Source organism: Furipterus horrens, unplaced genomic scaffold (assembly GCF_987537825.1).
Source record: "Furipterus horrens unplaced genomic scaffold, mFurHor1.1.pri manual_scaffold_6, whole genome shotgun sequence".
NCBI classification, from domain to species: domain Eukaryota; kingdom Metazoa; phylum Chordata; class Mammalia; order Chiroptera; family Furipteridae; genus Furipterus; species Furipterus horrens.
The window spans coordinates 86,385,250-86,455,133 of record NW_028327176.1 but is presented as its reverse complement, the minus strand read 5'-3'; the positions used below and the strand labels follow the sequence as shown (position 1 = coordinate 86,455,133).

General features: G+C 42.8%; 4 protein-coding genes across 6 annotated transcripts; 3 read left to right on the top strand and 1 right to left on the bottom strand.

Moving 5' to 3' along the window:
* Window positions 1-24,749: 24,749 nt before the first annotated feature.
* Window positions 24,750-29,290, bottom strand: PSMB9 (proteasome 20S subunit beta 9). Of its 3 annotated transcripts, none has more exons than XM_090282179.1 (7): window positions 29,043-29,290; window positions 27,368-27,513; window positions 27,173-27,240; window positions 26,405-26,536; window positions 25,653-25,782; window positions 25,286-25,427; window positions 24,750-24,928 (listed from the first exon to the last, which is right to left on the bottom strand). In XM_090282179.1, the coding sequence occupies exons 2-7, from the start codon at window positions 27,395-27,397 to the stop codon at window positions 24,801-24,803; spliced, it is 630 nt and encodes a 209-aa protein (XP_090138305.1). In that variant the 5' UTR covers window positions 27,398-27,513; window positions 29,043-29,290; the 3' UTR covers window positions 24,750-24,800. The 3 variants fall into 3 exon arrangements, with proteins under 3 accessions (XP_090138305.1, XP_090138306.1, XP_090138303.1); XM_090282180.1 differs by having other exon boundaries at window positions 27,377-27,513; window positions 29,043-29,289; XM_090282177.1 differs by lacking the exon at window positions 27,368-27,513 and having other exon boundaries at window positions 29,043-29,288.
* A 274-nt stretch (window positions 29,291-29,564) lies between these two features.
* On the top strand, window positions 29,565-37,203 carry TAP1 (transporter 1, ATP binding cassette subfamily B member). The gene is made up of 11 exons (XM_090282176.1): window positions 29,565-30,310; window positions 30,784-30,898; window positions 31,024-31,154; window positions 32,100-32,305; window positions 32,736-32,933; window positions 33,780-33,908; window positions 34,073-34,261; window positions 34,805-34,978; window positions 35,217-35,379; window positions 35,723-35,859; window positions 36,605-37,203. The coding sequence occupies exons 1-11, from the start codon at window positions 29,713-29,715 to the stop codon at window positions 36,815-36,817; spliced, it is 2,253 nt and encodes a 750-aa protein (XP_090138302.1). The 5' UTR covers window positions 29,565-29,712; the 3' UTR covers window positions 36,818-37,203.
* Window positions 37,204-38,354: 1,151 nt separating this feature from the next.
* Window positions 38,355-41,428, top strand: PSMB8 (proteasome 20S subunit beta 8). Its single transcript, XM_090282175.1, has 6 exons — window positions 38,355-38,541; window positions 39,288-39,435; window positions 39,598-39,709; window positions 40,116-40,245; window positions 40,637-40,841; window positions 41,077-41,428. Exons 1-6 carry the CDS (start codon window positions 38,395-38,397, stop codon window positions 41,163-41,165), a joined length of 831 nt encoding a protein of 276 aa, XP_090138301.1. The 5' UTR covers window positions 38,355-38,394; the 3' UTR covers window positions 41,166-41,428.
* A 1,458-nt stretch (window positions 41,429-42,886) lies between these two features.
* TAP2 (transporter 2, ATP binding cassette subfamily B member) lies at window positions 42,887-54,739 on the top strand. The gene is made up of 12 exons (XM_090282174.1): window positions 42,887-43,050; window positions 43,408-43,913; window positions 43,994-44,108; window positions 48,111-48,241; window positions 48,430-48,635; window positions 50,790-50,987; window positions 51,173-51,301; window positions 52,653-52,841; window positions 53,023-53,196; window positions 53,370-53,529; window positions 53,816-53,952; window positions 54,321-54,739. Exons 2-12 carry the CDS (start codon window positions 43,415-43,417, stop codon window positions 54,498-54,500), a joined length of 2,118 nt encoding a protein of 705 aa, XP_090138300.1. The 5' UTR covers window positions 42,887-43,050; window positions 43,408-43,414; the 3' UTR covers window positions 54,501-54,739.
* The last annotated feature ends 15,145 nt before the right edge of the window (window positions 54,740-69,884 follow it).

The window sequence follows — 69,884 nt, the reverse complement described above, 5'->3', positions numbered from 1 at the left end:
ATAGGCCATGCTACCAAGACAGGGAGTCATAGTGGCTCTACCTAGTACATAGAAACAAACACAGGGAGGCTGCCAAAATGAGGACATAAAGAAACATGACCCAAATGAAGGAAAAGATCAAAACTCCAGAAAAAGAACTAACCAAAATGGAGATGAACATTCTATCAGATGCAGAATTCAAAACACTGGTTATATGGATGCTCAAGGAACTCAGTGAGTACTTCAAAAGCATAAAAAAGAACCAATCAGAAATGAAGGATTCACAAACTGAAATATAGAACAGTTTACAGGGAAACAACAGTAGAGTGGATGAAGCTGAGAATCAAATCAATGTTTTGGAATGTAAGGAAGGAAAAAACAACCAAGCAGAAACAAGGAGAAAAAGGAATCCAAAAAATCAAGGATAGTGCAAGCAGCCTGTGGGACAACTTCCAGTGTTCCAATATTCACATCATAGGGGTGACAGAAGGAGAAGAGAAAGAGCAAGAAATTGGAAATCTATCTGAAAAATAATAAAAGAAAACTTCCCTAATTTGTTGAAAGAAATAGACATGCAAGTCCAGGAAGCACAGAGAGTCCCAAATAAGATGGATGCAAAGAAGCTCACTCCAAGACATATCACAATTAAAATGCCAAAGTTTAAAGATAAAGAGAGAATCTTAGAAGCATCAAGAGAAAAGCAGTTAGTTATCTACACGGGAGTTCCCATAAGGCTGTCAGCGGATTTCTCAAAAGAACCTTTGCAGACTAGGAGGGATTGGTAAGAAATATTCAAAATCATGAAAAGTGGGGACCTACAGCCAAGATTGCTCTACCCAGCAGAGATATGATTTAGAATTGAAGGTCCTATAAAGACTTCCCAGACAAGAAAAAACTAAAGGAGTTCATCATCACCAAACCATTATTATATAAAACATTTAAGGAACTTATTTAAGAAAAAGAAGATCAAAACTATGAACAATAAAATGGCAAATACATATCTATTAACAATTGAATCTAAAGAACAAACTAAGCAAACAGGAGGAACAGAGAATCATGGGTACAGAGAGGGTTTTGATAGTTGCCAGGTGGGAGGGGATTGTGGGGGAAAGGGTGGAGAGGTGAGGGGATTAAGAAGTACAAATAGATAGTTACAGAATGGCCATGGGGATGTAGGTACAGTATAGGAAATGGAGTAGCTAAAGAACTTATAGCATGACCTGTGGACATGAACAATGGTGTTAGGATTGCCTGAGGGAGTGGGTGGTGCTGGGTGGATGGAGGGAAAGGGGAAAATTGGGACAATTGTAATCGCATAATCTATAAAATATAATTAAAAATAATTAAAAAGTAAAATTACTAGCCAAACAAAAATCAAAATGTCTAACATTCTCTAGTTTACATGGCAAGGGGGTCAGTGTGTTGAAGTGGGAGAAAGAGCACAGGAACAAGCGAGTTGTCAAATTTGAAAATAAATGGCAAATGAGTGAAATGCCATGGGGATTGAAATGCCGTGGGGACCAAACTATTAAAAGTAAGTACAGAGAGAGAGAGAGAGAGAGTTTTGAACTTAAAATAGGCCTGGCCCTAGCCACATAGCTCAGTTGGTTTAGATCATGTCCCCATATGCCAAGGTTGGGGGTTTGATTCCTGGTCAGGACACATATAAGAATCAACTATTGAATGCATAAATAAGTGGAACAACAAATCTCTCTCTCTCTCTCTAAAAAAAAGAAAAGAAAGAAAAAAAGAAATAAGCCTGGTTGCCCATTAGTCACAGGGGAGCACTGTTTCCGTTGTTAAAATGCTAAAGTTTTCCCGCCCAATTTTGTTGGGAACACTGACCAGTGATGCTGAAGCCTGACTTGTGCCTATTCTGGAATTGGCACTAGTTAGAATTAAGGAAAATTAACTAAGTTCCAGTTTGGGGTGAGGCAGGGTGAGCAGCAAAGGTCATGAACCAGGTCTGACAGAACACACTGAGGGATTAAACTGCTGTCCAGTTCTGGCAGATTTCAGATCCCAAGGGAAATAGATCTGAGGGGTCATGGGAGACCCAGGCATAGGGAAGTGAATCTGGCGCCCACTTCAAAGGGTCCCTGCAAGATGATATAGGTGGTTATTAGAAACCAGATCTGGCCTTTAGAGAAAAGAAATAGCATGCCACAGGTGAGAATACCCAGATCTTATACCTACTGACCAGATCAGAGCTGAGGCCCAGCTAGGGATGGAGTAGAGTAAAAGGAATGGGCAAAGCCATTGGGCAAAGACGTAATGGTCATTTAGTAGCCTGGTTAAACACTGGGGAAGTTAGGTGTGGGTGATGCAGCCCCCTCCTCCTTGCTCCTCCTTTCATTCCTGGGAGACTTAGGGAGAGGAATGTGTGCTGGTCCAGTGTGTATAACTGCATTTTTATGTCACTTGAGGAAAAAGAGTACATATATTTTTATCAGTGTCTGTATCTGTTCTCAAGTTCCTAGCCTTCTGACGGTAGTGGGCACTGGCTGTTCAGTTTCGGCAGTGGTGTGCATCTCACGCCAGCTCACAGAAAAACAAGTTATGGGAGGACATAACCAGAAACGCATTGCTCAAAAGAGCATACTACATATCACCTGGTATTTAGGAAAAGATAACCAGAGACTGAACTAGTTAATACATTCTTGTAACTGCCAATGGGCTGTAATTTGATCCTCAGCTTAATGACTATTTCCTTCTGCCCTTCAGTTTCAGACTTATATGGTTCTTTACTGCCACCTAGTGGAAAAAAATTCCACATATACACCTAAATTCATTCTTGTTATAAAAGGTTCAAACAGTGTAGGGTGAAAGGTCTCCCTTTGTCATCCCTCCCCCACCCCCACTCCCCCATCTCACTCTGCTCACCAGAGACAACTCTGTCATGTCCTGCTGGAACATTGCCTGTGCATTTACATATTCACGTATATGGCACCAAAAGTCCTGAGATATCCACAGAGGATTGTTTTGTCTTTCTACTACAGAAGCAGGTACAGCATTTTCCCTCCATGCCTTTGGTGAATGCAGCAAAACAATGGTGATCAGAAGATTAAGCTCTTGAATTTAAAATTTACTTTTGAAAACCATGGTAGAGACAAGGTGAAAGAAAGGCCTAGATTAGTAAATATCTGAAGTCAATGCTTATGCCATGAGTAACAGATTTGGGAAAGACTTTTGATGAAGTTAGAGCCAATTTTCTTGCCTGGGAGCTGACACAGAGTCCCTGGGCTGAGGAGAGGGAGTGGGGGTGTGGCTGGGGGCCCCCACACTCTGTACTTCCTTTCCACTCTCACAGGTGATCAGCGCTTCCCCAACTCAGATACTTGGCATAAGGGGCCGGACCATAGGAGGGAGGTGTATCGTCTTTGTCTTATTACAAATTTGAACAAAATAAAATATTTCTGACAGTATTTAAACTGTCTTTGCCTAATATTTAGTGGAATGGGCTGTCATCCACGCTGAAGAAGAAAGATCTTGGCAAGGAGAGAAAGAAATATGGAGTTCTTGAGAGACTGGGTGCTGGACACCCCGGCACCCTGTTAGAGAGTGATGGTAATGACTCTTCGGTAACGGATAGGGAGGAGGTGACTTGTATTGCTGTGAAGCAAATAAAATACCAGCTCAGTGCCTTAGTTTGGTTTCTTCCAGAAGCAGTTCCTGAGACAGGAACAAGGGAAAGTAGTTAATTTTAGAAGTGCAGAAATATTCAGCAGCGATGGGGGAAAAGTTAGGGAAATGACTGGAGCTTAACTCATGGAGAAACCCTGGGAAATGATGTGGGACCCGTGCCTCAGAGTTATCGCAGCTGAGGAGTGAGGGAGCTGCTTCCTGGCATGTGAATTCCCTGTACTGTCCAGGCTGCTGCGAGCGAGGCAGAACGGCCTCCATGGCTTCTGAGAAAGCCTTCAGGAAAGAGATGCAATTGCTGGTGTAAGAGGTCCAGCCCGTGTGCACTGCAGTGGTAAGGCCCAGGGACATGGGCAGCCTCGGGGGGCATCAGCCTCCTCTGGTCTGTTTCCAGTTGGGAAACCCTGGGTGGGCTTTGGCCTGTGGTCTCTAAGATCCATTATATTCGCCATCAAAACTAAAGCTTTTCTAGTGTCACTTTCTTCAATTGTGTCCAAACATTCAGTAAAGTCTTATTAAATGTTACAGTCTTATGTAGCTGTTCCTTAACTAATAAGTACTGGGTCTTGGTGCAAATATAGGGAGCAGTATTGGCTTTCTTAGGGCTGCCGTTACACAGCACCACACACTGGGAGGCTTACGCAACACAAATTGATTTTCTCACAGTTCTGGAGGCTAGAAGTTTGAGATCAAAGTGTCAGCAGGGTTGGGGTCTCCAGAGGCCTCTTTTCTTGGCTCGGAGATGGTCATCTCCTACCTGTGTCTTACAGTGGTCCGCCCCCTGCGTGTGACTGTGTCCTAATCTCTTCTTATAATGACACCAGCCATACTGCATTAGGTCCCAGCCTCATTCTAACTTATTTACCTGTTAAAGACATTATCTCCAAATGAAGTCACACTCTGAGGTATCAGGGGTTAGGACTTCGAGAATACATGAGTTTTAGAGGGGTGGGGGAATGCAATTCAGCTCATAAGTGAGGATGGTAGGGCAAAGGGAAAATCCTCCTCCTGCATCTCCTTTTCTTTTGCCTCCCAAAGGCCATGGTGAATGAGAGCAAATTGCAAAATGATGTTTGGGTGCTTCTGCAACTCAGGAGATATCTGGCTTCAACGTGAACAGCAAGCAAACTGAGAACTAGTCTAGGACTGGGTTGCACAAGAGTTGAGCTAAATTTTCCCAGGTTTATTTGCAACCAGAATTCCAAAATATAATTTTGGTTCACTTTCTACTCAGGCATTGCCTAAAATTATTTTGAAAAACTATAAACATCTTTATATACATTTTTAAAATTAACTTTATTTTGAGATAGTTGTAAATTCACATGCAGTTGTAAGAAATAATACAGAACACTACCCTTTGCTTAGTTTCTCCCATGGTAACATCTTGCAAAACTGTAGTACAATGTCACAGCCAGGATGTTGACATTGATACAGTCCAGTCACAGAACATTTTCTTCATATCAAGTAGCTTTCATCTTGCCTTCTTGTGGTTTCCCCACCTTCCTCCCACTCCCACCACCTCCTTAACTCCAGACAACCACTGATTATTTCTCTATTTCTATATCTTTATAATTTCATGTATGTTATATGAATGGAATCATACAGTATGTATGACTTCTCCAGGCAGCACTCCAATAGGGGTAGGCAGGTGTGCTTCATTGCTTCCAGAACTCCAGGTTCCCTGTTCAGCCTCCACTGACACCCCAGAGGGGTCCTTATTACTGGAGTGGGAATTCTGATTCTCTACTAGGCCTTTGCTGGAACCTCCCTGCTGGTTGGGGTAGGAGTACCTCTTACTACTCCCCACATGAGAGCAGAACTGACTCCAAGATGGGGATGTGGGTCTCTGGTCTTGAGGTTTCCTGATTAGCTCTGGGGGGTGATAAAAATCCTGACTGTGTTCTAGGTGTTGTGTGACACCAGCCCACAGGGTGCTGCAGTGCTGGGGCGATGTCTACATCTCCAGTGACACTGATAATTGGGGGAGGGGCCCATTTTCACTGGGAAGAGATGAACATTCTGGCTTCCTACTCACTTTCTCTGACAGCATCCTGGTTGTGTGTGTGTGTGTGTGTGTGTGTGTGTGTGTGGTCTTCACTGCCTTGTGAGGGTGGAAGTCTATGTTTCTCAATGGTCCTTTGCCGGTGGGGGTGGAGTCAAGTTTTCGTGGGGTTTGGCTGAAGTGAAACAGTTATCTAAAAGTTTTCTGTGTCTTGCTAGGTGGCTTGCCTACTGGCCCCTTTATTCCCTGTGGCTGTTGGTGTTTCTGGGTTGCTGGCTTTTTGAGCTCCAAGTTTGAGATACATGAGGCAAAGAGAAAACGTGGTTCCTTGGGTCCTGAAGTCCCTAGCCGATCTGTCTTCTTCTCACCACTTTTATGAGTTTTCCTATTTGTTTTGCATTAATGTTCAGGATCTTTAGTTGTATTTAGCAAGAGGAAAAGGAAAAAATACATCTACTCTATTTATTATAAGCAGCCAGGATATTGGAAGCAGAAGTCTTTCCCCCATAGATTCTTATTGTAAGTTTCTGGTCAATGTTGGCATTTAAAAAATAAAATTGCTACATCATTTAAAAAATGTGTCCAAGATTTTATACATGCCATCTTCTGTTTCATAAATATAAACATGTAGACATTTTGCATCATTTCTCTTTTTTCCAATTTCATTCTCAACTTATCTACTAGAATTTTATCCTAAATTTAAACTCCCAATTAGTTTTTGGTTGATCACCATATCATACCTCTCTGTGCAACAACAGAGTCAAACAATATAAAGTTTCTATGGCTATAAAGTTCTAAGAATTAATTTATTTTGTTTGACTTATTGCAATTAGGTACAGTACACAACAGTTCAAAAAAGTATAAATTTATTACACATTTTTATAAGTAATTGTCAACCATAAAAGTATGGCAGTGAATCTCTTAATTGAACAGACAGGGCTTTTCCAATTAGTTTAATATATCTCTGGATAAATAATACAGTAGTCCCTCTCTATATCATGGTTCACTTATTGCAGCTTCACTGTATCGTGGGATTTTAAAAAATATTATATTTAATTATTTATCGCGGATTTTTCGCTATATTGCAGGATTTTTTGGTACTGTACAGTAAATACTAAAATAAATGCAAGGTTCCTACTTCGTGGATTATCACCTATCGTGGGGGCGGGGGGTGTCTAGAACATAATACCCATGATAAGTGAGGGATCGCTGTACTTATTTCTAGATTAAGACAAAATTTAGTATCAGTTTTATTTTGAATTCTTCTTTTATATACATATACTTGGAAACAGTGCACATAAGTAAGTAGATGGTAACAGATGGAGTTTTAAGCATTTTTACTTAGCTGTTTGAAATACTGTGGAATTATATTTCCTAAATCATCAAAAATTACTCTAAGTGGTGTAATAGCTGACAGCTTGGTTAAGTCCTCTTTCTATTCTTTTGAGGGCAAAGAATTGGAAATTACCCAACTTACAAAAAGGATTTGAGTGGGTGAGAGAATTAAGTAAACTGTATTTTTGTTTGATTGTTTAAGTAAATTGAATTAAAAAAAGGACTGATCTACTGAATTAGGGGACAAAAAGGAAAAAGGTGTTTGCACTATCTTTGACATAATGACCTATTTGGTTCTCTGTTGCTAAAGTCCACAAGCTCTACAAGTGAAACTTTTGGTCTCATTATATGGTTTTAAATAAACTTTACAACAAATGAAAACATTTAAAGTTTTTGGTTTGATGAGTTTTGATAAATGTATATAGCTATACAGCCACCCCAATCAACACACAGAACATTGTTGTTGCCCCAGTAGTTCTCTCGAGCCCCCTTTAAAAAATATTTTATCTATTTATTTATTTTGAGAGAGAGGAAGGGAGAAAGAGAGGGAAACATCAATGTGTGGTTGCCTCTCATGTGCCCCCAACTGGGGACCTGGCCTGCAACCCACGCATGTGCCCTGACCGGGAATTGAACTGCCAACCTTTTGCTTCTCAGGCTGGCACTCAATCTGCTGAGCCACACCAGCCAGGGTGGTCTTTTGAGCCCTTTTGCAGCCAGTCTTCCTACTTCTTAGCCCTCTCCACACTCTAGGGAGCTACTTATTTGCTTTCTACCAATGTAAACAGTTAAAAAAAAAAAAAAAGAAAAAAGAAAAGTTCTTTGTCCTTAGACTAATTTGCTGTCTCAATTCCTGGGAAGCAAACCTAAATGTAAATGTAAGCATTTAATTGAATTAAGTTATCATAACAGATGCTTTTATCTATTTCAGCTATTGGCTCTTGTGAACTTGAAGCTGGTGAGAGCAGATCTCTATGGCTGATCTTAGCCAAAAGGCTGAGAAAAGTGATGCTCTTGTGAACTTTAGATAGTGTTGCAAATCATTTGACTTAGTTACTCCACTTACTCTCTTTGTAGAATTTAAGTTTCACCTCTTTAAAAAAGCTTCTAAGGTTGATAGTTATTATGTTGCTCTGTAGTGTCAATCTAAATGATTTTTATGATTTTGGACTAATTTAAATTGAGTTAATAAGTGACTTTTTATTACCTGCAAAATTCTTAAAAATATAATAATTCATAGAGACAAAGAAAAATTACTGGGTCATGAAGCTTCTACATATACAGTCTTGTCTATTTACTTTTTGAAAAACTCAAATTGAGGTGGTAAATTCAATGTGGCATAACCATTATTGTATTGTATTAATAAAGTTAGTTACATTTTAAAACTGAAGTTGAAACCTTTAAATGTTGTCTTCTACTATATGCACATTTCTGTAAGTTTAAAACACACACATAATGATGAGTTATAATTAATAAGCAAAAAAAGAGAGAGGACTTGTAGTTCACGATTGGTCTTGGAATAGTCATTGGACTCTTAAAAAGAAGTAGGAAAAGTCCCCCCCCCCCCACACTTTGGTATAATCAGCCTAGCTAGCAGATTTTTATTCTCATCAGAATAACTTCACTTAATATTCTGGTAAGTTTGAGTACTTTGTATTGATGTTGTCATGTTCTTAAACCAGTCTGAAAACAGATAACAAATGCCCTTTGCTTCTGAGAGACCTAAAACTTATTTTTATTTTATTTTTTTATTTAATCTTTATTGTATTTTTTTCATTATCATTTAGTGCTGTCCATGTTCATGAGTCCTTTTTCTTTTTTGCTCAGTCCCTCCACCCCTTCACCTCCCTCCCTCCACTAGCTGTCATCTGCTTTCCACCTATGAGTCTGTCTATTTTCCTTGTTCAGTTTGTTCATTAGATTCCATATATGAGTGAAATCATTTGGCATTTGTCTTTCTCTGACTGGCTTATTTCACTTAGCAACATAATGTTCTCCAGGTCCATCCATACTGTCGCAAAGGGTAAAATTTTCTTTTTTATGGCCAAGTAGTATCCATTGTGTAAATGTCCCACGGTTGTTTTATCCACTCATCTATTGATGGGCACTTGGGCTCTAAAACTTCTTATAATTATTATAGAGTATTCTTTATATTTATTTTATTTTTAAAAAATATTTTATTTATTTAATTTTAGAGAGGGAAAGGAAGAGAGAGAGAGAGAAACATCAGTGTGTGGTTGCCTCTTGCACGCCCCCAACCAGGGACCTGGCCTGCAACCCAGGCATGTGCCCAGCCCAGAAGTCAAACCAACAACCTTCCAATTTTCTGCCCTGACTAGGAATCAAACTGGCAACGCTTTAGTTTGCAGGGCAGCACTCAATTCATTGAGCCACACCAGCCTGGGCTTATTTTATTTTTAAAGAAATCAGTTGGTTTTTAATTTTTTTAATCCTTACCCAAGGACATTTTTTTTTTCATTGCATTTAGAGAGGAAGGGAGAAATAGCAATGTGGGAGGGAAGCACCTATTGGTTGCCTCCCTTATGCTCCCAGACCAGGGGGGTGAACTCGCAACCCAGGTATGTGCCCTGACTGGGAATTAAACCCTCAGCCCAGCAACCACTGAGCCACACTGGCTAGGGCCTTTATATTTATTTTAAAATGTTTTGTCACTGGTCATTGGGATAGAAAAAGCTTAAAAATTGTTCATTCTCAGGTACCTGTGCACTTATGTTAATTAAGTGATCAGTGTCCATGAAAATTCTTTTTTATTATTGCCTTCCTGAAACCCAGACCCTGAATTCAACGTGTTAAGCTGTCATACTATCTTTTAGTCACTACCCACTTGACCACTAGATAGCACCAAAGGCTTAATATTTTACCTTGTGGAAAATATATGTGAATGGAGTTGTAGCTGCCAGGCCAGAGGAGCTTCATTGCACGTCTTATGCCTCAAACCTTTGGACTGCACCTAAAGTAACATTGTGTTCCAAAGAACTGTTTGCAAAGATAACAAGAAAGCAGATATTGTGACCAGACTAAGGACTATGGGGCTGCAACTTTAAAACATTTTTTAGAATTAATGTCTATGTTGTTTTCTACACCTTATAGAAATGCCTTCCTTCTCTTGGTGGAATTGTTCCCCTTCCCCTTTTCTTAAATACCATTGCCTTTGTCTGTTTACCTGAGCGCTATTTGGGCTTCTGCCTGAATCACTGCATCCTGACTAGCTATTCTTATTAATCTCAACTAAATACTTGCTGCCTCTCACTTTGAAAGGCTTTTATTTTTAGGTTAACAACCTTATAAAATGAAGGAGGTTAGAACTAACAAGGTACAGTTGGCATGATTTATATATTTTAAATTAATTCTATACTATCAAAGAGCTACCCTGTGTAGCAAACCTACAATGTGGAAAAAGCTGACAAATTAAAACAAAACAAAACTTTTCTTGATTGATTTTGTTCAGGTAAAAATAGTAATATGTTTTAATTACTGTATCTTTCAGGATAGGTAAAAGCATACTCTTTTCATATTCCAGGTTGGGCATTAATACTCTCATTTTTAAGAAGATTTTGTTTCCGGTTTTAAGATACCCAGAATTGGCAGGAATTTGTAGGAATCCTAATGCAGTACAAACTTAATGAGATGGTTAGCTTACTGTGGAGAGCTATCAGTGCCCTCACTGCCTAGAACATGTGCTTATATTCTGAGTAATGACTAATAAGTCTGTGAAACTTTTGTGGATAGAAGACTCTCCTCTTTTGTTCTGATATTGTTGGTTACTGTGGTTGATTGAACAGTGCTATCCAGTCTTGTCCCAAGCAGACATTTTTCAGGGCACATACCTAGGTTTCAGCTTTGATCCCCAGCTGGGTATGCATGGGAGGCCACCAACTGATGTTTCTCTCCTCCACCCCAAATCAATAAATACATCTTCAGGTGAGGATTAAAAAAAAAGAAGAAGAAGAAGATCTTCTGAGAGAAACAACAGAAAGGACAATCTCAGAAGCTCAGTATAAATGACTCTGCCAGGTTTTTGCAGAGAGTAGAATCATGAGAACAAAATTCCCGGTTTAAGCATTGGAATTTACAGGATTTTTAAGACAGAAGCAGATGAATTTATTGATGTCTGTTAGACCAAGATCAGTAGAACAAGAAAGAAGACTGTATAAAATTGTTATCCAATGTTTAATCATGATAATTATTTTAGAATATTGTTTAAATGTTTCACATTCTGATGAGCTTATGAAAAAACTATTTAATTTTCTTCTGGATTTGTCTATAACCTTCAATTTTAGTCTATGTTTGTGGAAACTGAAACCAAATGTTCTTTGAATGGCGTCTTTTTCCCAGTGGAACCTCAGAATTTAGGAAAAAATATCCTATAGCAAATCTTAATAGAGATTACGAAGTATAAATATCAGGAAAAATTACAGATAATGATGACCCTATTAATTAAAATTCTGAGAAATGCTTCTACACCTTTTTACGCTAAAAAGAAAAATCAGTTATTTTTTGTTAAAGGACATTAAGTGAAATTTTGCTTTTTATAACTACCACACATCTACGAATAATCAAACATTTTTGTAGACAGTGTCACTGGTAGAATGTATGGTGATTCTATAGCAAATGTGATATATAGTTCTTTTCTTCAGATACTATGCAAAATACTTTTATGGGTTGCTTTGTATTTTATGGCAATGTACTGACGTGTAGTGGTTCAATAGTCTTATCTCCAAACTGGGACCATGATAATGCCAGAAATGTCACATTTAAAGGAAAATTCATTCAATTGGGTATGACAAATCATGTATGGAAACAAAGCCTACACAATTCCCTAGCACTCATGGTTTAAGTCCCCAACTGACAGGTGGGCGAGGATGATGCTCTGAGAAGCCAGGATCACTGGTGAACTTTGGGCATCTCAGAGAAAATGGGATTTCATCCACAGGTACAGGCATTGCAAGCAAAATTGTAGAGGTGAGTTGAGGAAGGGTTCTCTGAATCAATGAGCTGACAAGTGGCAATATAAATATTTCTGGTTATAATAGAAGTGATTAAAATTATGACTTTATGGGCTGAATCCTTCCAGATAGATGTGAACCCTCTAGTCTTAATATCCTTTTGTAAAGTATATTTTATTGATTATATTGTTACAATAGTTCCAATTTTTTCCCCTTTGCTCCCCTCTGCCCAGTACCCCCACCCCCCAGCAATCCCACCCCCCTTAGTTCATGTTCATGGGTCGTGAATGTAAGTTCTTTGGCCATACCCTTTTCTATATTTTTCTTCTTCTTTTTTTTTTGTTGACTACACAACAAAGAGGTCTTTACATCTTAATCCTAAAACAGGCCAAATAAAAGAGATTACCCAATTAATGATACTGAATTAGGACATTTCTGGAAAAGTCTTATTTGGTAAATTCTGTACCTTAGGGTAGTTGCTTATTTAATACCACACTTGAACATTTTCTCATAATCCTGCCTGATCAAAATCTGAGTGTTTTAGGAACTGTAAAATTGACTAAAAAGAACCCGGCTGGCCCTGTACCAGTAGAGAGCTGATAAGGTATGATGGCTTTGCTTTTTCTCTGGTAAAGAAGATAACACCAAGGTTATGATTTTATTGCCTTGTAGTATAGTAAACATCTTGAATCTCTAAGGTAGCAATATTTCCTGACTACATACATACTTTGTTCTACAAGTACTCTTTGAATCAAGTGTTTTGTATTCTTCCTGGTTAATTGGTTTGACAAAACTTTGAAGAGTCTATCAAATTTTTTCCAGAATTGGAACAACAGATGGGTGGATCATTATAAACAGATAAAGGCGCCCTCTAATCCTCCCACCCCTGACACAGGTCTGATAAACCATATCACTGCTGCTGTGTTTGCTCCCTTGTCAGGAAGGGGACTTTACTGCAACTAGTACTGAACACACCTCCTAAGCCACTGCTGTTCCAGGAACTTCCCCTTTTTGACCACCGCTTCCCCCAAAGCCAGTTGTGCCTTTAGTCATTTTTGTCAGTGAGATGAATGCAGGACGAATTCCCACTTCCTCCTGTTGCTCAGTTTTGAACTGGAGTTTCCTGTGGATGAATTTGATGGTGGGACTTAGGTCCATGTAAAGGCCCCAGCTTCCAAGAGGACTAGAGGAAGTGAATGTTCTGAACTCTGCTATGGGGAGACAAGCTTCATAATGTAGGGGACATTTTTACAGCATTCTAAAGATGTTCAAATCTGCTGGTCAGCCAGATAGCATAGCCAGTGTCCATAACAGAATGTAAGGTGCTGTATGTATGGCTGCCATGGAGACGTGCTTTGGTTCACGGGATACATCAATGTTCTTAAAGCCCAGTTAACCTGCAGACTCACCAAAAATAATAAAGTGATTGTTTTTGTTTTAAGCCACAAAGTTAGGGGTGGTTTTCTACACAGCAGTAGACAACTGAAACATATTGTATATTTTTGTGTGCATCTGGCATTTTTGCTCAATATTATTTCTATAAGATTTATCCATGTTGCTGCATTGTCAGAAGTTGGTTAAAATGCATGGCTTACATAGTATTCCATCATATGAATATACTACATTTTATTTATCCATTTACTGTTGAGGGATTATTTTGTTAAACATTTGACAGTAATCTGTGGACACAATGACATTACACCCTGAAATAGTTTGTCATAGTTTAAGAACAAGGACATTTCTCCTACATAACCACAATACCATCATCACCCCAAGACACTTAAAGTTGATTCAATATGATCAAATACTCACATCTATAGTCATAATTTCGATTATCTCAATAATGCCCATTGTAGAGCACGGGGTCTGCTTCTTCCACAAAGATGTCCAGGGAACTTGGTGCTTCATAGTCCTCAGACATCCCTGTATCTGTTCATATGCCTCCATTTCATATCTCAGGGTCCAAATCCATCCCAATTGGTAGCCTTACCTTAGCATAAGAGACCCTGTGGGGTTATGTGATTAATATTTCTACAACTTTACAACCTTTATCATCAGACCCTATTTTCAATGCTTCTGAATAAGCCCAATGGAGTTGAAACATTTTTATTCTTATAATGCATGCACATAAAGAGCAAGGTTAAGAATTTGGTAAGGTGGATTGAGCATCGGCCTGTGAGCCAAGTGCCGCTGGTTCGATTCCCAGTCAGGGCACATGACTAGGTTGCACGTCAGGTCCCCAGTTGGGGGTGCGAGTGAGAAGCAACCACACAGTGATGTTTCTCTCCCTCTCTTTCTCCTTTCCCCTCTCTCTAAAAATAAACAAAGAAACAAACAAATAAATAAAATTTTTAAAAAAGAAAAGAATTTGATAAGGACCAAAGTTAGTCCATATAAGCCGGTCAGAGAAGACAGATACCATATGATCTCACTCATATGTGGAATCTAATGAACAAAATGAACTAACAAACAAAATAAAACCATAGACATGGGTACATGGAACAGACTGACAGATCTCAGAGGGGAGCGGTGGGGGGGACTTGAAGAGATTATCCAAAGAACATATATGCATATATGCATAGCCCATGAGCATGGACAACATATCTGGTGATGGCAGGGGACAGAGGACTGGGTGGGGGTGTGTGTGGGGGTGAGGACTGGGTGGGCGTGGCAAAGGGAAGAGAACGGAGGACATTTGTAATAGTGTCGAGAATTTAAATAAATAAATAAATTCATACATACATAAATAAAAGTAGAACATGTTAACTAGATACTGAAAGATTTAGAATAAAATTATGCATGCATATGCATTGGAGAGAGGTGCTGCAAATGTAGGGAAAATCTAAGTATTTTTTATTCCTATCCTCTCTAAATCCTGATCTTCAATGGAACATTTATGTTTCCTGTTTATTTATTGGATGGGAAAAATATGAAATTATCTATTATTTGTCGTGAAAATATAGAAGAAATTGCTCTCAGAGCTTTGATTTTCTTTGAGTCATTGACTTTTTAAAATTTTTAGACAATAAGGTAGAATTAATTATATTCTTCAGTTCATGGTACATGCTTATCATTGGTCCATACAAAATATCCTATGTTTTTTACTACTTATTCATTTTTATCCCCATTTTCCACTTCCAATTTCCTTTCCTTCACTAAATGCAAGCATTCTAATGTTTTATATGTATCTTTTTCTTATTTGTATTATTACAAATGTGTGGTTTTGTGTATATTTATTTTTTATTTAACATGAGTAATTTTGTGCTAAATAAGCTCATTCTGTTACTTGTATGTACCCTCTACCCTCTGTTTTAAATATCCACCCATGTTATTGTTTGTGCATTTAATGTACTTCTTTTTAACCTTTTCATAATACTCCAGGGTGTGCATTCACAACACTTTTCCTACCGTCTCTCTGGTAGACACGAAGTTGGCCTCTATTTCTCTGCCACCACAATAACTTACAGATGACATCCTTGTACAAGTCTTCTCATGGGCCTGCAGGAGGTGTGGGGGGGTGTGTGTATTCCCAAGAGTAGAATTATTGGATCATAGTATGTTTTGCACTGAATTTTATTATCACAGAATTCTCTCCAGAAGGGCTGTCCCCATTTGTTTTCACTAGCAGAGCAAGAGGCTCCCTTATCCCTGTTTTCTCACCAGTACTTGGTATTATTTAACCCTAATGTTTCCAGTCTAATAGCTCTAAAGTTATGTATAAATTTGTTTTCCCTGTGATTACTGTTGAGTTTAATTATCTCTTCAAATGCTTGCTATTTTTTTTGTTTCCTCTTCTGTAAAGTCCCTGTCTGTCCCTTGTGCATTTTTCTCTAGGGGTTGCTGCTTTTTTGTTACTGACTTGCAGTTCATTGCATGCAATTCTGGATAGTATCCCTGGTTGGTGTGAGACAATGCAACTATCCTCTCACATTCTGTTATTTGTCTGTAAGAGTTGTCCATGGCCTTTGTTTAAAAAAAGTCTTTAATTTTGATGCAATGAAACATTTCCTATTATCATCTCAGGGAATTTATAGAAAGAAGTCCTTCCTTGTCTCTGGTGACAAACGTAATTTTTGTATTTTATCCTATTACATTTAAAGTTTCCCATTTCTCTTTTGGGGCTTCAACTCACCTTCTATTGTATGTAACATTAGGTTAGGATCCAGCTTTGTGTTTCCTTATATGTGAGCCATTTTTTTATAATAACACCTATTAAACAATCCATTATTTCCTCATTAATTTATGGTGCTAATTTTATTGTATATTAGGTTCCCATGTATACATTTATGGGCTTGTCTGTCAGTCCTCTACTTCCAGACCTCATTTTGGATTTCCATTCCTTTATCAATTTATCTTTAAAAAAAAATAATTACTGGATTTATAGTATGCTTTTTCTTCTCTTTTAAAAATTTTAACCTTTATTGTATTTTTTTCCATTACCATTTAGTCCCCTCATATCCCTTTCCACCCAGCAATCACCACTCTGTGATGTCCATGGGTTCTTTATCTTTTTTGCTTAATCCCTCTACCCCCTAAACACCACCCCCCACACCAGCTGTCATTTGCTCTCCATCCATGAGTCTGTCTCTGTTTTGCTTGTTCAGTTTGTTCATTAGATTCCTCATATGAGTGAGATCGTATGGTAATTGTGTTTCTCTGACTGGCTTATTTCACTTAGCATGATGTTCTCCAGGTCCATCTGTACTGTCACAAAGCGTAAATTTTTTTTTATGACTGAGTAGTATTCCATTGTGTAAATGTCCTATAGTTGCTTTACCCACTCATCTATTGATAGACACTTGCACTGCTTCCATATATTAGAGATTGTAAATAATGCTGCAATGAACACAGGGATGCTTAGGTTCTTTCAAATTAGTGTTTTGGTTTCCTTTGGCTATATTCCCAGAAGTGGGATTGCTGGGTCAAAAGGCAGATCCATTTTTAATTTTTTTGAGGTATTTTCATACTGCTTTCTGCAGGGCTGCATCAGTCTGCATTCCCACCAACAGTGCAAAAGGGTTCCCCTTTCTCCACATCCTCACCTGGACTTGTTGTCTGTTGAGTTATTGATGATAGCTACCCTGACAGGTGTGAGATGGTATGTCATTGTTGTTTTAGTTTGAATTTCTCTGATGGTTACTGACATTGAACATCCTTTCATGTTTATTGGCCATAACAACCATAGTTCCATAGAATGTCTTAATGTTTCTTAAGATGTCTCCCTTTATATTGCTTTTACTTAAGGGTTTGCTTAGATATTTGAAGACCTTTATCCTATTATATATTCTTCAGGGTAAATTTATAAATTTCCTCATAAAGGTCAAATGGGCCCTGGCTGGTGTGGCTCAGAGGATTGAGTGCAGTCTGCAAACCCAAAGGCCACCGGTTCAATTCCCAGTGAGGGCACATGCCTGGGTTTCGAGCCAGGTCTCTGGTTGGGAGCATGGGAGAGGCAACTGATCAATGTATCCCTTTCACTCAATGTTTCTCTCTCTCTCTTTCTCCCTTCCTTCCCTTCTCTCTAAAAATAAGTTTAAAAAACCTTTTTTTAAAAAAAGGTTAAGTGAGGTTTCAATTGGGATTACATTCAATTTAAAGATTAATTGGGGGGGCAATTGCTATCTTCATAAGATCATGATCCCATCCAAGAATGCAAAATTATTTTCTATTATTTCAAATTATATTCAATAACTAAGAGTTTTAAATTCTTCTATGAATTCTTAATTGAGTTAGTAAATACTTTAATAGTTTTTCAGCTATTTTAACTTATTTCTAATTTTTATTGTATTTCTTATTGGTTATTCTGGTGTAGAGAAATGCTATTAATTTTTGTAAGTTGTTCTTATGGCTAAAAATCTTGGTTTGTTTTTTTTGTTATTTTGATAGTTTGCTGCTTTTGTTGTTTTTTATTTTTAAGTAGATGATTATATAATCTTCGAGTAACAATAGTTTTTTTCAGTCCTCTTATTTCTCTTTCTTTCTTTATGCATTAGCCTGAGCTCCACTGCTGTTTGACTAGTAATTATAGTGAGTGTTCTTATCTTGTGCACCTAAGATTTTTTTCCATTAGGTATGCTGCTTGTCATAGATCTTTTGGAATATAACCTTTACCACGATAAGAAAGTTTTACTTGATTCCTGGTTCCTTAACTGTTTTTCACAAATCATAAACTGATATTTAACTTTATAAAATGCCTTTATTTTTAAAAATAGTTTTATTTATTTATTTTCAGAGAGAGGGGAAGGAAGGGAAAGAGGGAAACATCAATGTGTGGTTGTCTCTCGCACACCCCCAACTGGGGACCTGGCCTGAAACCCAGGCATGTGCCCTGACTGGGAATCAAACTGGTGACCCTTTGGTTCACAGGCCGGTGTTCAATCCACTGAGCCACACCAGCCTGGGCTAAAATGCCTTTATTAATTGACTGAGAAAAGCAGATGATTTTTCCTCTTTAGTCTATGAATATGGTGAATTATAGTAATATATTTTATTATATTGAAGTATCCTTGCATTCTAAGGATTTTCTATTTGATCTTGATATAGCATTATTATTTTTAATACTGTTGAATTCAGTTTATAAGTAAGTATTTATTCTTCCAAACAATGTTCAAGGTGAAATGTGCCTATTTTCTTTTCTTGACTTCGCCAAACCTAAACTTGGAATCAAGATTATGCTAGCCTGATAACATTAGCTGAGTATCTTTTAATTTTTTTCTATTTTCTGGAAAAAATATATAAAGTAAGAGTTGCATATTACTTGAATGTTTGAGGTTTCTCGTTTGTGAAACCATCTGGACAGGTTTATTTTTAAATTACTTTTATCAGAGTCCTTTGGCAACTTTTTTTATTTCTTCAATGCTTTTTGGCATAGTCAAATTTTGTATTCTTATAATTTTGGTAGCTTAAATTTTTCTAGGAACTTTCTATCTCACAGAAGTTTTCATATTTATTAGCATATACTTATTCATAAAACCATTTATGTTTCATATCTTTATTACATCTGATACCTATTCCCTCCTTTTCATTCTGTATTTTGTTCGTTCATTCCTTTCTCCCCTTTATTCATGGTCAGTCTGGTTCTAAGTCTGAATATCCCACAAATAAATTTTAAGAAGCAGCTCTGAGTTGTGAATCTTTACTACATAGTTTTGTTTTCTATTAAATTACTTTCCATTCTTTATACTTTCCCTCTTATTTCTTTAGGTTTGTTCAATTGCCCTTATTCCAGACTTTTTAGGAGAATTTTTAGGTTACTTATTTTTAAGTTTTCTTGTTCTAATAACTGTATATTCAAAGCTATAAAATTCTAAGTACTATTTTAACTGTGTTTGATTCATATCAAAATTTGATATATAACATTTTTACTACCTTGTTCTAAATGAGTTAATTTCCTTTATGATTGCTTTTTAAGTCCATGTAATTTATCAATTTTTTCTTTGTTTGCATACCATGAGGACTTCAGGTATCCTTTTGTTGTTGTTCTAATTTTATTACAGTCTGTCCACAGAACATATATAGTTTCAAAGATACTAATACATTGGACTTTATTGGAGTGTTCTATATGGCATAGTGCATATTCTCTCTCAGTAAATGTCTTGTGACTTGAAAAAATTTATGTTTTTTATGGCTTTTCATTTCTTAATGAATCTTTTGAATCTTGTACCTAATTTCATTTCCTTCTTTGCTTTCACTATCCTGTAGCTCAGAGCCAGCTGGTTCCCACCCATCTATAGTTGGCTGATAAATGTGTCCTGGTAGACGGGCTCTCTGTGGGGAAAGGTCTGATTGGTAGCATTGTTGGTTTCTGTGGCATAAACATTTTTGCCATGGTCAAGGTCCAACTACCACTGCTTAACAACTGCCCTTCAAAGTTCCTGAATACTTTACAATCAGCTCTTGTTAGGCACTATAAGACAGTTCCAGCACACACCTAAAAAAAAGAAAGATACTTAGGTTTTATATTAGTTTTACCCCTTGGCTTCACTTCTTTTCTTTTCTTTTTTTAAAAGTAATATAACTTTTAATTAAATTAACTTTTTTTAAGGAATTAAAAAATTTAATTGATTTTAGAGAGAGAGGAAAGGAAAGAGGAGGGAAGAGGGAGAGGGTGAGGGAAGAGAGAGAGAAAGAGAGAGAGGGAGAAAGAGGGAGGGAGAGAGACAGACATTGATTTGTTGTTTCACTTATTGATGCATTCATTCCTTGATTCTTGTACGTGCCCTGACCGGGGATGGAACCTGCAACCTTGGCCTTTAGGGACGATGTTCTAATCAACTGAGCTACCCAGCCAGGGCCAATAAAATTAACTTCTTAATAGCACATTTGATACATCAATTCTCCCCCTTCTTGGTTTCTCTGCACTTTGACTCGATTATTTGTGAGTTCCTTTGGCTTCACTTATTGCTAAACTTTATTTTTCTTTGCTTCAATTTCTTCTTCATCTCTTTCTTCTTTTTAAATTGTGTCTGTCTCTGGAAGTTACTAGAAGCCCATTTTAGAATAAGGGGCATAAAAACATAATTTTTTGGCCAAGATAGCCTTCTGATTTTAAAAGATCTAAATCTTTGCTATGCTGTTTAAGATATATCATGAGCACGTGCAGCTCAGTGGTCTCCAGTGTTCATGAGGTTTACATCTAGAGTGAAGGAATCCCCTTCTTCCTGCTCTCATTCGGAGGTTCCCCTGCCCTCTCCCATCGACAGGGTCTCTTTTCTTGGTTCCTTTGGCCAGAACATGGGGTGTCTCCTGGCTCTGCACTGCAGCTCTCACCCGAGGCCATGAGAAGAAAGAGGAAAAACAACTGAAAACCACCCCAGGGAGTTGCCACTCCAAGTTCTGACTCACAGTCTGTCTGCTTTGTTTCTTCTTTTTGGTCTACTCTCCAGTTTCTAGTTGTGATCACCAGGTGAGGTAGGCTTCTAAACTATTATTTTAAACTTTAAAACAAATTAAATATCATGGCTAGAAAGAACTCAAGGCTTTAGTAATTTTAGATCCTCCCCCCAAAGGCATAAGACTATTTTTAGGGTACTTTGAATTTGTATGTTTAGCTTGAGGTCCAGAAAGAAAAGCAGGCAGAAGCTTCCTGGGGAGCCTAATAAGATTTTTGTTAAGTAGTCCTATATCTCTTCACTGTTCACTTATTAGCAAACTGGCATTGGATGTCAAAGCTCTAAACCACCACAGAAGTCGCTCAACAACTTCATTTGACAGAAGAGGCAATGCTGCCCCCCAGGAGGAACAATGTGTCCTTTCACTCAGGAAGTGCACAACAAAGGTAGGATCAGAACTCAGCTTGTTTAATACAGTTAACTCAGGCATCTGGTAACAACTTCAATTTCCTAAGTGGCGACTAATGTGCTTGACTAATTATTGCAGATTTTAAGGAGGAGATGATATATAAAGTTTGAGGGAATGGAAAGTTTGATGTACTGGTAGAGGAAGGGCTGATTTCAGCTTCTGAACTCACCGTGACTTTGATCAAGTGACTTACTCTTCCTAAGCCTCCCTCTGTCCTTAAACAGAAGTACCTTTTGTGAACCTGAGAAAAAAGACACCTACTAAGAAGGGCTCCTGGTGGCTAACTGAGCTCAAATTAAAAAAAAAAAAAAAAATGCCTAGTAGTAATTTCTGCAGAGGGGCTCTCACACAAACTGCACTTCAGGGAGAGGCCTACACTATGTTCCTGCCAGCAGAGCCAAACCTTATAAAAGAGTTCCTGGAATCCTATTTCCATCATTGAGCTCTTTGCACTGAATGAAGTGTCCTTCATCGCAGCTCAATTGAGAATTACTGTTGGCATTGAATTGTACCAACACCACTGGGGAACAATTTCTAACATAATTCCTGTTGATTTCGATTTTTCAGCTGTTTTAGACTTAAATAGGCATGCTGATTTCAAAACTGCAGTTAGTTTTCTTCTAACACATCAAGTTTTTTCTCTACAGCTTATCTTAATGCGACCACTCTAAGCTGGATCAAGCCTGAATCGAAGGAAGCACTAGTGCTCTCCTATTGGCTGAGAGCAAACCTCCCTCAAATGGGGAGGGGTGGGGGATGACCTTGGAGACCAGTGATAGGTTCATACTTGTCTAGGCTATTCAGTTACACATGAGACAGTGTGGTGAGAGGTTGTGTGACGCTCTATATAGTGAATCATATTCCGAAGTATAGTCTGAGTTCTTGTCTGTATACAAGGAGTTAGCAGAATTTTTAAAAAAATTTACATATGTACTTATTTCCTTTCCTTCAGATCATGTCTGCCTCTGCTATTTCTCATTGTAAGTGCCTAAACAACCCTGATTCATTTTGTTATATCTGCAGCAGTTTCACCATTCCCAGTCAAAGGACAAACATCAGTGCATTTGTCAGGTAAGCCTATTTTGCATATTTTAAAGTAAGACTTGGTGATTAAGATCAGTCTTGGGCCCCTTACAAGGTGTGTTGAGAGTTTACAGATGTTGAAGAAGGGAACATGTGATAAATTGCCATTTGGTATACCTATGGTTTGGTGAGAGCCCAGAGATCATTCAAGTGACTGTTACTTTTGTATAGTGAAAATGTCAGACTATAACAAGAAAAATAAATGTAAAATAGAGTATCCTAGTCTACCATCAGCTCTATGCCCAGCGCCTCATTCAGCTGAAATCCCAGTGGCAGTTTTCATTGAACTACCCTCTTTCAAAAAACAGAAGTACGGTGAAGAACTAAGTGACAGCAATGATGAAGATTTTGAAATTGAAGATGACTTAGTTCATAAGGAATTTGATCAACATGAGCTGAATGATTTGGCATGAGATTTGGGACTATCCAAAAAGGCTTCAGAACTCCTAGCATCAAGACTGCACAAGAAAAACTTGCTTGAAAAAGGAGTGAAGGTATCCTACTTTTGATAAAGGGAAAGTGCATTTCTGCAGTACTTTCAAAGTGATGGTGGCTTTGTGTATTGCCATAACATACATGGTTTAATGGAGGATTTGGGAATTCCAATCTATAACGCAACTGAATGGCGACTGTTCATCGATAGCTCAAAGCGGAGCTTGAAGTGTGTCCTCCTCCACAATGGCAATTTATTTGGTGCAGTCCCAATTGGCCATTCAGTTTGTTTTCATGAAGACTATGAAGACATAAAGAGAGTCATTGATCTGTTGCAATATCACAAGCACAACTGGATCATCTGTATTGACCTTAAAATGGTATTCTTCCTTCTTGGTCAGTAATGCAGATACACCAAGTATCCCTGTTTTCTGTGTATGTGGGGCAGCAGAGCTCATGAAAAGCATTGGGTGGAGTTGAATTGGTCTCCAAGATCTGACCTCAAACCTGGTGATCCAAACATTGTACATGAGGCACTTGTTGACAGAAAGAACATTATATTCCCACCTCTGCACATAAAACTGGGTCTCATGAAGCAATTTGTAAAGCTTTGCCAACTGAAGGACACTCTTTCAAGTATCTCATTTTGGCATTTCCTAGCCTGTTGTTTGAAAAGATAAAGGCTGGTGTGTTTGATGGTCCACAGATTCATCAGCTCATTAAAGATGAACATTTCATCGGGACGACGTCAGAACTCCAAAAGAATTCTTGGTTGTCATTCAAAAACTTTGTCAAGGAATTTATTGGAAATACACGAACACAGAATTACACTGAAATTTTCAGAAACTCTTGGAGAGCTTCAAAATGCTGTAAGTGTAAATTTTTACCTTAATGTGTATGTCTGATAGCAGAACTTTACTACTTGTACACAATTTGACTTACAGTAACAATATATAGCCTTTACATGAATAAAACAACTCTAAATGAACAGTATATTCAGGTAATTTTTTCTTTATTTTCCTTTGTACATTTTGTATGATTTTGGGGACAAAGAAGGGGTATCTTGTACCTTAAAAAGTTGATGTGATAGAGAAAAAGCGGTCATTTTTGGATTCAGATGAAAAAAGTTAGTCAAAAACAAGTGTCAGGTCTAACTCAACCAAAATTGTGTTTCCCAGTGCAATCATCAGTTGACACTATACAGGTTTTTTTGTTTGGGTTCTGAGAAAGTTTATAAGCACTTAGCAAATGCCACATTTAATAAATACAGATTTTTTGGTTGTTGTTATTATCTTTTGAAATTCACAAGTGTCACCTTTGAAATGCTTTTTTAAAAACTTTAAGCATTTATCATATATTGAGCTTTGGTGTAAATGAATGCATTATAAAAGGAATTCTTTTACAGGTGAGTTTGCTGGTGCTCTTGGTGAACTCTCACGTGTGTCGCTGTCTTATCTGTTAGTCTTAGCCGTGATTTTCAACCTTTTTCATCTCTTGGCACACATAAGCTGATCGCTAAAATTCTGTAGCACACCAAAAAATGCATTTTTCTTGGTTTGAGAAAAAATAGGTATAGCTATTGTTGTGTTGGATGTCGTTATTTTATTTTTTTATTTGACAATCTAAGGGAAAAGTGGTCAGTGCCCTGACTAGTCAGGTACTGCATGTTTTAAAAATTCTTGCCACACACTGTTTGCTGTGGCACACCACTTGAAAATTGCTGGTCTTAGCCTTAAAGGCATGAGTCCCTATTCCTCAACTTCCACCCTCATCCCTGGGGCACCAGAATAAATTTTTGTTGTTTCCAGTATTTCAGAATCACTCAGTACATGATGACCTGCCATGTATGGGGCCCTTCCCAGTATACTCCCCAGCCTCCTTCCCTTGGGAAAGATGTTTTAGAGATGGGGGCAAAAGAATAAAAAGGGTATGCTGACACCTGGGAAGGAAGGAGCCCCACACCTAAGCTTCATCTCTCTGAGCACCCATTTCCCATTGATCAGACTGTGTCACATATTAGAGAATTTATTACAAAGCAAGGAGGGGCATCTGAGGAAGATTCACTTGTCATAGAATTTCGGCAGCTCATTGCCCAAGATTACTCGATGGTCCACACCAGCAGCTGTAATAGTGACCAGATAAATGACACCCCCACTAGAGCCATCCCGGCTCATGGCCAGAGCAATAGCTGCAGAGGGTTCAAGTTGGAGAGAGAAGGACAGAGAGAATGGCTTAACTTCAAAAATCATTTCCTTCCCCTCCTGTCCATATGCTTACCACCACCTTCCAACCTATGAGCTGTTAAGACAGCTCCAACACACCACTGGTTCTTACGGTAACCCATTATCTTAATTTGCTATACTCAGAACTCTGTCCTGAACTCCCATCTATACAGTTGAGCATTTGTCCCTTTCACTTTCAAAAGTGTCCCAGTCTGGACATTGAATTAAATGGTTACCCATATATTCCTCTTCCTGTTCCTCCTACTCTACCTCCTACCCATGTTAAAAACCCTCCCCTGGTACCCTTCCGCTTGGTTAATTACCATTTGTGGTGAAGCGCCTGCACTCCTCAGGGGACATGCCTGGTTTATATGCTGCGTCCACATAACCATAGATATAGGTGCTGCCAGAGCCACCAATGGCAAAGGGCTGTCGAGTCAGCATTCCTCCCAGGGTTCCATATACCTGGGGGAGGCATCCTCAAGTCAGACTGAAGAAGCACCAATCCTCTTCTTGTCACTGAGACAAGCAGGTGGTCTCCCCTGCAGTGAAGCCCCAGTATTTCCTACCCCAATCAGTGGAGACTGTCCCGTGTTTTAAGAGGCAGTGTCTTTGGAAGAACAAATAACTCCAGCTCCCTCTTGAGAGGAGTGGGGAACCTTAAGGGTGAGTGCTTTGGGAGAGACTCACCTGGCCACCTTGGAGTTGGTCCCAGCCGGCTACCATGAGATGGGCAGACAGCTCCTCCCGATATTTATAGCTGATATTTTTCACCACGTTTGCAGCAGCCAGAACAAGTGGCAGTTCTTCCAGTTCCATCCTGAAGGAAATGTTAGAAAGAAGGGTCAATATAATTTCCTGAAGTTCCACTCTTGTGTGCCATTACCATCATCTTTGCCAAGTGACACCTGAAACCTATAACTTCCATAGGGGTCAAACTCCAGCTCCCCTCCCACATGTGCCGGGGAATCGAGCCTCACACCACCAACTAGTAAGAAGATTTCAATCATGCTCCTCCTTTACCCTGTCCCCCCCTACCCCCCCCACCCCCACAATGATATAACTCCCTGGGCTACCAGGGCCCTGCCCTTATGGGTAAAAGCAGATAAGCATTACTTCGCCCCAATGACCTTGGGCCACATCATCCTTTTCTTCCTCATTATTTATATTAGGATAGTGATTTACAGTTTTCAAACTGCCTTCACATCTATCTATCATATAATTCTCAAAACAACTATGTGGTGATATAGGGTAGGTACTATTATCTCTACTTTACAGATGTGGAAACCAACTTGGAGAGATTCAAGTGCCAGTTAAAAGTTAATAAAAGCAGGAGTTTAAACCAGAATTTTTCTTTTTTCCACTGCAGTGCTCCTGGAAATTGGCATCCACTGTATGAGGAGCTCTAACGGGGGTAGTATGAGGACCCCAAAGCTTCATACCCATGGAGCGCCAGCTGGTAAGCAGCCATGTCGGCCACAGCCTGGGCGTCAGCAGCCGAACCAGAGAGTGCACAGTAGATGCGATGGTGTAAGGGGGACAGTTTGTCAAACACCCGGTTCACCACAGCATCTCTGTAGGGAAGGAGTCAACAGTCATCAGTGTTAGAGTTGCAGGAATTTTTGAGGTTAATTGTCTAGTGTTTCTCAAATTTATTTGGCAAGAGAACAGCATAGAATGCATGAAATTTAATGCTTGGATTAAAGCAGGAAGCAAATAACCCTCTCAAGTAAATGAAACACTGCAAGCAATCAAAATTAGACTTATTTCCTGGCTTAGATTTTATAATAAAATAAAAAATACTAAGTTAAGAATAATGCTACTTTTATCACTCATTAATTTTTCTTTACTGTTAATCGTCCTGAGGAAGTTATATGTTCTATGGAACATAAAGTAATATTGCTCTAATCTCATATATTCATTTTGCATGTGAGGAAACTGGCCAGCAGGGAGAAAGGCAAAATTAGTTCAACATGTGATAGATGAGAAACTAGGATACCTGCTGGTCAGAATGACTTTTTCTATCTCTAAATATAGATGGATGGGACCCAAACACCCACCCAATATCTTATTATAATGACCTTTCTGAAAGGGTAAATCCATTTCTCCAAAGCTGTACTTCACCAGGCTCTTCATGAATGGGTTTTTAAAAAATGCATTTTGGAGGCCATTTGTTTCTTCCCAAAGCATATACCTTCACTGATACTTACCCTGCAGACACCCGGGAATCAGAACCCATCACAACACCTCCATCAAACTCTACTGCCATGATGGTTGTCTGCAGAGGCACAGAGAATGGGATGTCAGGGCAGGATGAGTCTTGATCCCCTCATGTCAGAGGTGAGGAAACATTGCCAGACAGGGGAGGGGACTGGCTCAAGGTAACACCGTAATTCAGGCCAGACCTGACTCCCAGTATAGGACCTTTTCTCCATCTTTCCATTTTTTCTGTTGTCTCTCCTGGCTGCAAGAGAATGTCACAGCCTGGCCATGGGACAGCACAGGAGGAACTGCAGTGTAAGCCCCAACTTCCTAGTGGAATCCTTTTCACCTTAAAGAGAGAAGTAGGGATGAGGCTCCTAGAGGCAGAAGTCTGGCTCAGGTAGCCTTCCCAAGCACCAGTGGGGCAGCCTCACAAATGAATTACAATCTCCATCACATGTGCTTGTGTGTTCAGATGTGGTAGGGACCTGACAGAGCAAGTTACTGTGGCCTTGAAAACAAGCTCAGGTCTATTTTGGACCCAGAATCCTCCACCAAACCCTTCTTAATCAGAACTGAGCCATTCAGTTTGCTGAACACAGGAAAACATCGAGTGTAACGGTGGTCAGCCTGGCCATGTCTTAAGGAAGGAGAAAAGCAGAAAGGAACATGAGGCAGTTTAAAATAAAGATTTCATTTAAGGCTTTCTGATCAAAAGGTAAATAGATATCTCAGTAGTCAGGAGAAGAGATCTGTACCAAGCGAGGATTTGATTGAAGAGTTTGAGCTTACTTTTCCAGGTCAAGAAAAGAAATTAAGGAAGAGTAAAGGAGGATAAAGCTACATTTTTTCTACATCTGTCGAGTTGGAAAAAGCCTTAAAGATCCCTGATTCAAATGAGAAACTGAGTCAGAGAATGTAAGTGATTTGTCCAAGGTCACACAATTAACAGCAGACCTGGGACTAAAATCCAGGTCTAAATGCCATCTCCTGATGGACTTGTACTTCCCGCTTTCTGCAGCTCATTGTCAGCGAGGGACAATTTTCTAACTTCTCAATGCTCCATAAATTATTCTGGCCCTCCGGATACTGCCAGGGCAGTGCTTTCTCACATACTGATTTACCTACCGATTCACCGTGAACAGAGGCCCAGAGGACAGGGACAACCACATCTTCAGGGTTATTTCTCTGAACAAAGTGCCCCCAAGTCAAGTGTGGTGGCAGTCAGTAGTCTGGGAGCAGAAGCCAGCCAGCCTTGCTGCCATCGCCCACCCCTCCAGCCAAGTCCCCAGCACATGCACGGGGATGGGCAGGGAAGGCAGCTGGCAGTATTGGGGCCAAGCAGGAGCCCTACTGGGCCAACCTGGGGAAGGGTACCACGGGCTCACGTGGAACCTCGATTATCAGTTCTTGGGCCATGATTACCCAGGTGCCAGTTTATCAAAAGTCTGTGTGATGAGTTGGCCCTTTTCAAATCAGTGCCCATATTCCCGTTTCCCAAATGTCCGGTTTCACCCAGGGCACCATTTCTTTATCTTTGCACCTCCTCCAACCCCGTCCCTTGATTTAACCAGCCCCTATCTCTAGTCCAGAATGAAAGCGAAAGCGCTTTAGAGCAGCTTCCCCTCCGACACTTCCAGCTAAGAGCCAATGCACCCCTTTTCCACCAGCCTCGCGGGCAAGTCCCTTTGCGGGCCCCTAGATAATCCCCTGCAGAATGGAAACGCTCTGTATTCATTGTGGGGCCTGGGGCACTGGGGACTACAAACTACCTCCTCACTCTTGTTGGTCTCCTCATTCACTCCTTGGTGCTTCCAGAGACCCCCGTCGCTCCACCTTCTCCACCCTTCTGCTAACTCTTAAACCCAGACTCATTACCCCAGTGCAGACTTCTCCCGCCCGCAGCATCTCAGCGCCTCGCTCCTTGCTCCTCGCTGCCTGGGGCACTGTATTCCGACCTGAGACGGCGCTAGGCGAACAGCCTGCAGCCCCGCCCCTTCGCCACACCCGCCAGGGGGCGCCAATGTCCGCACTGCGAGGCTTCGCACTCCGGCCTAACCTGTGTGGGGCAGATCTGCCTGGAGACAGGTGACCTAGAGCCTCGCCCTGAGACTAGGGTTGGGAAGTCCTGACTAGTGGATGCCACCCGAGCGGGCAAGGAAAGGAGGAGGGACAGGTGTGCGTGGTGGAGAAGGTGGAGCACCAAGGTTGGTCCCCGGAATCTCAGATCTGATTTCCACGCCCTCTCCCAAAACAGTCTGGGCGGGCACGGTGGTAAGTGGGCGGATCTAGTGAGCCCGCGGCGCTTTCGTTTTCTCTTTCCCATAAACCGCTCGCTTCTAGCCAGGGCGACCAGGCTCAGCCGGTTCTCGGGACTTTCCGGGAGCCCCGGCCAGCCCCGGCCCGCCCCGGCCCGCTGCAGCCCGCCCTTCTCCCTCCCCAGCTACCCGTCACCGCGCGCTCGGGCGCCGACTCGGACAGCATCCAGAGCCTCCCGCGTAGCCGGGACGCGGAGAGTCCCAGGCTCGGGCACGACCCCCGTGCGCCAATGGCCCGCTCAGGGCCCTCCGCTCCCTATGGGTGCCTCTGCCTCTCTCGAGCTTCCCTCACGTGGCTGGGGACAGCGCTGCTGCTTCTCGCCGACTGGGTGCTGCTCCGGCCGGCGCTGCCGGGAGTATCGTCCCTGCTGGTGCCCGCCGCGCTGCCGCTGCTCCGGGTCTGGGTGGTGGGTCTGAGCCGCTGGGCTGGGCTGTGGCTGGGGGCCCGTGAAGTCCTTAGGGCAACAGTTGGCACCAAGAGTGAAAGCAGAGGAGTCCAGGGATGGATGGCTTCTTTGGAACCACTGGCGGCGGCGCTGGGCTTGGCGCTGCCAGGACTTGCCTTGTTCCGAGAGCTGAGCTCGTGGGGAGGCCCCAGGGACGCCGACAGCACCCGGCTACTGCACTGGGGAAGTCGCCTCGACGCCTTCGCCCTCAGCTACGCGGCGGCACTGCCCGCAGCCGCGCTGTGGCATAAACTTCGGAGCCTTTGGGTGTGGGGAGATCACGGCGGTTCAGGAGACGCCGTGCGTCGGCTTCTAGGCTGCCTGGGCTCAGAGATACGCCGCCTCCCGCTCGTTCTGTTCCTGCTGACCCTCTCTTGTCTTGGTAGGGGATTCAGGGGAGAGGGACGGACGCTAGGGTGCTGGGCAGGAATCAAGAGGCATGGCCAGTGAGATAGGTTCCTGAGTTCTGGGAAATATGGATCAGGGGAAGGCGGCCCAGCTCCGGGTGTTGAGGATACTACCTCCGGACCGGACCGCGTGGGAGTCAGGAGTCAGGACTACAGTGTTGCCCCAGACACTGCTTCGTGAGGCTACCCGGGGCAGGGCCTTTCCTCTGAGGCAGCGCCTTTACTACACCAGAATCTTACTCCATGATCTCTAGGCTTCCTAATTCAACTCCTAGGGGTCTGGTGGGGTCACAAAGCTGAGTTCCAGGGCATCCTGTTCAGGTGCAGGGTTGTGTTCTCTCAGTGTTGTATCTACACAGCCTTCTAGGATATTGGTGAGGGGTGGGAGAGGGCTGCGCTGTTTAGACTTGATATTTGTGACTGACGTGTCTCTCCTCTCCCTCCCCAGGCGAGATGGCCATTCCATTCTTCACCGGCCGCCTCACTGACTGGGTTCTACAAGATGGGGCAGCCACTGCCTTCACTCGAAACATAACTCTCATGTCCATTCTCACCATAGCCAGGTCTGTGGGCCCAAGGTGGAAAGCTGAGAATGGGGGGCCCTGGAAAAGTGCTATCCGAAGTGCACTTGTGTTGGGCACCTCTCTGTCCCTTGAACACACCCTGACTCTCCTGTTTCTCTTTCTAGTGCAGTGCTGGAGTTCGTGGGTGATGGGATCTACAACAGCACCATGGGTCACATGCACAGCCGCTTGCAGGGCGAAGTGTTTCGGGCTGTCCTACGCCAGGAAACAGAGTTTTTCCAACAGAACCAAACAGGTTTATCATGAAACCTCTTCGTTATACATCTGCATGCTAGTTATATCACGACATGTCCCCTTTTACTTATAACCTTGATCTTTCTCACACACATAGACATTGTCATTCCTTATTCTTAGTGTACCTCCAGGCAAAATATTGCACTCTTTATGTACCTTCAGAAAAACCTAATTTTCCACCCAAAGTTTTTACACAAATTTATCACTATGTGCATTTTTATAGAATAGTAAACCTAGAAATTTTGAGATCACAAAGTCTGAGATCACAGAGTCTAAGTCCAAGATCACAGAGAAGAAAACTGAGGCCTAGACCCTAAATGCTGAAATGCTCATGGTCACATATGGATAGAAATGAACTTGGGGACAGAACCCATCTCTTGATTTCCAATCCAGTGCTTGGTAGAAATCTAATGGGTTCAGAGAACCAGAATTATTAGCATTACAGAAGTGTAAAGTCTCTTTCCTCTTAGATACAGTAGGAGGCTCAATAACTAGAAAGGAAAAATGAACCACAGAGACCCATGGAGTCTTATTCAATTACATGATAGAAGTCATCAACATCAATTTCCTGGATTGCTATCTAGCTGGACCCTCCATTTTTCTCCAGCTCCATTACACGATTAGCTTAAGCTATTTTGCCTACATGTGCAGCCTGGGATATACAAGTTCTTCAGGGAACAGAAATCTTCCAGAGAAGTGGGAGTTTACATGGGTGTCAATTTCTTTGTAGTTAAAATGAGGGCTTTTGGCTGGACTTTTTCCGCTCTGACAGACTCTCCCTGTGTTGAAATCCGAGAACTTCCTTGTACCCCCTGACCTTGCTATCCCCAGCATCCTTAGAAGACCATGTTGATACCCCTCCCCCGGTACCCTGGCTCACTGCTAGTCCCTCCCATTCCTCTGAGACTCTCATTCACTCCACTCTCTTTTGCCCAACGCCTGGCAGGTGCCATCACATCTCGGGTAACAGAGGATACGTCCACCCTGAGTGAGTCTCTGAGTGAGAAGCTGAGCCTGTTGCTGTGGTACCTGGTTCGGGGGCTGTGTCTCCTGGGGCTCATGCTCTGGGGATCACTGTCCCTCACCGTCATCACCCTGGTTGCCCTGCCTCTGCTTTTCCTTTTGCCTAAGAAGCTGGCAAAGTGGTACCAGGTATGTCCAGGGAATTGCTTCAACCTACACAGACCCTCATCTCCCACTTGGCAGATTTGGTTCCTCTCAGATTTCTTTTCTGGCGCCTCAGTGATTCTCATTCATGGACTCCCTGTCCCTGTAGTCTGTGTTCCCAGACTCAGTGGAAATGTTGATCTTTGTATTCTCTGTGTCTTCTAACTTCTGCCCACAACCTGTCTTTAAGAATATGATCACTAATCTCAAGAATATGATCTCCACATCACCCTCCCGAGTCATTTTCTTCTCTTCTGGATCCCTTTAGTATCCAAAGGGGTAGAGCTGTGTCCCTTTCTCTTCTCTCCTGTTCCTCTGTTTCTTCTCACTTTTAACCTCCAACCAGGTAACTTGGGTACTAGTTTCTTTGTGGTTTGACAACCCTGTGTGACATCTCTTGTCTATGTCTCTATAGGTGCTGGCAGCACAGGTGCAGGAATCTCTGGCAAAATCCAGCCAAGTGGCCATTGAGGTTTTGTCAGCTATGCCTACAGTCCGGAGCTTTGCCAATGAGGAGGGTGAGGCTCAGAAGTTCAGGCAAAAACAGCAGGAAATGAAAGCACTCAACCAGAAAGAGGCGCTGGCCTATGCAGTTAACCTCTGGACCACCTGTGTGAGCACCTAGAGATGAATGCCCTTTCCCTGTCCCCGAGATGCCTTGGGTCCAGTCCTTTTCCATGACGCTGCTCCACACTCCTCTTTCCCTGGGAAGTGGTTGGTGTAGTGTTCTCATCCTAGCAATCTGAGGCTCAATCACGCTACTTGGTGTTTCTGACCCACTCCCTCTTTTTGGGCTAGAGGGCTTCCTTTCACTGCAATACACAAAAACCTACCTAACCCCCCTTTTAGGAAGATGCCATGTCTTCCAATCCTAGGATCTTCCTTTGCTTCTCAGGGGGCGCTCAGTGAGCCATAAATTCCTACATCTGGACCTGCCTCATGCTGGGACTGTGTAGATGTGCTAGTGAGAGCCATGGAAGTAGCAGAAGCCAAGCATGGGGGAGGGGGGGCATCTGTGATGTACTAAAAAAGGAACTAGACCAGCAATCACAAGTTCCTTGCTTGGTGCTGCCATTTACTAGCTCTGTGACCATGGCCTTAGTAACTTACCTTCTCTGAGACTGTTTCTTCATTTTAAAAAATGGAAGTGATTTAACCTTGTTTATAGAGCTCTTAATATGAATGTTAGATTATTCATGAAAGCCTTTTGTGAAGAGGAAAATGATTCCCAAACAAGGTGATAATAGTGATGGTGATGGTGATAATGATGACTTATATCATGTGCAACTGAGTAAGACTCCATGGGTTTCTGTGGTTCATTCTTTCTTTCTAGTTATTGAGCCTCCTGCCATTACTAGGGACAAAGGGACTTTGTATTTCCTTAATGCTAAGGATTCTGGTGCTTTTGTACCCCATTAAATTTCTACCACAATCCCTTTTTTCTGTGGTTCTTCCACAGATCTCAGGGATGTTGCTGAAGGTGGGAATCCTGTATGTCGGTGGGCAGCTGGTGACAAGTGGGGTTGTGAGCAGTGGGAAACTTGTCACATTTGTCCTCTACCAGATCCAGTTCACCACAGCCATTGAGGTGAGCTCCTTCCTGTCTCACTCCCCAGTGCTCCTCCTTCCCCCGTTCCATCACCATCCATGTCACGTGTCACTTTCCTTCCATTCTTTTCCTTTCTCACATCACATAACCCTGGCAGACAGATTAGGTGCCTCTGCCACTCACTAGTCATATCTCCCCTCCAGGCACTGCTCTCCACCTACCCCCGTGTGCAGAAGGCCGTGGGCTCCTCAGAGAAAATATTTGAGTACCTGGACCGGATCCCTTGCTGCTCAGCCAGTGGTGTGTTGACTCCTTCAAACTTGGAGGGACTCGTTCAGTTCCAAGATGTCTCCTTTGCCTATCCCAACCGTCCAGATGTCCCAGTGCTGCAGGTATAACCTTCCACTCCTTGCATTCCACCAACCACTCTTTCCACTCTGCCATTCTATATTGTCTTCTTCACTTCAGCCTGCTTAACACCAGGTACAGACAGCTCCTTCCTAACCCCTCAAAGGCAGAGATGAGTATCATCTATTCTATAAAACTGCCCCAAACTGAAGAACCAGTTTGGATTTCCAAGGAGTATGGCAGAGGGGGCTCTCACAGGAAGCTCTCACATCCTAAGGAATTGCTAATGCAGCCTTCCATCTTTCCTCTTTCTTTCCTTTTGTGATTTTGAATGTGATTTTTTTCCGTTTTCTCATGGTATCTGATATCAAGGGTGTGGCAGAGTGGTGCTTACTCTTTGTTCCTGTCTTTGTTTCATCTTCCATCTTTACTGTGTGCATGTGGGAGGGCAGTAGTGACAATATTTCCCCATTTTTCTTCTTTTTCCCCTGGGGCAAGACGTCACGCTTTGTAACAGAACAATGACAGTCTCAAAATTAGGGGCCTCAGTCTGCCTCTTACTGTGTGATTGATGCTCTGGTCTCCAGGGGCTGACGTTCTCCCTGCGGCCTGGTGAGGTGACAGCGCTGGTGGGGCCCAACGGGTCTGGGAAGAGCACAGTGGCTGCCCTGCTGCAGAACCTGTACCAGCCCACCGGGGGGCAGCTGCTGCTGGATGGGCAGCCCCTTCCCCAATATGAGCACCACTACCTGCACCGACAGGTGAGCAAGAAGGTGGTCTGGGGGAGGGTGGGGAGCACCAAGTAAGAATATTCTCACTGAAAACTCTGAAAGAAGGGTTAGGGAATAATGGGATACCTTGGGTGGAGATGGGGTTGTGGTCAGGCAAGAGGGTGTGTAATTTTATGTTAAGATATCAGTACTGATTTTGAGTCTTTAATCTCTATATAACCACTCTGGTATTCCTTGTTCTATGACTCTTCGTCATATTTTGTCCCAGATAGCTGCAGTGGGACAAGAGCCACTGCTATTTGGAAGAAGTTTTCGAGAAAATATTGCCTATGGCCTGATCCAGAAGCCAACTATGGAGGAAGTCACAGCTGCTGCAGTGGAGTCCAGAGCGCACAGTTTCATCTCTGAACTCCCTCAGGGCTATGACACAGGTGCTCTCTCCACTCGTGTCCCCACCCAGGCATCGGGACCATTGAAACCCCAGTAGTCTTGCCTTTATTCATCAGTTCTTCCCATCCCACTGACATCAATTTGAAGTTTTGAGATCTTGTTCCTTCATCCTCACATCCTCAGAACTCTTTCACCTTCCCAGAACCTTCCATGTCCAACTGCATCCATGTACTCCTTGCTCCATGACTTTGTCATATTTTGTCTTAGGTGGCTGCAGTCCTTGGGGTGTGTGCATGCGTGTGTGCATGTGTGTGCATGTGTGTGTGTGTGCACGTGGGTTCACATGTGGTTATCCAGCTGTCACCTTGGTTCTTGTCTCTGCAGAGGTAGGTGAGGCTGGGAGCCAGCTATCAGGGGGTCAGCGACAGGTAGTGGCCTTGGCTAGAGCATTGATCCGAAAACCACATGTACTCATCCTGGACGATGCTACCAGTGCCCTAGATGCAAAAAGCCAATTACAGGTGAGACGGTCATCTTCTTAATGCCGGCACCCCACCAGTCTTCCTTTCTTTGCTCAAATCATGTTAGTTATACTAACATCATAATTATTCAAACTGGTCTTTGTAATTTTCAGCTCCCATTAGCATCTCCTCAAGATGCCTAGAACCAGTTACAATAGAATATCTATATTCTCTGAATCTCTGAAGCCAGAAATAAGGGAAAAACAACCTAATATCAATATTAATGTTAACTGAGCTTATACTATTGCTAGGCATGCTACTAGGCCCATTGCATGTACTGTCTCACTCATTTATTCATCATGAATGTTAGTCAGCTGGACGCTGTTATCCTTTTTCTACAGATGATGGAACGGAGACTAAGAGAGGTCGAATAACCTGCTCAATGTCATCCATCTGTTGAGTAGCAGAGCCTGGACCCAAATTCAAATCTTCCTGACTTGAATGCTCATGCTCTTTACCACTAAGTTATACTTCTTTAAAACAGAATACTATTCCCTTTTTTCTTATTGGTTTCACCATAGGACTCTGACTTTTATTCCACTATTGTTCCTTGTGTTAACAGCCCTTAACAAATCAAAGGTTTTACAGAGAAGCACTCAGAACTGAGTCTTCTTTGATCTCCTTGGGGTTGTTGACATGCAAGTGCTGATGATCCTGATGAGGTCTGTGTTGGCTCTGAAAATACAGATGTCTCCCTGGGCTGGGAGTGGCCCCCAGCTCTGACAGAGTCCATGTTCTTTCTCAGGTAGAGCAGCTCCTGTATCAAAGCCCAGAGCGGTGCTCTCGATCTGTGCTTCTCATCACTCAGCGTCTCAGTTCCGTGGAGCAGGCTGACCACATCCTCTTTCTGGAAGGAGGCACCATCTGTGAGGCAGGAACCCACCAGCAGCTCATGAAGAATAGGGGACGCTACTGGACCATGGTGCAGGCTCCTGGTGGGTTGGGTGCTCCAGAATGAAGGACTCATTGCCCTTCCTTTTTTCCTCCTTTCTATACTGGTGAGTTTGGAACAAAGATCTCACCAGAGCTGCATAGTAGTCAGGAGTGACATCCTAAAAAGTAACCCCCTCAAGGTGATACTTGAAGTTCTTCCAGGAGTGTTACCTTCTCTCCAAGCTCCTGAAAAATACAGGTTTCCTGGAAGAAAATCTGATTTATAACTAACTCCTTAGTGTAACTAGACTTACAGCCGAGGTTGGTGTGGACAGCACTCTGAAAATATTTAGAGTATACAGAAAAGAAAGATCAGCTACTTTCCAGTATAACCAAAGGCATATATATGCTGTCCCATAAATACCGTGTGGATTCTTGATACTTTTAATAAAAATGGTGTTTTGTACTGTGGTTCCTCGTGTTTTCAGCGCACCAAAGGGCTCACCGACTATTGCAGCGCACGTTTCAGGAGCCTAGGGTCTTCTCTCCTTTAGTATCCTCCGTGTTTCACAGCCCAGAGTGCGCCATCTCTTACCTTAAGTATTGTTTCCTATGGTTGCCACTCCACTTCCCAATCCCCCCATGCCCATCCCCAAGAATGGGCCAGACTGGGATATGGCGCTCTCCAAGGCAGTAGTCAGCGCTCTTAGCCTTGGCCTTTCAGAGGTGGAAGATAAGGGCAATCGTGGCTGCAGGAAGCAAAAGTGTGCGAGCAGAGGATCTCATGCTTCACCTCGCTGTCCAGGTCCTTCCTGTAGCCCGTTTGTCCCACTCCGCCCCGCCCCCAGAAAATCTCAGCGCAGTGACCGGGGTTGTCTAGAAAATCTCTTCCAATCAGAGAGGGCCGTGTTATCTAACGTGAACAGTTGCTGGGCAGATTGGGCCAACACAGGTTGCAAAAAGAGGCGGGGTTTAGAGGAGTTAAACTCAGCTTTGCACAGTCAAGTAAGAATTATGCCAGGAGATGTGAGTAGGAAGGGCAGTTCTCGTGGTTGGCTACAAGTTTGGCAGACCGCTGAACCCGGAGAAAGGACCACGTGGAAAGATGCAGAGACTGCGCCCTCTCCTGGGTGCTCCCTTCCCCCACACTTTGCCGGTATATTTTGTTGCCTCAAGACCTGTCTTCAAAACTCGTGCCCCCACTTAACTTCTATACCTCCTCCACTTTTATAAAATGATGCTCATATGAACACCCCTCCCAACCGCCCCCCCCCCCCAGACGTGAAACTGCTCCCAGCCTCTTTCTTGCTGACTTCCAGCCTTCTGGTTGAGGTTACGTCTTTACATGATACGGACTCCTGTCCATTCCGTAGCCCCGACCTGTTGGTGTCTTTCACAATAATCTTATCGCCAAGGGGGCTTTCAAAGATGCTCCATCTCTTCATTTCTTCTGTCTATCACCCATTGTTTCCCCAACCTCCCTAAAGGCGGAGTAGAGAAGCTTGTCCCCAGTATAATATACCTGGTGTTCAGACCCCCACTGGCTTCTCGGAAAGGACAGGGGACTGTGGAAAAAAATCTGGTTCCCTCCCCTTAAGACTGCAGGCTTTCGCTTTCACTTCCTTCTGCGAGAGCGGGCAGATCTCCGTGTGCCAGGCGGTCATGGCGCTGCTGGAGGTGTGCGGAGCCCCCCGAGGGCAACCAGAGGACTGGGCTTTCCCCCTTTCGGGAAACCGGCATTGCTCGGACCCAGGACACTACAGTTTCTCTATGCGATCTCCGGAGCTCGCCCTCCCCAGGGGAATGCAGGTCAGGGCTGTAAGAGAACCCTAGGGGCGACGGGAGGAGGGCGCGGAAGAACCGAGGGTCTGCCTGGAGACGGCCCAGAGGCGAGGAAGCGCGGAGGGGGCCATCCTTGAGTTGTGGGAGAACCTTGTCCACGGAAGGGGCCACGTGGGAACCGCAGCTGACCATCTGAGGGTTAGGAAGTGTGGATTAGGACAAAGAGAGGTGAGGTGGATGCGCCCATCGAAAGACAGGAGCGAGTTCCTGCCTGGGCCGCACCAGACACGGAGCACGAATCCTTTCTCACGTTGCTGTCACATGATAAGGGGCTGTGTGGTGTCTTGTAAAACCTAGAAACTTGAACGGTTAGCCTCGCCTTAGTCACTCACTTGGGTTACTGGGATCAAGTCACTTAGACTAGATTTTGGGTCTCTTCGGTTTAGTAGAGATACTAGTAATAAATATGTTTTGTAAGGATTAGGTGGTTGATTAATAAAAAACATTAAAGTCGCCCTTAAAATTTTAGTTGTGGTAACATTTATTTTCTTTTCTGTTGTGTTGAAAAATGGGAAAGATTGGTGTCGCTTGCCTCTTTTTTTCCTTCTCCCGGGCCATTTCCTTGTAGAGACAGATTATTAACTATTTCATTTATTCATGGTTGGAGAACCTCTATGTATCTCTTCACTAGAACACTCTCTAAAATGCGTTCCGGGGGCTTTCTGCATCAGAAGTTTTCATTGCCCCTTCCTCTGCCTTTTCTCTCTGACTAGCCCACTGAATTCTTCCAGTCCCTGAATGGGAATGGAGAAAGGAACGTTCGGATTGAGATGGCCCATGGCACTACCACCCTCGCCTTCAAGTTTCAACATGGAGTGATTGTGGCTGTGGATTCTCGGGCCTCGGCTGGGAGTTACATCGGTGAGTGCCCTGTTCCATCCAGCAGGCTGCCTCTGGGGAGCTGGGCCCTCTTCTCAGCAGGAGTCCAACCTCTGCACCGAAAGGGAAGCAGATGTTGACTTAGGACACACAGGGAGAGCTGTGGGGTCATTCCTCTTCCCTCAAAACTCCATTTTCTTCCAGCCACCTTAAGGGTGAATAAGGTGATTGAGATTAACCCTTACTTGCTTGGCACAATGTCTGGCTGTGCAGCGGATTGTCAATACTGGGAGCGGCTGCTGGCAAAGGAGTGCAGGTAAGTGAGGCCTCTCATCTTCCTTCAAAGGCTATTGATCAGTTCTGGATCCTGGGTCCTCCAGATCACTGCTCCTCACCCTTTCCCCCTGTGCTAATGTAGAATCTCAGTGTGAATGTAGGATTGCATAAAATAACCTTTTGATGATAACCTTCCCCTAGAATGTCAGTTTGTGTTCCTATCAATAAGCCAGATAATTTGTCATTTATTTAGCACTGACACCATCAATCCTGGTGGGATAGTATCATTACTAGGATTTCCTTATGTGATTTTGATACATTAACTCTCAAATCTCCCCTTGATCCTTATCTCTTTAATCACTTCCTGCCCATCAAGTGGGCTGCTTAGAGAGCCAGCCTTCTGCCACCTCTAAGCCCTCTCTCCCTGCTGCCCTATTCTCATCCAGGTTGTACTATCTGCGAAATGGCGAGCGCATCTCAGTGTCAGCAGCCTCCAAGCTGCTCTCCAATATGATGTGCCAGTATCGGGGCATGGGCCTCTCCATGGGCAGCATGATCTGTGGCTGGGACAAGAAGGTGGGTGCTCTCATTCTCCATATTGCCCCACTGTTGATGAGAGATCATTTCCCCATTGTACACTCCCACTCCCTCCTCCACAAGATATGTGGCACACAGAGTGCTCAGTTATTGATATAAGGCTGTTCCTGCATTGCATGTCCACGACCGTTTCTGGGTCCAGATGTGGACCACTGTTTCATAAGTTTGTCCTTTTTGATATACTAGCTGATTTGAAGTTTGTTCTCCACTCCTCCAAAGTTCTAAGATTGCTACTAAAGTGCTGTCCTAGCTCAGATATTCTTGTGGTAAATTCTTATTCTTTTGTCCACTTTTTATGACCAACACTTGAAACTGTGTGACCAACAGCTCCCTCTCTGTTTCCAATCTGGACCCTTCTTGCATCCATTAGGGTCCGGGACTCTACTATGTGGATGAAAATGGAACTCGGCTCTCAGGAAGTATGTTCTCCACTGGTAGTGGGAATACCTATGCCTACGGAGTCATGGATAGTGGCTACCGGCCCAATCTTAGCCTTGAAGAGGCCTATGACCTGGGCCGCAGGGCTATTGTTCATGCCACCCACCGAGACAGCTATTCTGGAGGCGTTGTCAATAGTAAGACCAGTGTTCCCACCAGCAAGCCCAGGTCCGGGAAGTGGGATTTGACATTGGGAAACTGGGGGAGGCACAGTGGCAGGGAGGAGGTTTTCAGGGTCCAAAGAGGGACACTAAAGTCCCAGTAACAAGGGCTATGGTGTGTGTGCTGTTGTCAGGGTCTTCAACATAAGATCATTAACAAGAACTTGCTGAAGTGAAGGGTGACTCCATTTTCTTTCTCATTTGTCCACAGTGTACCACATGAAGGAAGATGGTTGGGTGAAAGTGGAAAGTACAGATGTCAGTGACTTGATGCACCAATACCGGGGGACCAGTCAGTAACAGTGGTGGCAGCTGAGCAGGCCCCCTCTGGGAAAGTCTGGCAGACTCTGGGACCTTCTTTCCTCCCCTCCAGGAGAAAGACAGGCCTAACCTGAGCCCAGGGATAAGGAACCGACATCGGGCATGGGGTAGGGTGGGGTGGGAGTTGGGGCAGAGTTTATCCTATGCATGTTCTTCTCTATTTCAAAGAGCATCCCCTGCCCCCACCTCAACATCTGGATGCCCCACTAAGCACAATAAAGGAAAAAACGGTTATAAAAGCCTCTGTATTGTGGTTGAGTGGGCTTGGACTGTTGTGATTGGGGGAGGGAACAGGAAATAAAGAAAAGCTTTCCCTGAGAAGACAGACTCACACCCCTACATAAGAAATGGGGCTTCACAACGTATTTCTCCTGGGTGTTCCTTCCATGCTCATCTCTTCAGGACCTCAGGAAGCCTTTCCATTGTTATCCGTGGACTCTTATTTGCAATTTTTAATTTAGGTTAGGCACCCAGAACAACTGTTTTTTAATTTGTAGACTTAGATGAAAAAGCTTCTTTCTTGAATGTGTGTGGTAATTGCAAACATGGTACCATTGACCTCAGATAGCCCTTTGGAGATACTGGATAGTGAATGTAAAGATAGACATTAGAGTCAGTTTCATGGTGTGTCACGCTTAAGTGCAAGATGACAGGAGCATGACTGAAGAGGAAGAGATACGAAGGATGCCCTCAAGTGGGGACTCTGAGGAAAAAGTAAGGAGGTTAGAAAAATGAGGCAAACATATTGAGATTTTTTGGATCATGCTGGAACTGCAGGAAGAAACATAGATAATGTCATCTCTCAAAAGAAAGTTAGTAAAAAGAAAAACTTGAAGTAAAAAGTAGCTGAGCATGAAGATTTTTTCATTAGGGAGAGAGATCCTTAAATTCTCAGAATGGGCAGACTTGGACAAATTTTGGTAATCCCCCACTTTAAATTTCTCCCCTTCCCCATTATTTTCCAGTTGAAGTGATTTATTGGTAGTCACACCAATAACACGAAAAGCATTATCACCTCTTTGAGAATATTTTGAGTGTGGGAGGTAGTTTCAACCCGAAGAGTCATTTCTGGAATCAACAAACTTGCATACTCCATAGATAGGCTCTGGGTCAGGCAGGACCTAGGGAACCCTGATCACTGTTCTAGTTAGTGTTAAACTAAGCCAAGGAACCAAGTCCATTCTCTCATTTGTGGAAGGTGCTCCAACATAATTTGAAACACACATTTAGAGGCCTCTGAACAGTTGCTGTGCTCAAGGTGCTGTGCTGAGGACAAAGGGTCAGGGTCTTCTCAGTTCAAAATCCCCTTGAGTGTAAACCCACTTAGGCCCCCCGCAAGAGTGGCTGCTCAGCCTTCTGTGTTTTTCGCTCAGAACTTGGCTGTTTTTACCCCAAGACCCTAAAACTGGAGTTTGGGTAGGGGATGAGGGCACTCTCAAAACAGGTTCAAAGCTTGACGTAGGAAGACCTTGAAGTAAGAGTACCCAGTGGTCCTGCAATTACAAAACATCCCAATCCTTGAAACACCTTTATTTTACTTAGTGACAATTTTTGAAAATTGCAGTAGTTTTCTAGTAAGAGTAACAGTTGCTAAATGTCTGGCAAGTGCCGGCAAGGGTTAAGGCCCGGGTGCAGTGTCTGCAGGTGTCGCGCCCCACCCCCTCCCGCTGGCAACAGGCCCCAAAACTTGGGCGCTGGGGAAGCTAAAGCGAAAGTGAAAGCGGCGGCGCGGGGAAGCCCTCGTCGGGGAGCGTCGCGGGCAGACGCATCGCGAAAGGAGGCCGAGGCCGAGGGAGCAGTTTCCGAGCTCAGTCCTCAGCACTTCACCCAAAGCGTCGGAGCTGCAGTCCTGAAGCAGAAGCCGGTGAGTTCGTGTGGACGGAAACCTGGGGCGCTACGAGGACACATCCCAGCCCGCCAGCACCCCGCATCCCCTGCTTCTTGCCCCCAGGAACCCGGGGGGTATAGAGGGTGGGGCAGGGACCACCCGGCTCTTCGGAACTCGGAGGGGGCAGGCGGGGGCCTTGTAGGGGGTGAAGGCCACCGAAGGCCAGGCTCCCCATTTCCTTCTGTCGGGGGAGCGATGTACTGATGAGCGCGGGATACCCAGGGCAGCTTTCAGTAGGTAAAATGAGAAGCCCATTCGGCGGAGTGGAGATGGGGAGCGTAGGGACAAGGACTGGGGCTCTACCTCTGTAATTGCTCCCCTTCCATCCCGTAGTCACACCATGCGGCTCCCCGACCTGAGACCCTGGGCCTCCCTGCTGCTGGCGGACTCGGCTTTACTCTGGCTGCTTCAGGGGACTCTCGGGGGTCTGCTACCCCGAGGGCTTCCAGGCCTGTGGCTGGAGGGGACTCTGCGACTTGGAGGGCTGTGGTGGCTGCTGAAGTTGGGGGGAATGCTGGGATTCGTGGGAACACTGCTGCCGCCACTCTGCCTCGTGACTCCCCTGTTCCTCTCCCTGAGGGCCCTGATCCCAGGGGCTTTGAGTGGCCCCCCGGTCAGAGTGGCGTCAGCCCCTTGGAACTGGCTGCTGGTCGGATATGGGGCTGCTGCGCTAGGCTGGGCAGTGTGGGCTGTGCTGAGCCCTCCAGGAGCCCTGGAGATGGAGGCGGAGCAGGGCCAGAAAAACAACAAAGCCTTGATGTGGCGGTTGCTGAGGCTCTCCAGACCGGATCTGCCATTCCTCATCGCTGCCTTCTTCTTCCTCGGGGTTGCGGTGTTGGGTAAGTCAGGAGCAGGCAGTGGAGGTGGTAAAGGTGCTTGGCACCAGCACCTTCATATGTCATCCTGCCTGGTCTTTCAGGTGAGACATTAATCCCTTACTATTCTGGTCGTGTGATTGACATCCTGGGAGGTGATTTTGACCCTGAAGCCTTCACCAGCGCCATATTTTTCTTGTGTCTTTTCTCCGTTGCAAGGTAGGTGATGGGCTATTTTATTGGGTCTATTTGCTAAGCCCCAAATCTCTACAAGAGCCCACACATTTCTTACTCTGTTTTCAGATGCTTTTGTGCACAAAACACAAAATACTTAAAACTAAAACAGGCATGTATTTATTAATTCTATTTCATGCGTCCATTCCTTCATTTCTTCATTACGTTATTATAGTACAAATACAGTGAATGTGGTGCAAAAGATGTTCATGTGTCAAATGAAATGTCTCTCAGTGACCTTTTAACATTTTTTATCTCCATGAAATTCCATTTCTCTTTTGTCTTCTGCATCCCACCTTAGGTTTGTTTCCCAAGTTATCCTCTTGTTAGAGTGGACATGTTTCTTCCTTTGACCTTGACCCTTCTCCCCTGACTCATCTTCCCACTCTCTGAAGTTCTTACTGTGAGGCATCTTTACTCTTTTCCACTTCATTTGCTTTCCCTCTTTTTTTTTTTAGACAGGAATCTACTGTCAACTAGCAAACTAATTAGGCAGGGACTAGGATGAGGTGAGTGAGAGACCTAGGGTGCAAAATTTAAGGAGTTGCTCACTCTCTGGATTCTACCAGCACCTCACTCTCCTCCCCCTAGTTCCTGATAACACTCCTTTTATGGTCATACTTCAGTTAGACTATTACAGAAATGAATTCTTCATTATGTCTTCATTTCATTCTTGCTACTTTTTGCTGAAGCCAGTTACTCAAAAGTTTTTATTAAAGTCAAGCTTTAAAACATTGGTCCTCCATTTTCTTTGTTTCTCTGTAGCATTTGACATTAGAGTAATCTCTTATGGTTGATCTCTTTCTCAAGTCAGCTTTTATGAACTCCCTTTCTACTTCCCAACCTACTCTTTCTACTCAGGAGAACTTTCCTCCTCTGGACCCATAAATATGGACTTTTTTCATGACTCAATTCTTTGACCTTTAAGAACATTTTTCCTTTTTTTAAAGTATTTTTATTGATTATGCTATTACAGTTGTCCCAATTTCCCCCCCTTTGCTCCCCTCTGCCAGGCCCCTCCTTTCCTCCAAGCAATCCTCCCCTCCCTTAGTTTATGTCCATGGGTCATATAAGTTCTTTGACTTCTCCGTTTCCTACTATTCTTAATGTCTCCTTGTTTATTTTGTACCTACCAATTATGCTTCTTAATCCCTGCACGATTTCCCCCATTCTCCCCATTCTCCTTCTCCCCCCCTTTCCACTGATAGCCCTCCATATGATCTCCATATCTATGGTTCTGTTCCTGTTCTAGTTGTTTGCATAGTTTTTTTTTTTTCAGATCCATTTGCTGATAGTTATGAATTTTTTTTTGTCATTTTACTGTTCATAGTTTTGCTACTCTTTTTCTTAAATCTGTCCCTTTAACATTTTATATAATATCGGCTTGGCGATGATGAACTCCTTTAACTTTATCTTGTCTGGGAAGCACTTTATCTGCCCTTCCATTCTAAATGACAGTTTTGCTGGATAGAGTAATCTTGGTTGTAGGTCCTTGCTTTTCATCACCTTGAATACTTCTTGCCAGTCCCTTCTTGCCTGCAAAGTTTCTTTTATGAAATCAGCTGATAATCTTATGGGAACTCCTTTGTAGGTAACTCTCTTCTCTTGCTACTTTTAAGATTCGCTCTTAATCTTTAACCTTTGGCATTTTAATGATGATGTGTCTTGGTGTGGTCCTCTTTGGGTCTAGCTTGCTTGGGACTCTGTGTGCTTCTTGGACTTGTATGTCTATTTCCTTAGTCAAATTAGGGAAGTCTACTTTCATTATTTTTTCAACTAAGTTTTCAATTTCTTGCTCTTCCTTTTCTCCTTTTGGCATCTGTATGATTCAGATGTTGGTACATTTAAAGTTGTCCCAGAGGTCCCTAAGCCTCTCCTTGTTTTTTTTTTTTTTTTTCCTTTCAATTCTTGTTTCATATTCTGTACTGGTTGACTGTTTATTTCTCCCTTATGTTCTAAATCATTGATTTGAACCCTCGCTTCCTTCCCTTCCCCATTGGTTTTGTGTGGATTTTCCTTCATTTCATTTAGCATAGCCTTTACTTCTTCCCTTATGCATTTGCTATACTCCATCATGTCTGTCAAATCTGTGAGCAATGTTATCACCAGTGTTTTGAACTCTTCGTCTGTTATGTTGGCTATCTCCTCATTTGTTAGGTTGGCAATCTCCTCGTCACTTAGTTCTCCCATTGGAACCTTGGTCTGTTCCCTCTTTTGGGCCATACTTCTCTGTCTCCTCAACTTGACAGCCTCCTGTGTTTGCCTCTGTGTCTTAGGTAGGGCAGTTGCACCTGTTATGTTGTAAGGGAGGGGAGCCTTAGGTAGTCATTAGTGTGGGGCCACCCATTTCACCACCTTGTGGTGCTGTATGTGGGGGAGGGGCAGGGAGGGAACAATACTGCTTGCTCAGCACTTCCCCCTTTTCTCATCACTTCACCTGCTTCCTGTATGCAACTGTCACCTCTTTAGCTGTTGCCCTGGTTATGGTTCCCAGTGTGGGTGGCTTTGCAGACTTTATAGGACCAGGGGCCCTCTTAACAGACTCTCATGGGAGACTGGCAGTTTCTTCCATTGCCCCAGCCCCCACTGGTTTTCACAGCCAGAAGCAATGAAACTTTATTTTTCTGGCTCTGGAACTGTGAGCTATGCAGTCTGGCCTGCGACCAACTTTTATAACGTGTGGCTGTTCTTTCCAATGACTGCCTTGCTGCCACCGCCACTACTACCACAACCACCACACCACATCCTTTGTGCCCAGCTCTGCCTCTCCTACCTGTCTGGATGAGTATTACTTCTTCATGTCTTTGCTTGTTGGACTTCCACACAGTTTGATTTTCTGGTAGCTCTGGTTGTTCTTTGTTTTGAGGTAGATGTCATCCTTCTTACGGTCGTGGAAGGAGGCAAAGCATGTCTACCTATGCCTCCATCTTCACCATAAGTCTAAGAACATTTTTCCTATTGAGCTAACGCAGTTCATCTCTGTAGGTGACTCCAACATCCATATTTCCATGCCCAGCTCCAGTCTTGTAATCCAGCCGCCTTGACATTCTCATTGGATAACCCTCTCTCATCTCACACTCCACATTCCCAGAACTCCAAATACATTGTACCCCCTCTTGGTCTTCTTGAAAGTGGCTTTCTCTTCTTATTCCCCTTTATGAAGTCATCAGTATCCTAGGCTAAAAGCATCAGCATCATTGATGCCTTTCTCATGTTCAAAACTACCCCTTTCATTTTGTTTTCAAAATGTTTCTCCTGTGGCTCCTTTCTCGTCATTCTCATTGTGATCACCAAAGTCCATCATTTTATATCCTAACATCCTTCTAAACATAGTAACTAGATTTATATGAGAAATCCATATTTTGTAAAATTCCTGCTTCCATGCTTTCACATTTTTCCTTCACATTTTATTGTAAAAATCTGGTTGGTCTATGAGGAGTTGTCCAGCTCCAGGGACTATAGCAATAGGAAACAGTATGACTAGGGCACAGGAGCTTGGGAGGGCAGGGAGTTCATTGCTGTGATTCCCACAGCGAAGTATCTGAAGTATCCAGGACTAGGAAGAAGGACTTTGAGGTTGGAGAGGAAAAAGACCAAGACAGAGGGGAAGCCTGGATGGAGGGTTAACTCCCAGGGAGGCCAGGTCAGCCATAGCCTATTTCTACTTACAATCTTTTCACTTCTATTGTATTCTTTCCTTGCATCTAGCACAGAGTGAACTTCACAAATGCTGGTTAATTTGTGCAGGTTAGGGGTTAGATTTTGTTCTGATGTGTAATTCACCATGCCCTTTTTTCTTCCTTTGCTTATTTCTGCCCCTCTTGCCACCCTCCTTCTTTTGTTTGTTTCTCTCCTGCTTTTCATGGTATACTTCCCCCAACTTTGCATTTCTTTTCATTCTGTGCTTTCTCCCCTGTTTCCTGCACTTATTCCCTCCTTCTCTGTTCTCTGTCCCCTTCGTTCTCCTGCCGACTCCCTACCACACAGCTCGCTGTCTGCAGGTTGCCGAGGAGGTTGCTTCACCTTCACCATGTCCAGAATCAACTTGCGGATCCGGGAGCAGCTCTTCTCCTCCCTTCTGCGCCAGGACCTTGGTTTCTTCCAGGAGACTAAGACAGGTGGGGCCTGGAGTCCCGGTGTGGGGTTTCCCTCCACCTGCACACAGCCTGTCCCCTTGCCTGCATCTGTCCCTTCTCAAGTGAGGGAGGCTGCTTAGAGCAGGGGGCTGTGTCAGAGGGGAAGGTCAGGAGAGAATTTCTGGGGCTGTCATTGCGCAGGGCTTCCTCATCCACTATGTCCTGCCCAGGGGAGCTGAATTCACGGCTAAACTCGGATACCAAGCTGATGAGTTCCTGGCTTCCTTTGAATGCCAACGTGCTGCTGCAAAGCCTGGTGAAAGTGGTGGGACTGTACAGCTTCATGCTCAAGCTGTCGCCTCGACTCACTCTTCTGTCTCTGCTGGAGATGCCTCTCACAATAGCGACTGAAAAGGTGTACAATGTCCGCCATCAGGTATATGTGGCTGTTAGGGAATCCCCAGAGAAGAATCAGTCCTGGAGGTCTTCTCTTTTCAGCCCTTAGAGCAGCAGTTCTGACAGGCTTCAGAAGGTCCATGACCTGTGGGACTGTATGCAAACGTGTGTGTGTGTTAGAGAGGGAAGGAGGGAGGGAAGACATGTTTTCCTGGGGAGACAATAATTTTCATCAGGTTCTCAAAGGAGTTCATACATATCTTCCCCACAAAAGATTAAAAACGCCATCTTAGAGGGTTTTAGGTAGAGTTTTTCCCTTTATAATCAGCAGGAGTGTAGAGAAAGTAGAACATGCAGTCAGGAAGACCTGAATCTGAAAGTGAGCCCCACTTTCTCTCTCTTTTTAAAAAAAATTGTGGTAAAAGATGCATAATGTGAAATTTACCATTGTAAACCATTTTTAAATGTGCCATTTCAGTGACATTAAATACACTCACATTGTTGTACTATCATCACCACCATCCATGTGCAGAACTCTTCATCTTTGCAAACTGAAAGTTGGTGTCCACTAAACAATAACTCCCCATTCCCTCTCTCCCAGCCCTTGGCAACCACCATTGTACTTTCTGTCTCTATGAATTTGATGACTTAGGTATCCTACAAATGGGTTCACATAGTATGTTTATTTTTGTGACCGACATTTTATTTAGCATAATGTCCTCAAGGTTCATCTATGTGGTAGTATGTGTCAGAATTTTTCTCCTTTTTTAAGGCTGAATAATATTCCATCAGTGCAGACAGCACTTTTTTTAAATCCAGGCATCCGTTGATATACACTTGGGTTGCTTCCACCTTTTGGCTATTGTGAATGATGCTACTACAAACATAAATGTACAAATATCTGTTTGTATCCCTGCTTTCAATTCTTTTGGGCATATACCCGGGAATAGGATCACTGGATTGTATGGTAACTTTATTTTTAATGTTCTGAAGAGCCACCGTGCTGTTTTCCACAGCGGCTGCCAGCAATGCACAGGGTTTGGTTCAGTTTTTCCACATCCTTCTCCAACACTTGTTATTTTCTGTTTCTTTAAATTGTATTTCTTGTACTTATTTATTTTATAACTGGAAGTTTGTACCTTTTAACCACCTTCATCCAATTTCTCTGCCCTCCACACTCACTTTGGTAACCACAAATCTGATCTCTTCTTTGAATTTGGTGTTTTGTTTTTTTTTTCTTTTTTTAGATTCCACTTATAAATGAGCTCATACAGTTTTTGTCTTTCTCTATGTCACTTATCTCACTTAGCATAAGGCCATCAAGGTCCATGCAGTTGCAAAAGGCAGGATTTCCATTTTTAATGACTGAATGATATATATCTTAAAATAAACATCCTAATGATTGTGAGGTGATATCTCATTGTGGTTTTGGTTTCCATTTCCCTAAAGATTAGTGATGTTGAGCATCTTTTCATATGCTCATTGACCATTTTTACATATTTTTTTGAGAAATGTCTATTCAAGTCTTTTGCTCATTTTTAAATTGAGTTGTTTTTAACTTGTTGAGTTGTAGGAGTTCTTTATATATATTGTGTATTATCCCTTTATCAGCTATAGACAAATGTTTTCTCCCATTCTGTGGATTTCCTTTTCACTCTATTGATAGAGTTCTTTGATACGCAAAAGTTTTTAATTTTGATTCAGTCTAATTTATCTTTTTTATTTTGTTACCTGTGCGTTTAGTGTCATATCGAAGAAACATCTGCCAAATCGAGTGTCATGAGGTTCTTCCTCTGTATTTTCTTCTAAGAGTTTTATAGTTTTAGCTTTCAGGTGTAGGCCTTTGATCTATTTTAAGTTACATCACCTTCTGTTAACTAGCTGTGGCTGCTTGGGAAACTACCCCTTCTCTCTTCATTCAGACACAGGGGTGGGGTGAATGAGCTCAAATGAAGATAAAAAAATATAATAGTGTGCATCTCCCACATTAACTAGCATTGAGAGCTCAGCTACAATTTGTACCCTCCCTTCTTCATTCTCATTATTACTTCTGGAAATAAATGTAAGGAAGAGGGAAAGAAGACACTTTGATATTCTTAGGTAGATTGGGGAGCATCCAGGGGTTAGAATGGGACGTAAGGTTTGCTGTCTTCTGCCGAGTGAACCCTGTATATCTTCTGCCCTGGTTTTCCAGAAGGTGCTTCTGGAGATTCAGGACGCGGTGGCCAAAGCAGGGCAGGTGGTGCGGGAGGCAGTTGGAGGGCTGCAGACGGTGCGCAGTTTTGGGGCTGAGGAGCACGAAGTCTGTCGCTATGAGGAGGCCCTTGAAAGATGCCGCCAACTGTGGTGGCAACGAGACCTGGAACGGGCCCTTTACTTGCTCTTACAGAGGGTGAGAAGGCTGAGTGGCTGGGGGTGGGGACAGGGTAGGGTACAGGAAGGGGGCTGGGAGGAAGCCTGGAAAGCCTTGGGAGACCTCCAGGGAGTCCTGGGTCTCTGCTGCACAGTGTGGTACGGGCAGGGAGAGGAAGGAATGGGAGGAGTGCTTTTCAGTCCCACCTTTCTTCTGCTTTCCAGATGCTGCACTTGGCGACGCAGGTGCTGATGCTGAGCTGTGGGCTGCAGCAGATCCTGGCCGGCGACCTCACCCGGGGCGGGATGCTCTCCTTTCTGCTCTTCCAGGAGGACGTGGGCCGCTATGTGCAGGTGAGTTGGGAGCCCGCACATGCTCTCTTTGTTCTTGTTTTTTCTCTCTGGCCTCTGGGCCTTGTGCTTTATTGGTTTCTCTTAAAAATACAAAATAAAACCTGGCTGGTGTGGCTCAGTGGGTAGGGCAGCCTCCCGCAAACCTAAATGTCACCGGTTTGATTCCCGGTCAGGGCACGTGAATGGGTTGCAGGCCAGATCCCTGGTTGCCATTGGGGTCTTGTAGGAGAGCCTGTCAGCAGCTGGGTGTGTGTTTCTCTCACACAGTCATCGATGTTTCTCTCCCTCTTCCTCCCTCCCTTCCCCTCTCTCTAAAAATAAATAAATAAAATCTTTAAAAAATACAAACCACCAGCTTACTGTCTTATGAAGAGTTTAAAACATACAAGAAAGAGAAAAAAGACAAATTATAATGAACCCTCATGTACCCATCACCTGCTTTAACAATTATCAATTCAGGGCCAATCTTGTTTCATCTGTACCCTCACCCTCTTCCCTCCACCTATACTATTTTGAAGAAAATCCAAGGTATAATTTCACCTGTAAATATTTCAATTGTATTTCTAAAGTATAAACATTAAAAATATAACCACAAAACCATTATCACACCTGAAAAATTAACAACAATTTCTAAAATTCGTCAAATACAGTTAGTGGTCAAATTTCCACTTGTCTCATATATAATATGTGTATGTATTACATTTCTCTCTCAGGTGTATCTGGTGCTCAATGCCTAGATCCATGAACTTACTAGGGCTACAAAAATGACCACACCCTACTATCCCTTCATTCATTAGCTGAACAGACTTTCCCTCACCTACTACTTGGTTACCCAGTCATGTAGTTGAGTAGGGAAGACAGAATGAGCATTCAGCCCTTTCCCTATATTTACCAAGTTTCAGAAATAGTTGGTTACATCTATTTTATGAATTTCGTAGACATTTGTTAAACACCTTTTGTGTGTGAAGAACTGTGGGAGGCTCCGGGTGGCTACTAACACACAACAGATACAGTGCCTGCCTTTAAGGACTTCCATGTCTAATCAGGCAGGATGGACCTGTGCACAAGTTACACAGAACAGTAACTGAGAAGGTCACGGGATAGAAGTCATGCTGTGGGGGAGGGTATGGATGGATGGACAGGTCATCTTTTACAATACATTTAGAATGGGATGGGAGGGTAATGGTGCTGCTTTTAAATTCCATCCAAATTGCACATTTAAAGGCAGAGAGTCTTCTGGACGAGGGGCAGTGTGTCGGGGTGAGGTGCGGCAGAGGGATGTGAGCCGGTGAGAAGCTGGTTTCCGGGGGCTCTGTGTTTGGTTAGCTGACCCTGCACTTCTGTTTTCCAGACCCTCGTGTACATGTGTGGGGATATGCTGAGCAATGTGGGGGCTGCTGAGAAGGTTTTCTGCTACCTGGACCGACAACCAAACCTGCCTCCACCAGGGACCCTGGAACCTCCCACTCTGCGGGGGCTAGTGGAATTCCATGATGTCTCCTTTGCATATCCCAACCGCCCTGACCAGCCTGTGCTTGAGGTGTCTGAAAGAGGCCGGGGAGGAAACTGGAGCCCTCACTCCCAGCGGCTTAAGTGTGGCCACGCAGCAGATCCTGTAGATCAGCTGCTTCTGAGAAGCTGATCTTAGCTCTGATAGAAAGCGAAGGGGAGGGTCCTGAGGGAGGAGAGGCAGGCCCCTTACTCTTTCCTGGCTTTTCTAGGGGCTGACGTTCACCCTGCGGCCTGGTGAGGTGACAGCGCTGGTGGGGCCCAATGGGTCTGGGAAGAGCACAGTGGCTGCCCTGCTGCAGAACCTGTACCAGCCCACCGGGGGGCAGCTGCTGCTGGACGAGCAGCCCATCTCCAAATATGAGCACCGCTACCTGCACAGACAGGTGTGTGGGGAGGAAAAGGAGAGGAGGGGAGAGAGAAGAAGCAAGTGCAGACAGCACAGGAGATCTGTGGGGCCAAACTCAGAGTCCATTCTGAGGGAGGTAGGGGAGGAGGCAAGGAGGATCCTGCCGCCGGGATTTACATACCATCCCCTGATCCGGTCCCCTCTGTGCAGGTGGTCTTGGTTGGGCAGGAACCTGTGCTGTTCTCGGGTTCTGTGAGGGACAACATTGCTTATGGGCTGAAGGGCTGCAGTGATGAGCAGGTGATGGCAGCTGCCCGGGCAGCCCAAGCAGATGAGTTCATTAAAGAAATGGAGTATGGACTACATACAGGTACCTTCTGTCAAAGCAGAAACAAGCTTATTTCTGGGTGAGGATTGTGTCCCTGTAACTCCATGTTTGTTGTTCCCTCGCCCTTTCCTTGGCTCCCAGTGCCTCCCTTCTCACCCCCAGGAGCTCTACAGGGGCAGCCCAGCAGGTGCGCACCCTACTCCCTCCTTACCCAGGGCCCTCCTAGCTGTGCCAGTGGAAATACCAGCTGTGCCCTTGTCCCTGCCTGTGGGGACACTGTCGTTATAGTCACTTGTGTCTGAGGAAGGATGCCTGTCGGTTTCCCCAGATGTAGGGGAGAAGGGGAACCTGCTGGCTGTGGGCCAGAAACAACGTCTGGCCATTGCCCGGGCCCTGGTGCGGGACCCACGTGTCCTCATCCTGGACGAAGCCACCAGTGCTCTGGACACCCAGTGTGAGCAGGCCGTGAGTAGCTGGGGCAGGGGACAGTGGGACCTGGCTGGTCATGTTTGAAGGACAAGCCTGTGCAGAACTGGGCAGTGAGGGAACAAGTGGCCCATTAGTGGAAACAGTATCTGTGCCTTTTTGGTGGTGGGAAATGGAATGGAGAATGTGGTGCTGTGGGGACTTCACCACACGGGCATTTCTGCCTCTCCCACACGCCAGCTGCCAGAGTGCAGCTGAGAGAAGGGCAGTGCAGCCCTTTATTTCCCCTCTTTCCTACCTTCTCTTGTTTCACAACTTCTGAACCCTAAATCAGAAGATGGGTCAGTGGGAGTGTGGTGTCCATTCCGTTCTCCCCTTCCTGAGGCATCATGACCACCCCCCTTCAGCTGCAGGACTGGCAATCCTGCGGGGACCGGACGGTGCTGGTGATCGCGCACCGGCTGCAGACGGTCCAGAGTGCTGACCAGGTCCTGGTGCTCAGGCAGGGTCGGCTGCAGGAGTGCTCCCAGCTCATGGCAGGACAGGACCTCTATTCCCGCCTGGCGCAGCAGCAGCTGGAGGACTGAGGCCCTGGACACTGACCCTTCTCGTGGCCGTCTCATGACCTGAGCAGCTCCGCTTTGAGCCTCCCTCAGGCTGTGCTTCTGGGTTGTTGGTGGTTCTGTGTGGAGATTTGGGCCACATGTGCCTTAGTTGATGGGAAGTTGGGGTTCCTGTCTATGTCCAAGGACCTTATTTCCTTGATGAAGAGAGCTGTGGCTGGTGCTGAGTAGTGTACTGTGGATAATAAACATACTTTAAAAGATTTTTGCTTATTATACAATAGTACACATTCATATAGAGAGGTAAATCTAACCTTTGTTTCACTTCCCAGAGATACCACGGTTAATATTTTGCTGTCTAGCCTATTAAATTTTTATCTTTTTTTGAGATATGTACTAGCCAATTGGCATTCTGGGGTGGTCTCCCTCACTAGCGGGTGTTCGCAGGGGTGCTCTGGAGAAGAGGAGATCCACACGGTTTACAGAAAGAAGACAGTTTGCAAGGAGGCTGAGAATCCCAGCGGTTTTGTATTGAGAGCTGAAGGGCACCACAGCACAGAAAGGACCTCCCCAATCAGATTGAATGATTGGCAGCCACTGGATCTGGGGTGCGCTGCTGTCAGTCTCCATGTAGCAGCCCAGGAACCATGTGCCATGCTGCACTGGGTCATAGTGTCCCAGAAGCTAGAGCCCAGGGAGGTACACATCCCTGCATGGGACCCTGCCTCCAGGAGTGGGCTCCCATCCTCTGCTGGGCCTAAATCCCTGGTGAGCCTGGCACATCCTGATCCCACCAGTGCTCCTGTGCAGGGAGCAGAGCCAGAGACCCAGAATATCCAAAATGCCAAAAGCCCAGAGAAAGAGCTTGCACCAAGCTCCAAAGGAAGAGTTACTTCTCCATACGAAGCGCACGTGTAAGAGAGAGAGAGAGAGAGAGAGAGAGCTTTTCTGCTTCTTTTCTTTAAAAGAAGGCCCTCCTGAAATCCCACATGTGCAGGAAGCCAGTGGAAATGTCCAGATTTTCCTCTAGTGGGTCAGTGTCCACCATTTTTGTTGGCTCCCCGGTGTCTTTGACTCTTTCAGCTGCCATTTTTAGTCAAGACAAAAGATTCCCAGCCACAGTTGGGCGCACATATATCTATTAATCCTGGGTTTAGCATCTGGCCCCTGCAGCTTACACAGGCACTGTATGAACTCCGCCCACCCCCATCCCCACCCCTAGGTCAGGAGCCACTTGCCTGTGCACATTCTCACAGTCACATCTACAATGTTTTCCTGGCTGGTTTGGCTCAGTGGATTGAGCGTCGGCCTGCAAGCTAAGTGTCGCTGGTTCGATCTTCCAGTCAGGGCACATCAGAGAAGGAAAACTCTGATTCCAAAAAACCTCCGCTGCCTTGCGGCATACCTCTTCAGGGGAAAGGCTAAGGGAGTAAACCCCGACAGAAAATCCGGAGCCAGAGTCCCTAAGGCGGTTTGACGTTGTAGTCAACACCGTCAACTCCTGCGGCGCACCTGAAGCCAAGCTGTATTGACTCCGTCTTTCCCTTGGACCCTTCAGCTGCGAAGAGAGGGGGGGGTCTGCTGCATGGGCAACAGCAGACCCTCCATATCACCCTGCCCAGGCTCTGTAGCTTCAGCTTCACTGGAGAGGACACTCCAGCGTCATCGCAAGATGTCGATTTAACACGGGAGGAGACAGATACCGTGTCACTCCCAAGTCGGACTGCACAGCCATTCTCGGCGGTGCAGATAGACTCTTAAGAAGCTACACCATCGTCTCTCGAGACAGACGGCTGCCGACGACTAGCCAATTTGACACAAATATTTATGAGGTTGCCTTTCTGTACCCTTCCCCATTCCCACCAGTGTTTGGTATTTGAAAGTTAGGGTGTGGAGGAGCAGAATAGGGTTTCATAATTTAAGTGTTAATAAAATTTGATAACAGGCCCTGGTTCGGTAGCTCAGTCAGTTAGAGCATCGTCCTCACATACCAAAGTTTTGGGTTTGATCCCCGGTCAGGGCACATACATTAATCAACCAACTAATGCATAAATAAATGGGACAACAAATTGATGCCTCTCTCTCTCTCTCTCTCCCCCCACCTTCCCCACTTCTCCCTCTCTCTCTCCGCCCTTCCTCTCCCTAAAAATATTAAATCAAATAAAAAAAATTGATACTGGCTGCTATTTATAGAATTTAACATGAGTGGGAACTGTGCTAAGCTTTTTTTTTTTTTTTTTTTGCATGTGTGTATTACCATTTTGAGTCCTTATTCTTAATCCTGTGAGGCTGATTATTAGTATCCCTATTTTATAGATGAGCAAACAGAGTCTCAAAGAGATTAAATAACTTTCCCAAGCTTACACAGTGGTGGAGCTGGACTTTGAATCCAGGCCTGACCACAGAGTCCACACTAGGTGGTATATCATAATAAGCTTTATATCTACAATCTGGCACAGAGCTCGATTCTTAGTAGACAATAATAACTGTCTGTTGGATAAATGAATAAATTTCTTTCCTCCACTGTACTCGTTCTTAACCAATGAACCAACCAATGAAACCCCAAAGCTGTACACCTAACTGGTTACTGGGAGGGACTTACTGTTACAGGTTCCTATTCTAGAAACAGAAGTTTCACATTCCCAGAAATAGCAGGTACTTTCCAGTGCTGGTAATGAACTAGCCAGAGCTTCTGCTGCGTGGGCTTTTGTTCTGCTTGGCAACTGTAGGCAGCAGGATTGGGAGCTCCTTATGCAGAGAAGCCTTTGCTTCATTCTGCTGCACCCTGCAGTTCTACACCTCAGTCTCTCAAATGTCATGACGGTGAAATATGCCTTTGAAGAGAGGGAAGGCTTGCCTGGTTTTTTCCCCTTCCCACCAAATGCCCTTCCTGTATTTCTACAATGGGAATTATATAATTCCTGTATCTCCCAACCTATGGAAACTGTATGTAGCCCTCATGGAAAATGATCTGTTAAAATTCTGTGACATCCTCAGTACATTGCACCCACAGACTCATAATACTTTAAACCTGGAAGGCTTTATAAAAACAATAAAGCAGTCAAATCCTACTTTATAGAATAGGAAAGGAGCCTGAAATTACACAGCTAATTGGCAACAGAGCTGGGAGAAAAAGTTGGGAATCCAATGGCAGTACTGGAAGATGCAGCAGACCGTAGGGTCTTAAGATGTCCCTAAACTTTGTTATCTCAAGAGAACCTCCCAGGTACACCTTATGTCAGGGACACAGAAGAATGTTTCCTGACACTCAAGGTAGTCAGCCTCTACAGACGAACCCTACAGGTGTGGTCTGTCTGGTAACCACAGGTAGTGATTCCGTTTGTCCCAGAGTTCTAGTTCTTTTCACTTACCCTTCCCACCCGAACACCATCTGATTTTCTCTTATTCTTGTCTCTTATTCTGAGTGAGAATCTTTCCCACTCAATCATGTTTTACTTTTTCCAAAGGAAAATATGAATGGAAAGGGGAAGCCTTAAGAAACTAATTTCTTCATAGCCCCCCAAACCCTCACCTCATCTGCTCTGCTCAGCCTTGAATTTCAAGTCCTTTGTGCCCTAGCTGAGTGGGGTGGCCACCAAATGGCAGTGGCATTGTCAGACTTTGGGGGGAAAGGACTAGGGAATAAGGACAACAAAGATTTCCCGATTGGGGTGCTCAGTGAGTGACAGGAACATCGTTTATTTGAGTCTGATGCCATCTAGTGGTTCTAGGAAACCCTGGGTTTTCCTACCTAGTCTTAGGGACTCATGAACTTTAATAATTCAGACAATAACAATCATTTATTGAGTCCTTCCTGTGCACTAGTACTGTGCTAAGTGCCTGATATATGTATATATTCTTTCTTTGTCTTCAAGATAATTCTATGTGGCAAGCGTTACTATCCCTGATTCTAGGAATGAAAAATGGAGATTTAGAAACATTTACTAAGTTGCCAGGGTTACAGAATTAGGAAAAGGTGAACTCTGCCCAACTTTAGCACAAAACTCCTCAAAACAGTTGCCTATACTTCCTGCATCCACGTACCCTCCGATTATTCTCTTTTTTTAAAAGAAGAAATTTATTTGAATAGGCAATATATTAATGTGGTTTAAAATGTGAAAGACAGAAAAGGGTATACAAAGGAAAGTCTCACTCCTATCCTTCTCTACCGTTTGCCAATACCCCTTGATAGGTAATCCATGCTTTATTTATCCTTCCAGAGAAGTTTAATATATATTTGTGTGTATGTGCTGGCTTCCTATTTTTACAAATAGCAACTGCCTAAATTCCTTGTTCTGAGCTTTACTTTTTAGGCTTTAGAAATACATGCTTTTTTAAAAAATAGAAGTACCGTATTTCATTTAGCCTGTTTCTTCCTATTGATGGATAGTTAGGCTATTGGAAGTTTTTCACTCTTATAAGTAATGTCTTGCATAGACATTGTAATACATGATGTGCAAGAAATTCACGATGATAAAATCCTGATGGGGGAGATGCTGAGTTCAAGTGTACATATATTATTAATATTGATAGATATTGCAAAATTGCCTTCCTAGCTATTGCACTGCTGCACAGTTCTATCAGCAGTATGAGGTTTTCTGTTTCCCCACATTCTCACCAACACAGTTTTGTTAACTTTTTAGATTTTGCCACTCTTGTGGACAAAAAGTGGCATCATACTGTAGTTGTCATTTGCTTTTCTTTTATTACCACTTAAGTGAGAATTCAGAGGAAAAACTTGGGATGTAAGCAGCGAAGATGAGAAACACACACAGATACGACAACAACCAACAATGACTAACCTGTCTAAAATCCCAGTAAATTAAACTGGAAAATGAAAAATGACTGCAACCATAAAAATCACTAGCAATCATGACTATTACATTTAAGAATAAGAGGGAAAAATCACAAATAAGATGAGAATGAGGCAGATAAAGTAAACGCATTATAAAGTTTTTGTCTTGTCTGGAAGGAGGGTAGAGGTACCAATGAACTCCAATTGTTAAGTCAGTTGTCAAGTTGTCATGTTAAAAGTGTAGGAGTGACTCTTAACTAATAGAACTTAAAACCTCTAAGCCAGGAGGGGGACATTAGAAATTACTTAAAAATTTAATCAATTTAATGTAAAACATGCAAAAAGGAGAAAAAGCAAAGAAAGAACATAACAAAACAAAAAGCATGATGTACGATAATGGAAATAAATCCAGAAAACTTAGTTACCACAATAAATGTAAGCAGATTAAATTTAGGAGTTAAAAAGCTGCCTGTTTGATTCCCAGTCAGGGCACATGCCTGGGTTGCGGGTCAGGTCCTCTGTTTGGGGCATGTTAGAAGCAACCAATCTACGTATCTCCTGTACATTTATGTTTCTCTTCTCTCTCTCTTTCCCTTTCCCTCCTTCTGAAAGTAAATAAATAAAATATATTTTTAAATAGACTATTTTTTATGGCACAAAAAACTTCAATAAGTTCCCCAAAACAGGAGTGATATAGATACTATTCTCTGACCATAATGGAACAAGGAAGATGATAATAAGAAAATCAGAAACAGTAAATGCTCTCTTCCATGAAAATCAGGAAATATAAATGCTCATTCACATAAAAACTTAAAGAAACAATTCCTCTCTTGGGCCAGAGAGAAAAATTAAAAAAAAAAAAAAAAAAAACCTAAAAAAATTTTAGAAAAATGACAAAAATCACATTTCAAAATATTTGAGATACAGTTAAAGCAATACTCAGAGGAGAATTTGTAGTCTTATAATAGTGAAAGGAAAGAATGGAACAGAGTGAATTAAGTGAAAAGAACAACAAAATCAATCAAATAAAAGCAAGAGTAGGTCATGAAGATAAAAGCAGATATTAAAAAGTTAGAAAACTAAAAAACATAAACTTTAACATTCTTTTCAGTAAGATTAGTCTCATCATAAAAAAGAGCAGTTGCAAGTAAAGAAAATCAGAAATGGCAAGGACAAAATTAATACAAGAACAGAGGAAAAATCAGAAGAGACTATTTTGCTCAATTTTATGGATTAAATAAATAACTACCAAAACCAACTCCTACAGAGGTAGAATATCAGAATAATTTCCATAGAAGAAACTGAGAAACTGTAAAAGAGTTACCCCTAGATATTTAGGGAATGTAATAAAGTCTTTAAAGAGAAAAAAAGATAATTCTAATTCTAATTAAATGGCTCAATAGCATAAAAAGCATTCTTTTTAATAAACAGTATAATATTGATATTAAACTATGACAATGCACTAAAATTATATATAAATTTACTTATTGATGCAAAAGTGCTAAAATATTGCAAACAGAATCTAGCACAGATTTAAAAAACCTCATCAGGTCCAAATTTGGTTTGTTCTTGAAAACCTGTCTGAAGTCCATTGTATTATAAGTTCCCTGGCTATTTCCTAGGAACAATGAGTTCAAATGAACAAATTAGCAGGACAAAAGACCACAAACATTCACTTTCCCAGGATGAGGTGATAAAAAAAAAAAATCAAAGGACAATGGTGTCATGTAATACACAGAAATCAATATGTGGGTGGATTCATATCAGACATCATATCAAAGGAGTGATTGCTGATTGGAACCCAGAACCTTTAGGTCCTCAGTTCCCAAAAGGATTCTTTGGATGAAATCATGATTTTGCTTCTGACTCCCTAAATTCCACCTATTTCTGTTGTTTCTTATGTCCTTTCCTTTTTACCTACCCCTCATGTGACATCTCCCTCTGGTTTGGGACTAAAATCACCACTGAGGCAGAGTTAAGTGCTTTGAACTGGCAATGTCCTTAGCGTAGTACAATCCCTTCAATTAAACTGTAGCTCAGCACAGTGTTCTCTAAAAATGTGTTTAATTTCCTGTGTAGTATCTCAGAATATTTTTCTAACTTCCGTAAGGCAGCTTATATTTCTGGTAATAAGAGGGTATCAAAAGAGGAACATGAATTTAAACGGACAATTTATTTCAAGTTCAAGGCCACAAAAATAGCAATCGGAGGGGTAATTGTGTCAAGTAACAGGGAGAATTATTTGTTACCACTGTCAAAAACAACCACATGTATCACACTCAACTCCTCATTCTTCGGGAATGGGGAGAGGAAGAGGAAGAGAAATGCAAAATATGAGCCAGAGTGAAAAATCATGGAAAGCCCATATCTATATTAGGTAGGGTTCTTGCCTGAAGTCAGACAGGATGAGAAGATTAAAATGCCCCGCCTTATTTCCAAGCTCATATTGTACAAATAGAACACAAAAACAGAAATATGGGAGAAAGGAACCAGGCCATAACCTCCCCCTTTATTAGCTGTCTCCCCAGAACTGCATAGCCTCTCTGGTAAACCTGGGGACCCCAGATGCTTCTACTGTAGACACTGACACAAAGTGGAGAAAATGACTCAACAAAGCTTCCAACTAGATGAATCAGATGCTTCAATTTATTCAAGATGTTTTGGAGGCCATTGGCAAGGGCAATTCACAGGCTGTTTTTGCTTTCTCTTCTTAGTTGCTACAGATAGGCTCTGTGCCATCCCTGCTTGTGATACATGAGACCACTGGCTTCCTTTTGTAAGAGAGAATATGATGGAAGTCTGTCCTAACACCAAATAGTTATAATAAAAATCTTCAGTTACTTTGCCTCTTTGTGCATCCTATCGTTAGAGATGCTGAAGTTTAGAAATAAAGCTTTCCTGGTTTCCCAAGTAATAAATACAGTGCAATGGAATAAGCACAGCCTATGGACTTACTGTTATGTAATCTTTGGTTCATTCTTTCATTACTTAATTTATAAAATGGGATCATAATAGTATCTACTATGAAGAGTTGTTGTGATGATTTTCTCTCTCTTCCTCTCTTTCTCTCTCCCTCACCCTCACATATTCATATAGTGCTTAGAAAACTGACTCATAATAGCAATCAGCAAATATTAGTTCTTCTTATTATAGGCAAGTCTGGTCTTAGTGTTTATGGGCCTTGGAAACATTCACCCCAGAAGTAAGAAGGAACAGTACTCCTAACTTTCTGAATCAGCATCCATATCCTCCAATCTTCCCTTGCTACCCTTTGCCATCTGACAACTCCTTCTCTTCCCTCTAAATCCAAATACAAGCCCCCACTTAATTTCTATTCATTAGGCCCCACTCTTTCTTCAGTCCTCTTGGTGTCTCTTTTATCTCTGAGAGCAGCTGCAGAAGGCCAGCCAGGGTACTGCCTGCAGGGAACAGAAAGGTTTAAACTTATGTATGTCTCATCTACCCTGTCAGGCTTTACTGCATCTGATAACCTCATTCACTCTGCCTTAAGTCAAATGTTTTTCTCCATTACCAAATGAGCTAACACACACAAGAAAGACTAAAGTAGTGTGGGTAGGAAGAAGGGAGGAAGTTAAAACTCAGTGGCTTGAGTTCCTTGTCTGTTGTCTTTTTATTCAGCTTCACACATGCCCTCCCAAATGGGAGCAACACAGCCATCCACCACTAGAAGTACTCACAATTGCAGGCATGTTCTCTGCATAATGTCTACCAGTTTCTGACCTGTGGACAGACTTCTTATTCATGCATATTCAAATCTACCTGAGGTATGTGGTGGGGCTAGGTCAACATCCTTATTCCTCTCTTAGATTAGTTAGGTCAAGTTAGGCTAGGCTGTGGTAACAAACAACTCCCAGTGCCTTAATGATCAAAAGTTATCTCTCATTCATTCAGCACCTGTTGTAGGTTTGGGTGATTCTCTGGGTAGCTACCCTCCATGATGACTCAGTGAATTAGACTACTTATATATTCTGACTCCACATTTCAACACAAGGCTGTCTTGGTTGACTTGGGAGGGGAGAGGAAGAGTCAATCAATGGTAGTTTAATTTTTTTTACCAAGAACCCTTTTTTTCACTAACCATTGGCTAGAACTAGTCACATAGTCCCAGGAGGCTAGGAGATATAGTTTCTCATGTGCCTAGGAAGTCAAGGATATCTTCCCCATCTCCCCATCTTTTTCTTTATCTGTCATGATCTTCAAGAGAAGAAATTATTCTGATTGATCAGATTCCAGGGCAGGGCATGTTTAGTAAGAGTTGAAGGGGGCATGTCATAATACATTAAAAGGTTACATAGTGGCATTTCACTTCTGGATCCTATTCTGTCACCTTGAACAGAGTCCCTTTGTGACCCAATCATCTTTCTTCTTCCCACAGCATTGGATGTTCTTAATCCTTGAGGATTTACAGTTGGCTAGTGGCACAGTGAGATTTAAGAGGGAGCATGAGATCTTACTTGGGGTGACATGCTTCAGAAAGGCTTACCATAAAACAATTGGCATGTCAGGGATTTGGCCAGCTAACTATAGAGTAAACCTTTGATTTACAATTTACTATTACTATTTATGGGTCGAGCCTTCCCAAGAACATCCCAGAATATTTGGCAAGGTACAACTCAAGTATTCCTGGGCCTCCTGGTCAACTATCATCATAATCCCACCTTACCTACCCATCAAAGCCTGTGTTCCTTTAGGGAAGTGAAGAAAAATTCTATTGCACTTGCTCCCATCAATGAAGTAGTATGCATATATTTATTTATTGAGGGTAGTAAGTAATTTTTCAGGGGTTCCAAATAAACTTTTTTTTGTTTGTTTCACTGTATATCTCCTCTCTGTTGTCCACATGTACTGGGTATTTTGAATTCTAAAATTCTGTTTGTTATCAACTTCACTACAAACTTTCTAGAGTAAGTTAAAATTACTCTTTTTGTGTGCCAAGACATTACAAAGTTAGCTTCATTATTCTTGACATTTTAATGGATTGTTTCCCTGTCATTGCACCAAGGTTATCCATTTCTGGAGGACAAGGGACTTGTCTATAAGTCATTGTAGAGCCCATGATATTGAGCATGGATAGGTCTATGCCAAATACATGATAATGCACCTAGACACCACTTTGGTGAAAAAGGAGTCATGCTCTTCTTAGTTATCAAATATATTTGCTTGCAGCTCTTTTTTAGCAGAAAATCTTACCTTATTCTAAATTGAGTTCATTGAAGTCGTACAACTGGAGCTTCTTCATTTCTCTCTTGCTCATCTCAAATCTTCCTGTCTCTATTCTTGTATCTGAAGAAGTACCCCTTTTTATGCCAAGCATGACAATTTCTTTCATTCTTGGATTTCATTCAGCATTTTGGGGGAAATTTCTCCTTTATTCTCTATTTTATCTCTAATTTCTCCTACCTACAGATGCCTTCCACTTGCTTCAGAAACCTGTTAAGGTATTTCCCACCTTGAAAGTAATTTTTGCTTGGTATTGCTTTTCTTTCAAGTAAGAGTCTCATCTTTTCCTTTATTTTTATTTGCAAAATTTGAAGGATTGTTTACACCTGCTGCCTTCATTTCCTCATTTCCAATATACTTTTTATTCTTTCGAAATACAGCTTCGGCCTTTAACACTCCATATCCCAATGAAGGTTATTGGTGCCCCAATAATCATAAAATACAATAGTACTTTATAAATATTTTATCCTCGTGAACATTTTTGCATCATTTTATTCTCTTGAGCATTCTCTTTTCATGTCCCCCCACCCTTTTTTGTGGCCATGTTCGGTTTATAGGAAAGTCCATTTTCTAGGTTATTCCCAATCTCTTCTATTTCTTCTCTGATAATCCCTTCACTAACTCCTCTTAAGGCATATTCTTCAGAATTTTGTCTTCTTCCTTCTTAATTAACAAACTCTCTGTTGACAATGTCAACCAACCCATAGGAAGGAAGACCTATTGGTTAGGACAGGCCAGGGACAGTGCCAAATGAGGGCATCAGGAGACATAATGAACAGTCTGCTCAGTTCTTCTAGGACCACCTACAATGTAGATTTTTTTTTTTTTTTTTTTTTTACTTTTTCACCCAACCCATTTTCCACACACCTAAACTACTGCCAGTGGTTCTGCAGGTAAGTAATTCTTGATTGGTATAATAACTTTATGAAAGTATTCTACTCAGCACCTAATGGTGCAAAACGTCTCTATCTTGGTTGGTTATCAATGCGGGGAGTTTCCAGTCCAGGGGAGACCAGCAAGGAACACACTTACTGAATATTTCTTGACTGAGTTGTGAAAGGGCAAGCTCCATTCTGAAGAGTTTGATGATTTTCCTGTCTCAGTTTTTCCTTCCAGAATGGTTTCTGGGTGGATTTCCTGGGTGGTGACTCTGCTAGTGCATGTAATCAGGCTGGATGCCTCTATGACTCAAGGTGGAGACTCTCCAGGTAAGAACAGAGTGATTTTTTCAGGTGTGTATGCAATAATTGGCATGGGGGAGCGGTGCCTCTCCATATAGGTCCAAGCTACAGACTGGATTGGAAGTGGCTTCTGGCTTTCAAGAGACTATTCTTTCCTTTGACAGAAAAATATTTCTACCCTCTTTACCACACACAATAGACCGCTGGGGAAGGGACTTCCTGTACTAGGCCACAGATCCAAGGAGTAGAGAGGCAGGAAGAAGGGAAACATTTTGCCTGCTCATGGTTTTTATTGTATCAATGTCAGTCAGGAGGCAGTCTGTGCAAAGCTGCCATTTTTCATGGGGAATTTGCTCTGATCATTATGACTGTTTCTATATTTATCCAACTGGGGTACATATGGACACAAGAAATTGGAAACAAAGTTGCTTCTTTTGGCATTTATTAAGCCCATGTTATGTGGTTAGAATGGTACCAAACAATTTTGAGAAATAAGAGAAGTTGAGTGCATTATCCCTGTTCTCAGGTCACAGGGTACATGTATTTATTGCTGTTATTTTTTCTAGCTGAGAAGATAGGCTATGCAAACCTGAAGCAATGTTATACCATGAAAACATACTTATCAGCAGAAAACAGGATATAATGTGCTAAAAATGAAACCCCTTTGAATGTCAAAGTCTCATTAATTAAAAAAGAGAAACAAACCTGGGGGCAGGGGTGGGTGGAGAGTGGGCGGGAGACCATTGTTCTTAGATAATAGAAACCTCTTTGAGATTATAATGTCCATTAAACAACACAAATTAAAAATAAATTCAGCCCATATCTTAAGACTGAACAAGATCTAAATAAAAAAATATATTTTTCCTAATTTTGAATGCAACAGGGAATAGAGAACTGGAAGTTAGAGACTCGCCTGAAATTAGCTGTTGAGGGAGAGATGAGTGTGGCTGACCCAGGAAGGATGCTGCCACCCTGACCGCTCAGCTCAGTGGTCCCTGGAGGCCTCTGAACTTAGAAATGAAAGCAAATTTACAACTCAAGATCAGTAACAATGATCTTTCAAGTGTCAACTTCAATGCCTTTTCTTTCAGGGAGATCTTTCCTGCCAACCTGCATTATTAACCCACCTGAATTTCCTTTTATTATTGTTGTTCTCAAGTGCATAGAATGGAGTTGCTCTTACCTATTGAGTTCACAGTGCATTGCAGTCATTCGTCAGTAAAAAAACCCTCTCCTCTCTTCCCTTGTCTTCATTCTCACTCCGACTCTTCCATAGATATACATTTTAATAGCCTGTTATGTCTTTAAGTATGAGGGTGGCCATAAAAATGTAGCATTTTAAAATTTGAACAGATGCCATTGTACATTGAATCACATTTTATTTCTTTTCTCACTCAATACTATGCTTTTGAGTTCTCCCTCAGTATTGCTGGATGTGAACCCAAACCCACCCCTATCAGTGGGGAAGCAAGTCAGGGAGAGTCAGTGTCTGTTTCTATGTAAAACAACTGGATTCAGAACTAGAACTCATAGCAACTGAGACTATCCCAAGGCCATTTACTGGTTTGTCTCTTAAACTTCCCCAATTCCCCAAATTTAAGACAAATATCTCTCACTTAGTCTGTTCGATCTACTACAAAAAAATGCCACAGACTAGGTGACTTATAAACAGTAGAAATTTTATTTCTCACAGTTCTAGAGGCTAGGAAGTCTGAGATCAGGGTGCCAGTGTGGTCGTATTCTGGTGAAGGTTCTCTTCCTGGTTCACAGCTCGTGACTTCTCACTGTGTCTCACATGGTGGAAGGGGTGAGGGATTTCTCTGGAGCCATTTCTATAAAAGCACTAATACCATTCATCAGGGCTCCACCCTCATGACCTAAAGCACCCAAAGGCCCCACCTAATGATAATATCTCCTTTGGGGTTTAGAATTTCAACATATGAATTTTGGGAGACTGTAATATTTAAATCATAGCATACTGCTCTACAAATGAGGCATGCTTTTTCTTATCCATGAGGACTGATTAAATAGCTTTGAAAAATTAAATTACTTTGGAGAACATAAGCAGATTAGAAATGAGGTATTGGACTTCCAGGCAAGATGGAGGCACAGGTAGACACGCTTTGCCTCCTCACACAACCATAAGGACCACAAATACCTCAATACAAAACAAAAAAACAACCAGAACTGCCAGAAAATCAAACTATATGGAAGTCCAACAGCAAAGATTTAAAGGAGTAATACTCATCCAGACTGGTGGGAGGGGTGGAGGTGTGCAGCTGGGGTGGAGAGGATGCAGTGTGGTGGCAGTGGCTGTGGCTGACCAGTGGAATGAGCAATCACACATCATAAAAGCCGGGAGGGACACCTGCAGAGCCATCCCATCCCTAGGCCAGTCTGCACAGCTCATGGTTTGAGCCCCAGGAAAAGCCTCATAGCTTCTTGCCGTGAAAACCAGTGGGGGTTGGGGCAGCAGGAGAAACTGTTGGTCTCTCAGAAGAGTTCATTCAGAGAGCCCCATGGTCCTAGAACATATGCAAACCCACCCACCCTGAGAACCAGGCCAACAGTTAGAGGGGTGCCAGTCGCATATGGGAAGTGGGTAAGGTAATTGGAAAAGAAGCAAATGCTGAGCAAGTGGCACTGTCCCCTCTATGACCCCTTCCCAACATACTGCACCACAAAGCAGTGAAATGGGTTGCCCAGTACTGACAGATAGGTAAGGCTCTGTCCCTTACAATGTAACAGGTGTGGCAGAGGCAAACACTGGGAAGCTGTCAAGTTGAAGAGACAGAAGTATGGCCCAAAAGAGGGAGCAGATCAAGGCTTCAGAGGGAGAACTAAGTGAGGAGGTAGCCAACCTAACAGATGAAGAGTTCAAAACACTGGTGATGAGGATGCTCAGAGAAATAATTGAGTACAGCAAATGCATAAGGGAAGAAGTGAAGGCTATACTAAGTGAAATGAAGAAAAATCCACATGAAACCAAAGGGGAAGGGAAGGAAGTCAGTGTTAAACTCAATGTATTGAATCATAAGGAAGAAATAAACAGTCAACTAGTACAGAATGAAGAAACAATAATTGAAAAAAATAAGGAGAGGCTTAATAACCACTGGGACAACTTTAAACACACCAACACCCAAATCATAGGGGTGCCAGAGGGGAAGAGGAAGAACAAGAAATTGAAAACTTAATTTGAAAAAATAATGAAAGGAAATGCCCCTAATTTTGCAAAGGAAATAGACATAGATGTCCAGGAAGCACAGAGTCCCAAACAACTTGGACTCAAAGAGGACCACACCAAGACACATCATCATTAAAATGCCTAAGGTTAAAGATAAAGAGAATCTTAAAAGCAGCAAGAGAAAAGCAGAGAGTTACTTACAAAGGAATTCCTGTAAGACTTATCAGCTGGTTTCTCAAAAGAAAATTTGCAGGCAAGAAGAGACTGGTAAGAAGTATTCCAAGTGATGAAAAGCAAGGATCTACAACCAAGATTACTCTATACAGCAAAACTACCATTTAGAATGGAAGGACAGATAAAATATTTTCCAGGCAAGGTAAAGGTAAAGGAGTTCATTATCACCAAGCCCTTATTATATGAAATGTTAAAGAAACATACAGGTAACCCCCGCATAACATGGTTGTTTGGTTCCTAACAAATGCCGTGTTATGTGAATCCATGTTACATGAAACAAAGAACTAGTACAAAGAGGGGGATTAGGTTCCAAAAATTAAAAAAACATACTATTATATTTTTATAATTAAGAGAAATATCTTTATTAAAGTATTACATCTTAATATGAATTAAGTAATGTTTTCTTCATCATTGTTACTAAGTTCCATTAACAAAATGCATTTTTTAAGAAGTATATTTTATTGATTATGTTGTTACAGTAGTCCCAACATTTTTCCCCTTTGCTCCCCTCTGCCCAGTACCCCCCTTCCCTCCAGCAATTCCACCCCACTTAGTTCATGTCCATGGGTCATGCATATAAATTCGTTGGCTTCACCCTTTCCTATATTATTCTGAACATCCCTTTGTCTATTTTGTACCAACTGATTATGCTTCTTAGTCTCCGCACCATTTCCCCTTTTCTCCCCATGCCCCATCCCAGCTGATAACCCTCCAAATGATCCCCATACCTATGATTTTGTTCCTATTCTGGTTTGCCTAGTTGAATTTTGTTT

Excerpts from the sequence above, each read along its gene's own strand:
- PSMB9 (XM_090282179.1), bottom strand. The coding sequence starts at position 27,397 with ATGGAGAAAAGGTCCTATACTGGGAGTCAG. Across the intron at positions 25,783-26,404 it reads TACCAGCTGGCGCTCCATGG|GATGGAACTGGAAGAACTGC; the intron begins GTATGAAGCTTT and ends CATTTCCTTCAG. Across the intron at positions 24,929-25,285 it reads CAGGCGCTTCACCACAAATG|CTATTGCTCTGGCCATGAGC; the intron begins GTAATTAACCAA and ends AACCCTCTGCAG.
- TAP1 (XM_090282176.1), top strand. The coding sequence starts at position 29,713 with ATGGCCCGCTCAGGGCCCTCCGCTCCCTATGGGTGCCTCTGCCTCTCT. Across the intron at positions 30,899-31,023 it reads TCCATTCTCACCATAGCCAG|TGCAGTGCTGGAGTTCGTGG; the intron begins GTCTGTGGGCCC and ends TTCTCTTTCTAG. Across the intron at positions 34,262-34,804 it reads CAGATGTCCCAGTGCTGCAG|GGGCTGACGTTCTCCCTGCG; the intron begins GTATAACCTTCC and ends TCTGGTCTCCAG.
- PSMB8 (XM_090282175.1), top strand. The coding sequence starts at position 38,395 with ATGGCGCTGCTGGAGGTGTGCGGAGCCCCCCGAGGGCAACCAGAGGAC. Across the intron at positions 39,436-39,597 it reads CTCGGCTGGGAGTTACATCG|CCACCTTAAGGGTGAATAAG; the intron begins GTGAGTGCCCTG and ends ATTTTCTTCCAG. Across the intron at positions 39,710-40,115 it reads CTGCTGGCAAAGGAGTGCAG|GTTGTACTATCTGCGAAATG; the intron begins GTAAGTGAGGCC and ends ATTCTCATCCAG.
- TAP2 (XM_090282174.1), top strand. The coding sequence starts at position 43,415 with ATGCGGCTCCCCGACCTGAGACCCTGGGCCTCCCTGCTGCTGGCGGAC. Across the intron at positions 48,242-48,429 it reads CTTCCAGGAGACTAAGACAG|GGGAGCTGAATTCACGGCTA; the intron begins GTGGGGCCTGGA and ends TGTCCTGCCCAG. Across the intron at positions 48,636-50,789 it reads TGTACAATGTCCGCCATCAG|AAGGTGCTTCTGGAGATTCA; the intron begins GTATATGTGGCT and ends CTGGTTTTCCAG.